The sequence below is a fragment of the Gasterosteus aculeatus genome, chromosome 4, assembly GCF_964276395.1.
Source record: "Gasterosteus aculeatus chromosome 4, fGasAcu3.hap1.1, whole genome shotgun sequence".
NCBI lineage: Eukaryota > Metazoa > Chordata > Actinopteri > Perciformes > Gasterosteidae > Gasterosteus > Gasterosteus aculeatus.
The window spans coordinates 3,115,707-3,187,795 of NC_135691.1; the positions used below are offsets into that span (position 1 = coordinate 3,115,707).

Genomic DNA, 72,089 nt, shown 5'->3' on the forward strand with positions numbered 1-72,089 from the left:
AGACTTAAGCAGAACCCTTTTCCTTCCATGTAAAAAATGTATTGCTTTAGCTGAGACATACTGTTCTCTTTTATTAGCTTTTGAATAAAAGCAATACCTTCCTGAACTTGGCACAGACATATTGTCCTGGCTTCCTGTACATTTGACTAATGGGCATGTAATCATGAATAAAGATGCATGGCTCTCCACATGCACAAACCGGACCTCGCTCGAGTCTCGAGACGTTTCACACATGAACCCAACAGCTCTGACTTTATTATGAATTTGTAAAGTGCATCACTGAGGTAAAAATCTGATGAGACCTGCAACAGCTACCAAGCAACCGACCACAACCTTTTATGTGGAGATACACTTCATGTAAATGACTGTGGTGCAATCAGTGGACGGGAAAACGCGGCCGTGAATAACAGGACCAATCGCGGTGAGTTGAACTTCAGCGGGAAGTTGAGTGAATGCATTTGAAATGTTCAGCTTTCAAACCTCCTCTCTGTCATATTGAGTTTCGGGACGGCTAATAACGTTAAATTATCTTCCCGCTGTGGCTCTGAATGCCAAATCACTTTCCTCACCTCTACGGAGTTGATTTTCCGCAGCTTATAGAAAGGGACATTTTCTTTAGCTGTGGACTCACTGAGTCCGCCGACATCGACCGCATTGCATTCATAGCAGGTCGAGCGATATATATGATTGGCGATGTGATTACACCTCCAAGCCACCTGTCGATGTTAAAGACCACGTGTAATAACCCTGGACATTACGTCGTTATGTATTTACGCTCTGAAACTCCAGTTTGCTCAAAACCGGTTTGTAGAGAAACTCTCTAAACTTTATCACCTGAATTTGGCCTGTTTTTACTGTGAAGAACGACACGTTTTCAGTGAGGCCTGAAAGGAATTATTCACTGAAATGACCTTAAGCAAAGGTCTCGGCTGAATCAATCATGGAGCCTTAACACAATTCTGGCCAAACAGTAGCATGCTTGTGCTCATACGGAACGTATTGGCATTTTGCCATCACGCTTTTATACACTTGACTTGATTTAAAAGGTGCTCCAGCTGTTTAGTATGCAGCTTTAACATGAAGGTAGAGAATGTAAAATCAGAGAAGCTGTTTAGTATCGGTCAATATTTTATTATTGGGAAGAAAAGCTTGTGGATTTAGTTGTTATCCCAAGGTCAGTATTCCTCACTAAAGTGCAGGTTTTTAAATAAAAATGCTTATGCGAAGGCCTGAGATTCAGTCCCGAGGCCCCACAAACCTGCACGTTGAAGTGCCGGTCTTATGCACACGGAAGCAAAGCCCAAAGCTTCCGCTATTTGCTAACTGAAAGTTATGAAATAAATTTCAGATCTGCAGAGGAAATGTGCACACATTTGCTGTGGAGGAACTCCACTAGCTCTGGCTCGGCAGAGAGGCTTTTCTCCTGCAGCTTTGAGGAAAGATCGTATAGCTTCTTTTGTTCCTTCCCATATGTGCATGCACACCGACACAAGGTCAAGGTGTGAGGGAATGGATACAAAAAAAAACGTGGAGCTCCGTCTCCTCAGGCTGTTAATAAAAGATGTTCAGCCCTCCTGTCATTGCCTTTTCCACTTTGGGCTGCAGAACGAGTGAAAAGCTGAATGACATTCATTTGTTCTACCTGCCTTATTATTGACTGACACGCTTTATTCGTTTCAACTCTGGAGCAACATTCGCTTTAGTCACCAGTTATCTGCAGCGGCACACATCTCCATTCAATGGCATCCTCTGTGTTTACGTGCAATTACAAAGAGCCCATTTTCTTACTGTTCGGCTGGGGAACAAAAGGAAGCGGAGCGCTCGGATATTCGGTTCAGGGGATGCAACAATAATAAGAAAGCATAAACACAAGCTGCTTCGCTTTGCTGCCGATATGGAAATGCTTCCCACTAAATGCAGTTTCCATTCAGCATCTCAGGGGAGAACAAAGGATGATCAAACCGCATGCGGGGCTGTTAACTTCAAGCCTCCAAACACGAGGCAAAACCGTGAGCCTGTAAAGCTGCAGCGTGTCCAAGTAGAAGCCCACAGTGAAAACAAATATTGAACATAATTTGGTTGCTAGATATTATGTGATCAGGCCCACCGCCCTCGAGCGATTGTTCACGTGAAATCAAATTTGCTCACTGATTAAATTTCCTGCATGTTTTCTCATTTACATAATCACAAACAGAGCTCTAATGGCTGTGAGTAAAAACACATGGTAATCCCAAAGAGAAAGAGCCGTCTCTTTAGGATTGGGGAAGACAAATGCAGGATGCAAATGCGGGCGAGCCATTTTCATACCGAGAGATTTGGCATTCATCTTCATTACGGCAATCGATGCGGCAAAATGGATTTTGAGCAATTCCTGCAAACTCATTATGTATTGTTTCGTGATCAATATGCCGCTGTGTAAACACGCAGATGGAGGTGTGGCTGCGTCGTTAAATGAGAGTTTTGCTTCGGGCCCGTTTGCGGTGCCGACGTCTGGATTACCAGCTTTAACAGAGTCGAGGAGAATGTCCACTTCTACGGCATCTTTGAGCAAGGCATTGAAACGGTTTACCCGTGGCAGCTGCCTTCAGCGGCAGCGTAGGGACTCGCACAAAGCTTCCCTGTGTGCTTTGGAGTAATCCTTCGCGATGCATTCACCCTCTCCAAGGCCACTGCTGAAACTCGCCTCATGAAATACGCATCAGAAGAAGCACATTTCACAGAGAGAGAGAGAGAGAGAGAGAGAGAGAGAGCGTCCGCTCGTTTAGCCCGAGAGGTTACGTACATAATAATTCAAAGCCTGCCCAAATGATACGTTTCATTATTACTCACAATACGAGCGTGGGGGGAGAAAAGGGATCTGATTTCTTGACGCGTTCCACAATGCCATCAATCATTCATTTATTGCGGCAAATATGAATTGAGAGTTTTTCTGGCAAAAGACAAGACTTGAATCGCCGCACGGAACGTGTTGATTACAACCACAATGCATGAGGCGGATTGGCTCCGCGGGGTGGTACAAACGTTATCAAACCCCTAACTTCAGCAAAAGGCACATCGCGGGCGATTTGCATTGCATAATAGATGGAGCAAAGAAAGAAAAAAACATTTCCATTGCTAATGATCCCACGCAGGAAATATGATTTTGTGATTAAGAACAAAGTGTCTCCCTCAGCCAGACACCAGTTTTTCTGACGATCAGCTTTTTTTTCTCTTCCTGTCAAGCTAAAAAAAAAAAAAAACACTTGCACAACAATCACTTAGCCTGTGTGATTCCTGAATCGATTTACAGGCCACAGCCACCCTGCTGATGTTGTGCATCATTCCGCTGCTAATCTCACTTCCTTGTCTAATATACTCGTGCAACCTCGAGGTCGCCGCGGAATTAGCTCGAGCTAATGGATGAGTATTAATCTCTTTAAGTCACAACAAAATTAAGAAATAATACGGCCATGAATACTTCAGCGGTGCTGCGGCTACACGGGGGGAATCTGCTCATGCAATCTGCACTGGCTTGCAAAAAAAAGATTGGCGATTATATACATTATTAATGCTTTGTCAGAAAATTCCCATTTTTCACCGGCCGAATGGAGGCTCCGGGGGAAATAACCAGTCAATACTATTTCAAAGTAACTTTTTGCACGGACAGAGCAGAGTAAAGGGGCTTCTAAAGCATTGCAGCTCATTGGACCGTGCCTTTTTGCTCATCTTGTATCACTCCGCCTCCTAAGGAAGTGCATTCTTATTACAACCCCTTAAAAATAAATGGGGGCCTCTAGAGTCAGTGGGTTCGTGCAGCCTCCCCCTGGAAGCTTTAATTAGAACACCAGTCACTCGTGTTATCATTGTTTCAAGAGGGTCCGCTTCCACATTCCTGGGCTGCCCACTTCATCACAGGATCAGAGGCCCGCGGCGGGCGCTGCGTCCTCCGGAGAATCAGCCACCATCACTTCTATCGCCGATGTGCCCAGATTTGATTGGATTATTGAGGAGATAGAAATTGACAATTTATAGAACCGTAAAAGGATTCTTTACAAAAAGAAAAGTTGTAAAAGCAGCAGATTGTACGTATCCCTCTACATGCAATGAGCTGTCCATTTAAATGTATACAACGGGAAGATAAATAGGCAGTAAGAGCTCCACAGCAGCCGTGCTGGAGCTCCATGGAACAAGGCTCCACTGCGCTGTTGTTATTGATGCTTGACGGAACAACTTGTGCTTTCCAGTAAAGCTGAAGGCAAACCGGTCCACTTTGTCAAAGTCACCAACAGTACAAGATGGTTTCATTCAAAACCCCTGCAACCCCAACAGATGTGACTGTTGAAAAGCCAACGCTGTCTCCAGATGCGACTTTCAGACGTAAAATGATTGAATGAGGCAGTTTAGTAATGAAATATCAAGTCATTTTGTTTGTTTATGTGTAATCAAATTTGATTATAAAGCAGAAACACATTTAGTCCGATCTTTAAACCGTGTTGTCAGAAAACGGAAAAAACACCCCGGTGCGTTCTGTGGACTTAAGACTTTTCAGCCGTTTGTGAGGAGAGTGAAGTGACCCTTCAACAACACCACACCCTGTAAAGCATATGTGCTTTATTCAGTCCACTCGCGACACTGATCCGTGCAGTCCGGTTGTCTGCTCCGTCTCGACTCGATGAAATCAGAACACACTAATGACATCTGGATGCTGGGACGTCGCGGGTGACTTTCCTCTTCCAGCCAGGGGCCTTTATTACTGACGGTTTTGTTTGTCTCTCTCATTCACGCAGGTGGGGGGGGGGGGGGGGGGGGGGACCTGTAGTTGCTCCATGCTGCCCCCTGTTGAAGAGCAGTTCTGCTTGTCGTGTTTACATCAGCGCTGGCGGACAGGGACACCAGTCAGTGCTGTTTTTTTCTGGATTTTATGAACTTGAATTAACGGGACGGACTTATTCACACCAAAATCTAATTAATTACTCATATTAAGATCACAACTCTGGAGGAAAACACGTTTGATAGAAAAGAAATGTCCAATGTGTATGAAAAATAGGCAGTAACATTCAATTGTCCATCGTAATCTGCTGGTTATTTAAAGCGTTTGCGTTGGTTGGACACATGAAGCAGTGAGAGGGATGAACGCAGTGTGGAACAAAGGGGGTCTCTGCCACCGGCGCGCAGCGGGTTAAACCCGGGTTGTTTAGCGGTATCCACGCGCAACGACATCCACAAAACATGCAGGACTGTAACGTGTTAAAACCAAGCAGGAACTATCCTCTAATTGATTAGTGCTCGCGCCGACGCGTCGTGATTAACTACAGTTAAATGATTTCTCTGCTACAACATCATTAACTATTAACAACTTTTGTTCAATGGAAATATCCGAATCTCCACAAACGCCAGAACGATGATGGACGTCGACAGGAAAAGAAACCTGCAAGAAAAACAAACAAAACAAGCGAGTGTAAAGGTTCGTGTGGAGAGGGAACCTGGTTCCAACCTGATCTCCAACTTGGCTTTCTGGAGGCAGAGCGCCCCGCCCTCCTGCTCCTTATAACCAGAAAGCCTGTTTGCAGGACGCACAAACACAACAGGACACACTGGAGACCACACCGCCGTGCACGAACCGCTCCTGGAGACCGACTCTGGCTACAAAGACCTTACGGATTACTCGGGTTGCTTCAGCCTCATGACCGCGAGCGAACGACCAGAAGCGGCCATGGATTTTCTCAACCACAACTACTTGAATGCGCGCGGCCCGTATGACTATACTTTTAATTTCTGGAACGACTATCTTGGGCTGACGACGTTGGTCACGAAGAACAACAAGCTGAGCATGCCCCAGAACCCCAACTCCATCACCGAGTCCCTTAAAGCCACCCTGGGCCTGGACGATTCCCCGCCGTGTCCGTGCGTAATCGCGGGCGGCGTTGGGGAGAGCGGTCACCTGGACTGCTGCTGCCCGTCCGGGAGCCCCCCGCCGGCCTCCATCCTGGAGCTGAAGGAGCGGTTCTCGATACTCAGCCCCTTCCAGAACCAGCTCGGCGTGCAGCTGCCGGAGCGGGATGCGGGCTTCGGCGGGAGCTTCGCCGGGTTCGACCTGTTCGGCATGGAGAGGAAGATGCGCAAACCCGCCTCCAGGGGCAAGCAGGAGCCCAAAATCTGCGTCTTCTGCCGAAATAACGGCGCGCCCGAGGAGGTGTACGGCTCTCACGTCCTGAAGACTCCGGACGGCCGGGTCGTGTGCCCGATTCTGAGGGCTTACACCTGTCCCCTGTGCAGTGCCAACGGGGACAATGCGCACACGATCAAATACTGTCCGCTGTCAAAAGACCAGCCATCCCAGCGACCGTTAAAGGGAGGGAGGGCTGTGGGTGGTAAGAGGATGAAAATATTCTAAACAGGCATGACTATAAAGTAAATTGAATTGCACTGAACTATTTCCAGAAGACTGTTTTGATTTCGGCTTTAGCCCTTATCCCAGTTTCATAAACGTATTGATTTTATCCTATTATTTCTCTAAGATCTCTTATATTTTTATAGTTCTTTTATCCACATAGAACAATTTTATGCTTTATACTTTGGATTTATTTTTCTCGCTAGTTTATAGTCATTTGAGCGTGTGCATACAAATACATGTATCAATAATCAAAGTATTTTGGTCGTGTAGGGAAACACACTGACATTGGCAAAAGGGGACGAATGTCATATTTCTACCAAGTATTTTTGTACGGCGAGCTATAAGCCCGCTGTGATTTTTCTTTCTCGTCTTAGAAAACCAAAGTTATGTTTGCCATTAAAGAAGCTTAAGAATGTGTCATTGATGAGTGCTCGTGTGTGTCTGACTGGAGGAGGAACTCTTGGGTCCCATCTGCCTGCCTGCCAAAAAAAAAAAAAACTCCACAACATATTTTCCAACTTGCTTTCAAAGTTGACATTCAATCTGCGAGGCAGGAAGAAAAAAAACAGAAAAAAAACAAGCAACAATGTGGCCTCTGTTTAGGGCTCAAGTTCTCTGAAGGACATTATAATCATTTGTTGCCAAGCCAAACGTTTACTCCACCCCTCCGACTTCTTCTGACTCCACCGAGTCAGAAACGAGAGGCGTTTCTTTTATGTTTACATTCCCAATTGAGGGCGACACACTGGATTTCCTTTTCTCTGTCGGGTCTCTCTTTCTTCATGGTGTTTCTCTGTTTGTTTTGGTTCTGTTTGGCCTCCCGAGGGTCTCACGGCCCAGTCTGTTCACTGAGAGCGTCGGTTGACAAAGACAAAAATGAATGTTAGCAAACAACAACATGTTATCCCGTTATTTCTTTTCCTGACGACCCCCCCCCCCAAAAAAAAAACCTACAAAAAGATGCAAACATGTTGTGGAATGTATGATTGAAAGTGTCACTTGCAGGACTGCACATTTCTGACAGTTTTGTTTACCAAAGGAATACAATTGCATTGAAGAAAGAGGAGAGATTTGCTGTATTGTACATAAAGTGATGTTTATTCAGTATTTTAACAAGTGACTTCAGAGGGCGCTACCTCAACAGGATTTTGTACTTACATGTAAAATGTCAACAGCAGTTTATTGATATAGTGCTGCCGTTTATAATAAGGGTTTTTGATAGTATTTTTGATCTTTGTATAACATAATTGTATTTTCATTTTGTCGCATTGAACATGACGGAAGTGAATTTCCAAGAAGCTATAAGCGTTGCTCACCAAAAGGTGATTGTCTGTAAATAACGATTATACCCGTACTTTTTAAAGTTTAGTTGGTCGATGTTGCATTGGGAGAGAGTGGTCGTGGGAAAAGGCTGACACAATTTGCCACTTTTAACAGAGGATTTTTTGGATTAAATGAATAATAGAAAAAGAAAACACTGTTGAACTTTGTTATTTATATTTTACCACAATTTCCTGTATGCTGCTGTGCAGAATAACAACATATGAATCCACTAGAGAAATAAAAAACCTATCAAATATCTGGATCTATGTGGTCGTGTCTCAACCGGAGCGGGTACATCGGCCCCTTTTTCCTTCTCCCTGTCGGTGTGCAGCAGTATACAATTACCCCGTTTACTGAGCGATTCAGTGATTTGCAGACGGACTGATTGAATTGAGCAGGGAAAAACCACACTTCCCCTTATTGGCCCGCTCACCCAGCGCCTCGGGGGCTAACCGGTGGACGCGACCTCTCGGGCTGCTCTGGTATCTTAAAGATTCGTCTCCGGAGGGCGAGCACAGTGCCGCGGTTGTTTAGCCAGGTCTGCCCACACAAGAATGTCCCGGCTTACGGCCCGCCATTCAAACAGATCATGTTTGCAATGAAGTGGGTCCGATGCCGCCCCCCCCCCCACCCCCCTCCGGTCCCTCCCGGCCTTCTCCGCCTGCCATCTGTGGAAGGGCTGCAACAGACTTTAAAAAGAGAGCTTTGCTGCTGCTGCTGCCTCTTGTTGTTGTTGGACACAGCTGGACGCAGCTGTGCAGCAGCGAGTGCACGCCTTCCTTCGGATCTCATCAACGAGCGAAAAACAACAAATGGAACCGCGGTGAGCTCATTGGAAGCCTTCCGCGTCTCACCACCCGGCAGCGAAAGCACCTCCGGCTGCTGACGCCGAGCACACAGTACAAAAACACATCAGGAAGACTGTACACACATTAGCCCGAGGCGGACAGTTTGTGTCATCCACACCTTGGCTGTGCCCCCCCCCCCCAGCTGAGTTGTGCCATTAAAAATGGATGACTACTAAGTGCAACAGGGATTTATCTCTGTGAGAACGGTGGGGGTGGGGGGGGGGATGGCGGGCTCACATTTCAGACAAACACAGTAGGCTAACAGGTCCTATTCCCCCTACGCCGCTGCCTCCATTAGCCCCCCCCCCCCCGCCCACAGACAGGGCCCTTATAATCTACTTTGTTGCTCCATTCAAGAGATACGCATCTCCCATGAACATATAGTATGTTGCCGATCTTGAGAGAAACAAAAGACAGGCAGAGAAACAGATGAGGTTCGATTCAGCAGCGTTCTGACGCGTACTCAATGTCCCTCACAAAAATGTCAGACGAGTGAGGAAGGAATTAATCGGTCAGACGCTGATGGAGCTGGTGCTGCGCATTAGTTGGTCTTTGCTGTTGGGGAGATTTAGAGGGTGCATTGATTCACGCCGGCGGTCACAGAGCTGCAGTTACTGTACGACGTGGCAGTGCAGCTCAGGTGCCCGTCTGATGGACGGGGAGGCTTCGTGGAGGCGCCTGATAGCGTTAAACTAGAGGCTCAATGGCTGATCCGAGGCTGTGAATCCACTCACGGTGGAGTTAACCTGGAGTTTGTTTTCTCTCTGTGACTCTACAAAAACGTCTGTTAAATTTACACTGTGACCTGCTAATCATTAACATATATGTTTCAACCACTTGCTTTTTTTTTACACACGATTGAGGTTTTTCTAACAAATTCACCGCCCTTATCACCGCAGTTTTAAAGTCTTTTGATATAAATTACCAAATGTTATTTCCTATTTCTTTAACCCTTTGTCGCTGGACAACAAAAACCAAGTACCATTTGGATTGGGATGAAGTTTACAAAGCGCATTAATTCTCGATGTCTCTATGGAAATCAAAGGGATTTATTGAACGCATCCAGCAGTGATGTTTAATGTGCACTGAGAAACTCCACAAACAATAAAAGTCATCATAAACATGTTTTAATCTCGCCACTGATCCAACAGCCTCCAACTCTGCTTGTGAAAAAGAGACTGAATAAATAGCGGATATAAAATAAGAATTTACCAGCGTTCCCATTATTCATCACCCTGCCCTCCGCTGCATTAACCTCCAAAGAGCCTCATAGGAAGGAAGGAAAACAGACAGTGACAACGGGAGGAGTCGAGATGCTATTTCTAACGGGATTTAATCCACTTTAAAAACCTGTAGAGGCGTTCAGTTTAAATGAAACCGAAAAACAAAACATATTCTTGAAAAGTTTATTGCTTTCTAATGATGCGAACTGATCAAAGTGCAATAGATCACACAGTAGCTTAACGTCTGTACGGGGTGTAATGGAGCTGAACATCAAAACGTAATCCGCCGGCTTCTCCAAAGCAAATACTGCCAAATCACCCCGCGGCCCATTTGCACGGAAACCCTCCCGTTCACTGACCCCTCATGACTACAGGCTGGTGATAAGTCACAGACCTGCAGGACTCATTTACGGGTCCCCTCGTTTCCCAGAATACACTTACGCAATGAGGATGCTCCTGTCGCCTAGCAACTCCTGGGGATAAGATCGGACGGCAGCTGAGCATGAAAGCCCTTCCATCTAAAGAGGATGTCGTCTCTGGCCTCCAGAGGAGGCGTGGATTATTGCTGCCGGTTTGATTTTAAAAATTGGAATATGAAAAACAGAAGAAAAAAAAAAGAGAACTGAAAAGGCTTTTGGCAAAAGATGTCATTTCAAAATGCATTACCACCCCCTGTGGTGATGAAAGGCATTACAAAAACATGCATACCTGTTGGGTGACACTTCTCACATCCAGTGTTATTGGAAGCCGCCGATGTGGAAGAGATCTTGATGACGAGTGCGGCCTCATTGAACTCTGTCAGCGGCTCCGCGCGGTAACAACTCCGTCCCTCTGAGGGGGCAGATTACCGCTTTGATGCCGTAATTGAAATTTCACAAAGGATTTATCCGAAACCAAAAAGCGCTGCTGCTTAAGTGAGCACGACAGGTTATTAAGTTTCTCTCACAGCACGGCCGGCTTATTTCTCAGCGGCTGCTTCGATGGTGCAGATGTGCCGTCGGCTGAAATAATCCTCCAAGTCACCGCTGCGTATCTCGGGAAGTGATCTGAACATTTATTCCGTATCAGAAGCCACTACTCGTGTGGGGAAGGTACTCGCTGGCTGTGGCCATTCTCAGCTCGTAAAATAAAAAAATAAAAACATGGCAGCAGGGGACGTGTTTTCTGTTTGTGCCTCCTCGTTCTTATGAATAGTTTCTGCAGGAATTTAACATTTAACAGCTTTCTTCAGACTCGGGATGAATCCGACTGACAGGTGACATCATGTATCATTTGACTAGAAGACCTTTTCAGACTTGACAACTTAAGCGTTCTAAAACGGGCCTCTTGCAATGTCTCTCAATGCGGTCGCTGACAGGACGTAAATGTGGACCAAAGCTGTTGCCCTGGCAACAGAAAGAAATATCAATGAATCCTCTTTTTTATTTTTTAAAGTTGCTACTCATTTTCTACTTTAAACGGAACAGCGCCGTGAACCATTCAGCTTTTCTCCGGTTTGGTGAAACTCGGTCTGCCGCACACTCTTATCCTCTGCATCATTCGGTGCCACATTAAGGGGTAATAGTGGTTTGTTATTTCCTCTCGGCAGACGTCCAGGACTGTCGCTGAACCATCTTTTTGTTCTCAGCAGTGATGCGAGTGCAATGATGCGTTTACAGGTTCTTATGTACAATCGAAGCAGCTCTCCGGAGAGGTCGAAGGAAACAAGTCCCGTCAATCGTCACCTTCATAAAGTTGTGGTAATCTTTGTAAATCTAATCTTTGAAATTTGCAAGTTAGAGAGCAGCGTTTCATCCAGGCTTTCGGAGGAAAACGCTCCCTGTTTAAAGACCTGGAGTTCCTCACAGTAGATCAGAGGAGCTTTAAAAGCTGTGGAGGTTTAAATCCCCGCCGCGCCGCCGTTTGTACGACTTTCTGACATTCTCACGGCGTCCTGCTTTGTCCTTGACCCGTTTAATAACCGCGCTGAAAGCCAATAAGTTACAGATCTGCAGAGTGCATTCATTGCTCCCATCATTTCCAGGAACACGCTGCAATGAGGATATTCCTGTCGCCTAGCAACTCCTGGAAGATAAAAATTGGACAGCAGCCAAGCGTGAAAGTCATTCCAAAGAGCCGAGTGGAGAGGATACCATCTTCAGGGCTCACTTGGTGGCCAGGTGGGGGTTCGGAGCCATTATGGTTCACACAATCAGCCTTTGTGAACACTTTCAAGATTGTAAGAAAAACGTGTGTAAAGGATTGATTTGGATATTTTTGCTGCAGTGTAAAAACCGCTTTTGTTATGTGAACATCAGCTCAATCATCCGTTGATTGGACGGATGAACAGTCTTATTATTATTATTATTATTATTAGTGTGTAGAAACGGTACTATTGCACACATTAGATATTTGTACAGATAACAATAAATGCATGCACTGTAAAGATGAGTCTGTATCTGATCTGTACACGTCTCTCTACACATACACAGACATACAGGCGTGTTGTTTATTCACAGCAGGAGAGAAAACACACAAAAATAAACAATGTACGTAAATCGACATTTGACATTAATTGTAGTAATAATCGATATGAACAAAAAATGTAACAAATAATACAAATTTTGCTCTTTCCTGTTGGTGTGGAAAGTTTGTTCATCAGTATGCAAATTAGGGCACTACGTAGTAGTAAAATTGAACACCGACTGATGAAACGCTGCATAATTTACCCACCGCAAATGGTAAATAATCAGTATGCTGTGTGCATTAGTGTGTAGTGTTGAATATGAACATTAACATACAGCCTATTCTGGTATTATGAGTATGGAACGTCATGGAACGGACCCACTGGAAACACGTGATGACAAAGTTAAATCACCAGTTATGTTGAACGCACCTCAAGGTGTTTTCCTCCTTATATCGGTTTACCTCTGGTGGGCAAAGTGTCCATTAAAAAGGACCCGGGGTTGTTTGGGGTGATCGTTTTGCTACATTGATCAGCGTCCAGGCGGTACATTGATTTGTTTTCCATCTCTTTTTACTTAATAATGCAGTGGATTAAAACTGCCATGGGGGGGCAGCGGGGTCATTCCACTCACTAGAGATTCTTTCTGGGCGAAACAGAGGAAAATGTTACTACAGGTTTCAGGGAAATGTACAAGATGTATTTCTGTTTAAGAATAATCAATAGCAGCTCGGCTTGTGGTTTGACCAAACATTAAGCCAAACTTCATTTCTGCTAAAAAAAAAAGGGGGCTCAGCGATGTTTGGTCTGGCTCACATATCGTTCAGCTCTTCATCCACAGTATCATCACACGTGCAACCAAAAGATCTCACTGCTGTGAGTCACTGTGACCTTCCAGGAACAGGAGAAACAGATGCTTTTATTGATGGAGGATGGGTGAATTCACACAGCGGAGAAACAAGGGCCATTCATTAGAAACCAGTGCAATCTGTAATATCTACCGGGGCCAGAAGGAGCTGTTAATAAAGCAGACGGCATACGTGCTCCCATAAACGCACGACAGGTGCTGCTGGGACTCCGTCAGTGGCCTTTGTGTTTGTCAGGGCGAAGGATTCCAGCGCTGCACCGGGGTCCCATGCGGTTGCGGTTGCGGTCGTGGTTTTGGGCGCAGTCGTTGCGTCTGTGACGCAAGAGGGAGGAAATGGCAGCGGCTTCCTGCACAACTGTGCTTGCGCACCACATCCGGGGGGACGAGGGGGCCGGACGGCGGGCGAAGCCAGACCTGGGAGACTCGGACCGGAGCGCGAGGAGGATGGTGCAACAGCACAGTCCGAAGGCGGGAAACGGTACTTTGTCTGGGAAAAAGGGATTTAATGCAACTGCAGCTCGAGGCGGACATCCGGGGGCGTGAAGACGCTCAGTGCAGAAGGACGTCCACAGGCAGGGAAATGACGCATCTGCGGTTTTCTGGGAGGGAAATCTGAAGGTTGTTTCGTAAAAGTGACCCACAAATCCTCAAGGCCACGTTTTGAAGGTCTCATGATCAATACTCTCGCTACTAAAATGTACACCACAAAAATCAAACCTGTTGAATTCAAAGTCATTTCAGCGGTAAGACGTCATTTTACATTGTTGAATTGTTGTTGGGATTTGTGAAATATTGCCCAGCCACAGTAATTTCCTCAGCGTATATTTCGCAGTCGAAGCTCCACCTCTCTGACGAAGGCGCGTCGCGGCAGAAGGATCGGTTAAACACACGCGTGGTTTAACTCAATGGAGATGCATCACCCATTGAAGCGTCGGATTGAGACTGTGAGAACAAAAGGCAGTTTGTACTCAGATTATTAAGAGTCAATAGTTGCATGATGAGGGTGAGGAGTCTCCGGATTGGGTCGCGGTGCCCGGATGGGACATAAATGTCATCATCATCATCATCATCATCCAACCAGCTGCAGGAAACACAAAACAAACTGCAGCAGCATTCTTCTCCTCACCTCGTTTGGTTTTAATCGCATGCTAAGAAATGATAACCAGCCCCACCCTGATATGCTTTCATCGGAATTATGCTTTTTTTCTTCAAAATCAACATGTTACTTTCCCGTCTGTTGCAATAAATGATCGACTGTTCTTAACAGGATATTGACTTTACTGTTCCGTGAGTTAGATGTTCAGCTAGTTTAGAACCAGAGGTTAAAGAAGTACTCAGATGATTTACTTTTGCAGAAAGTGTAGAACTACTTTGTTAGAAGTCTTTTTGCATGTTGGGTTATTCTCTGAATCTACAAAGTAATTTATGTTTTTATCTGGTAAAAAGTACAATTTCTCCTCTGAGATTTGGTGTAAAGTAAAAGTAACCAAGTTGTACCAAGTGTTTTTCTCAAAAAGGTTTATTCAGCAGAACATATTGACAGTGAAACTGAGCATGTTGAGATTATTTAAAAGGTAAACTGAGCACGTTGAGATTATTTAAAGTGAAACTGAGCACGTTGAGATTATTTAAAGTGAAACTGAGCACGTTGAGATTATTTAAAGGTAAATTGAGCATGTTGAGATTATTTAAAGTGAAACTGAGCATGTTGAGATTATTTAAAGGTAAACTGAGCACGTTGAGATTATTTAAAAGGTAAACTGAGCACGTTGAGATTATTTAAAGTGAAACTGAGCACGTTGAGATTATTTAAAGTGAAACTGAGCACGTTGAGATTATTTAAAGGTAAATTGAGCATGTTGAGATTATTTAAAGTGAAACTGAGCACGTTGAGATTATTTAAAGGTAAATTGAGCATGTTGAGATTATTTAAAGTGAAACTGAGCATGTCGAGGTTCCAGACTGTGACTGAGCTGCCAGATTAATAACCGCTTTGATTTCATGTTGCAGCATGAAGCACCAACATTATGAAACCTTGTGTTGGGTGTTCTAGGTGGAGCCAAAGAGTGTTTTCACCCACAGCACCACCTGCTGTTTGATGGGTGACTTCTTCATAAGAAAAGGTACATTAATGACTGAAACCTTCCAGAGTTACATTGGATCAGTTGGAGACAGCACTGCACAACGACCACGTCTGATCCGTGATTATTGGACTAATTCATTATTTCCAAGACGGTGACTACATTTATTGGACTATTTCCTTCATATCTTTGGACCATAATCCCATTCTGCCTACGGCTCTTTTGAGATTACACTTCCTTCTTTCTTCTGTTACAGTTCCTCTGGAGGTCTTCCCTTCAGCTTCTCCCTCGCAGTGCACAGCTTAAGAGTGCACATCTGTGATATACGAGACACGCACTGAGAGCTGGAGGCGTAAATCCCACCACTGGCCGGATTATTGAGGGCGGAGGATTGACGTCACGCTCCTTCTTCAGATGGGACACAAACAAAAAGGCCACTGAAGTCCCAACTTGCTCCATCAGGAACACAACCGGGAATTTGTCCGATATGAGAAAACATCTGTCAACAAACAGCAGGAAGGAAATCAGATTCTTTTGTTTCCCCGAACAAATTCTCAGAACTGAAAGCAGCCAATGTAGTTAAAAAGAAAAACATGAAATACTCAAGACCACGGAGTGAGTCATAAAATGAAAACATCTGGTTACTGCTCCCAGTACGCTACTGACTGTACACACAGATTTATTCCACTGACAAAAGGAACAATTCACCATTAACTTACTCTACTGTTGTGCGGTGGTGTTGTGTGTGAATATTTTACAAAAGCAACAGCCTCCAAACACTAATATATAGATGTATCACAAGAACGTTTTCTGCTCCATTGAACTGTAAGTGATGGATTCTAGCAGGGTAGAATTACAGAGCTGCACCGGGTCCCAAAAGAGACGTGGAGGGGTGGAGGATAAGTCATCAAGCATTACATCGATGCTACGTGAGGACCAATTAAAGTACTTAGGCTGCAATAGTGCAATAACACGGCAACACACACACGTCCCACTGAGGCCCGAGGTCCTTCACTACACAGCGATGCATTGCTAGGCAACAGCTTGTGTCCTTGTTGAGGCTACTTCCTGTCAGCCACACACACACACACAGTGACAGGACATACGCTGGGACACATTTTGACTTGTTTACAAGTCTGAAGGACACCTTTTTAAAGACATCAGTTATCAAAGACAAGGCGTCGTCTTCCAGTTAAAGAAATGTCGGCAAATGCAGTAGCTGACAGGAAGTCAAATCTGTCGCCCCGGCAACCAAACTGCAATGAAAAAAGGCCTCAAACAAGTCTCCTTACATCAGTGTGACCCCACTAGAATAAACCAGAGACAGCCACAAACAAACACAAAAGAGAACTGTCTCTTTGTCCCAGTGTAACCAGTCCTCTCTATGTCTCTCTCCCAGTGTAACCAGTCCTCTCTGTCTCTCTCTCCCAGTGTAACCAGTCCTCTCTGTCTCTCTCCCAGTGTAACCAGTCCTCTCTGTCTCTCTCCCAGTGTAACCAGTCCTCTCTGTCTCTCTCTCCCAGTGTAACCAGTCCTCTCTGTCTCTCTCTCCCAGTGTAACCAGTCCACTCTATCTCTCTGTCGAGGTGTAACCAGTCCTCTCTGTCTCTCTCCCAGTGTATCCAGTCCACTCTATCTCTCTGTCGAGGTGTAACCAGTCCTCTCTGTCTCTCTCCCCCAGTGTAACCAGTCCACTCTATCTCTCTGTCGAGGTGTAACCAGTCCTTTTTGGCCCAGTGTAACCAGTGCACTCTGTCTCCTTAGTTGTTGTAAAGTGTCACAAAGCGCAAAACGTCCCACCAGGGACATTTGCACCTGTCGATGACGCACAATCAGGTGTGTTTGATTTGGGTCACTTACCTTCCGGCCTGTGCATTGAATCACTGTTTTGGTAGGACAAAGCTACTGATGTCGCTTATAATACATAAAGTCACGTCAGTGTTTGAGGAACTACTTCCGCTGCAGGGATGCAGAGGCAGCGGCAGGCGGCCAATAGGAGGCAACGGGGCGTCACCGCACCTGGAGCGTCCCGCCTTCAGCCCAACGTAAAAAAAATAAGAAAAGAATAATATACTCCATCATAATAAACGTCAATATTTGTGTTTTTTTTAAATAAGGAATGTAACCAGTGATATTTGTAAAATAGTATATCTGCTTTTCCCGCACGACAGGACGGCGACAGGCGGGTGTAGGAAGCACTTTAGCCAGCGGCTGACTAAATAAAAAAATGTTGGATAATTTAGCCAATCTGATGAACTAATCATTCTGGGATGTTCGCTTGAATTGATTGGATAACGTGACATTGTAAATTTCCCACGAGTCGAGAGATTTCTCACTTCTAATCATTTTTACTTGAGGAAACTGCGATCCCACTGACGGCCACAAGGTGTCAGGCTTCTCCCACCCACCACAGAGGAGCTTTGCCTCTCTGTCATGTTACGGTACAGACACATTTAGATACAAAGGTACATTTAAAACACGGATGTTACTGTAACGGAAAAATAGGACGTATATGAGTGATTTATGACGTGTGTGGGCAGAGAAACCAGTCTGAAGTCAACAGTAGCATTGGCCAATAATTTACACCTTGTATACCCTGAGAGTTGACATCACCTTACAGCAAGATGTAACCATACTAAACGGAAATGTTTAAAATGGTAGAATTGGATAAGGAAATCGTATTTTACCATCAGATGTTTCTCATTTTTGTCGACAATTTAGGAATTTAAATGTAAATTTAAACAGAATATTATAATGTTCTGTTTAAATATACATTTAAGCAGAATATTATATACAAACATACATACATTAAAACATTTAAATGGATCTGTTGTCTTTATTTTATTCTAGAACTGAGCTAAAACAAAGGTTATTTTGTTTCCTTTTCATTTCCAGTGAGATGCCTTCACGTTCTCATACAGATCAAAGTTCAAGGTTGTCTTTATTATTCCCGGGGGGGTAATTTGCTGTACTGGCAGCAGCAAGCTCTTGAATAAATAATAATACATAATGGACACAATATAACAGATGGGTCAAAATGTCGAGACCATCATATCAACTGCAGTGTTTGATTTTTATTCATGTTGTGAAATGAAATGTTGATTCCAATTGGTCTGATATCCGGGGAAATTTGATTTATTAGATTTATGAAAATAAGTCAATAATCAATCCATTTATTTAATGCAAATTAAATACCTTTATCAAATATATTTAATGCCACAGTCCCTGCATCCGGATTTGTGCTTCTAAAGTTTTAACTTTTGCCGAATTTGTCATCAGTATTATTGCTGATGATCCTAAAATAAAACGTCCTCGCTGACTGAACCCTCGCTCAGAACAAACTGTTGCCTCCTCTCCTCCTTTTATTCCTCCTTTAACTCGCCAGCCGGGAGGATCCATTTCTAAAGGAATTTAACCACTCACAACCTCTCAAAAGTCCACCCACCTCAAAATAATACCTCCGTTTTTTTATAACCCCACTCACACACACACACAAACACACACACACACACACACACACACTTCAATGCATGTTAATGCAATGTGGTCGCAGCCTGGCCAGGGGCGGAGATTGACTTGTTTCCAAACACTTAATTCAATTTGTCATCGCCATCCAGGAAGGCTCAAGTGGTCTAATTTGTGTTAATGAGGTGTAATAAAGTCATAGCCCCCTATATTACTGCCAGGACGGGGGGGCTGGGGTGGGCTGGGAGGGGGGGGGTGTAGGGAGGGGGCGGGGTTGTAGGTATTGACTCGCCTGGCTGTTCTCCCTCCTGCGTGCCGTCCATCAGGACTCCGCACACCCCTGCTTTCTCTCTATTGTAGCCCTAATTAGATAGCCTTTGTTGAGGTAATGCTGCCGCCATCTGGTCGGCTGTCCGGGGGTGTCGGCCGCAGGGTTGAGGCGTGTGAGGGGGGGGGGGCACATAAGGAAGGGTCTCTGTGGCGGAGGAGGCTCTTCTCCTCTCCATCCTTCTCTCTGCCCTCCCCTCAGTCAATACCCCCCCAATACCCCTTTGGCTGACACCACGAGGACCCTTTCACACTTGAAGGAATTAGTGAAAGATTGATGTCCCGCCCTCCCTCTGTCAGCGTGAGAGGGCACCGCCACACAGGGGAGGAAGGGGGGGGCGTGACTGTCCCCCAGCGGCCGACATATTGTGTTCCACCATCCGGGCTGCAGGAGGCCAGGTTTCTGCAGGCAGACATATAGAATATCAGTCGGCGAGGTTATCAGTTGTGGCTGTGAGCCTTTCGGCCATAAAGCAGATGGACATCTGCAGGTGCTGCACCAGGCGGCGGGAATGTAAAAGCGGATCTTCAGGCGGTTTGACCGAAAAGTCGCCGTGAGCCCGATGGTTGTGTTCTCAGTCATCAGAAGACACACATGGACGCTCGGCTCTGCAATCGGCCGACATCTTCCACCTCCTCGCCCAATGGCTCCCATTATTATCCCATCTGCTCGTTTGGTTTGGGTCATTTTACACGATGGCACGTTTAACGGGTCCTACTTTTTACACCTTTGACATGCAAACCGAGGGTGGGGGGGCGGGGGGGGGCGATCGCACAGATCTCTCCTGTTCTAAAAGAAGAAGATGTCAGAAGGAAACACACACACAGCGAGGACACTTTCTCAGTGACGCCCCGACCTGTCAATCAGTGTGTTTGTTTTGCTAATGACGTTTACCCTAACGTGTGTGTTTGTAAGTGTGTGTGTGTGGTTAAGATTCTGTCGCTGGAGAGCACAACCCTTACATGACCCTGAGCAGTTGGCTGACTCTGCCTCATTCACGCCTCTTTCATCCTCCCCCCCAGAACAACATGGTCCATCTGCCCCCACCCCAAATTGGTGTGTAAAAGAGTTGCCTGTAATCTGCGGTGGCTGCAATGTTGTCGTCTGACAAAAGTATCAAAGCTGCATTTGAAATGCAGCGAGAGGTTCTGCATCCTCGGGAACAGGAAACATCCAAAGAAGCCGTGCGTCAAAAGTGGAACAACCCATGTTTGTCCAATATATGCCAGCCGGTCACCTGTCATCAGAACGTCATTTAACAGATGTCAGATGGAATTTTGGAAAGTGGAAAGTGATTTCAAACCACCATAAAGACAAGAAACCAAATGTGCAAAAAAAAAGGATCTTCGTGTTAGAAATCGAGCTTCTCATACAAACACCTTCCAAACGTGCTTTGCAGACTGCGAGCTTCATTCCAAACCATTTTTCACGCCGCGGTGAAATACACAAAACCCAGTAAGACCGAGGCTTCGAGAGCATGCAGCTTTGAAACGTATTATTTTAGCTGTGAAAGTTTTTCCTGGAATTATAAACTCTGCATAACTTCAGAGCGGCTCGGGCCTAAATTCCCTAATCCTGAAAGTCAAACTTCGTTAAAGCATTCGATTTATCTTCCAGTGTTCGCTCGAGTTCTTTTCTTTTCCTTTTCTGCGGCCACATGTTGAGCGCACCCTTCGTGTAATGGTCTTATTAAGAGGGAGTTCGTCTCCCAGCAAACTGGCCCTCGTCTCCGTTAGCGAAATTAGGCCTCCAATGAAATCAGACACGATTAGGGAACTTATTCGTTCTTGTCATGTTCTTGTGGGTAATAGAATAAACACGCCCACTCAGATAATCACAACCATCCGGGCTGCAATCACACCAACAATCGAACTCCACACACACCGCAGCACTCTCGGCTCAGCTGGACTCTGTGTTATTTTAGGTGTCTTTAAAGGCCAAACCCTTTGGTCCGAAGGCGTTAAGCGAGACATCGGCGCCGTAAACACGTTTTCATTTCTATCAACACACAACGTGAGCGAATAGCTCGATAGCGAGAGTCCACTTCACTGCACCGGAAAGGAGGACGAGCTTTGGTAACGTGACGTGCATATCTGTGTGAGACTAAAACGTACCAACAGTGTATTAGTCGGCCGGCTTTCTCTTCACAAATACAAAGTGCACTAGATGTCGCCAAAGTCAGAACACGAAAGAATAAACTCACTTATTACACCGATGCCCTTTTTAAAGTGTAATTATAAATGTAAAATGTAGAACATGTTTCTAATTAGAAATATATGGATGTGGAAGCATAATTTCAGTGTTGGATCAGGTGCGAACAGAGCAAATAGATGTCAGAGCTCAGGATAATATAACTATATGTAGTCTTCTGGTTCATAATTAATGGTTTATAGAAATCAGAAGTTAAAAATGAATGAGAATAAACGTTAACAAACTTTATTTCCCCCAGTATTTAATTTGGAGTTAGACAATGAAATACTCGCTAGTAATTAAAAAAATTCCAAAGTGCTTTATCATGTGATCGTATATTTGCCTTCGTACAATCCCAATCTGCATATTCACAACTGTGACGTGAATAAAAGAAACATTTAATCTGTGGGCCAAACGCTTTAATAGTTAACAGTTTAACAGTCACCGAGAATCAGAACGAAACCGCCTGCGTGCCCCGACTGGACCCGGCGGTGGCGTAAACCACTGCATCCTCAGATAAACGAGCACCTCGGAAAGACTCTTCACCCTTCACACACACACACACACACACACACACACACACACACACACACACACACACACTGAGACACTCGGGGCCTTTACGCTCGCAGGGTTCAAATAAACGTTGCCGCTGAACCATATTGTGCCCTCCCTCCTCTCTCCATATCCTTTATTCACAGGCGCGTAATTGGTAGTCAATTTGAGCTCCCCCTTTGCCTATTGTGGGCACATTTTGCTCTGACAGAGTGCGGAAGATTAATGGCCACGAGCAGCCGAGGGAGGCTCGCCTCAGCGAGCATGAGCGCCCTAAATTCATTACGCCAATTTCCCCCCTGTCCCGCGCTCCCCCTCGCACCCACAAGAGAGAGAGAGGGGGGGAGAAAAGGGAAAAGGGATGAAGGGGGAAACAGTCCGATGGTGGTGTTGAAAGGAGGAACAAAAGGATAAAAGAGAAGTCTTGACACTCGTGTTGCTTTGGGGCGTCGTGCGGGTCGGAGTGTGTGCTCGCCGCTGAAACGCGTTCACAGACACACACGGAAAACGCTTTAATAAACTCTCACACTGCGGATGTGCTACACATCCTTTTTTTCTGTGTGCCTCTCTGCCAAGTGCAGAGGAACTTTACCTGTGGGGGATTTGTGATGAAACAAGCTTTCCAAACTAATTGGACGTGGAATATTTTGGCTCCGATCTCACCAAGTGGCGCCGGGCAGCAGCCACGAACCGCCACGAGAACCGTCCGAATGTTCATGTCGTCGCCACACTAAACAACACAACTGCTCGTATCAGCACCTGGCGGGATCGGGATCGGCCCTCCGGATCGGGATCGGCCCTCCGGTCGGGCCAAGCCCCTTTTTTTGAAAGCATCCAGGACGCACTCGGACCCCAGCGGCCTGTTGGCCACGAGGCCCCGGCTGGCTCGGGGTGAGCGGGAAGCACCTTGAACCCGGCTGTGATGAGGGTGACCTGTCCCCATTTACTTGGGCCGACCCATAATTGTGGTGATTTATTTCTCCTGTCAAAGCCAAAGAGATTCCCCCCCCCCCCCCCCCCCCCCCGTCAGCCCCAACGCGTGAAGCTCCGTGGCCTCGACGATCTTTTCCACGCGGCCGTGCGTTTGACTGCTCCGTGGCCTCGGCGGCGGCACCCCCTGCAGGCCCCCCCCCCCCCCAGAAGATCAGTCCATTGTCTGGAAGTGACAGGCCTCGCGGGGACCGTGCCGTGAGGGGAACGCCGGCGGGCGCCCGGCCAGGCCCGAACCTGGTAGCTCCACAATGAACTTGTCTGTCACACGTCGCCACCCCCCCCCCCCCGCCGGCTCTCCTGTCACGCATCACGGGCAAAGAACCGCCCACCGCCAAATGTTATGACGCTTCCTGTTTGCTGTTGCGACCGCTACGGAAACCACTGAGGCGACATTTGTGTTTCGACATCTTCCAATACGGAACTGATTGCAAACGAGGAAACAGATAATATGAAACCGTAGATTATTTGAGGAATGTCCATCATTCCTAGAAGGAAAGAAAGCCTGGAGGCTACTACTCAGGTACTACTCAGGTTTTGGCGACAAAACGTCCAATGATGTCATCCTGCAAAAACGCTTTTCTCTGTTTGTTAGTACGTATTCTCAAAACAGTTGGTCTTAATTGCATTTTTATATTCAACGCCTTTTCTTTTATTTAGACAGAATATCGCTGGTCGTCCTTTGCACCATCAGAGTCACATTGTTGCAGAGTAAGATTTCGTTTTGTTTTATTCTTCCCAGGGTGAATTCCCTCTTGCCCTTCAAAGCTCTTGGCAGATTAACACAACGGCGCCGTGCGATGTGACATGCCATGTCATTTATGTACCTTCTCTGAGCTCACGGTTTGAACTCAGCACCTGCTCAGGTCCCGCTTTGGAAAGATGGGGACAGTAGAGGAGGGTGCAAAGGTCGGAGCTTCAAAAAGAGAAGCACACCATTCTCTTATTTTACTCCTTTTCGACCTGTGCAAGAAAGGGAGAACTTGAGGGGATCGGAGGCTTTGGAGGGATTGGGCGGGGGGGGGGGGAGGGGGGGCACTTCCAGGCCAACCAATAAATCAGTGCAGGCGAGATAGATTCATTGATAGCGGAGCAACATAAAAGGCCTGCGTTGCAGTAATGCAGACAAGGTGCTTGGGGCGCTCTGCCGCTCGCAGCTCTCTCAGGGAGGATTCCGATCGAGCGGGCAGGTTTCCACTTATCGGCGCCTTCCGCGCACACCTGGAAGACGGAAGACGCTCTGAATGTTCCGCATTAAGGGTTCACCCCCTCTCGCAGCTGAGTCTGGAACCAGGGGGTAACGGTGGGAGGAGGGGGAGTGAGGGGGGTTACGCCAAAGACACGGCCAGAGACGGGACAGGTAGAAGCGAGTTTTCATAAAGGTGTCACAAAGAAAAAAGAAAAAATTTGAGGAGACACAAAGTCTCACTTTGAGCCGAGGGGCTGGCGGCCAGATGTGGAAGGTGCGCCCGGCGCAGCAACTGGGTCACGACCCGCCCGTCCTCCTCGGTGCCCAACAGGCAGAACCTGGGAGACAACCAGTCATTTATTACAACACCATCCAACCAGGAGCGAGAGATGTTGGGACGAAATGTGTCTACAGCCCAACTTTTGGTTTTGTCTCCCAGCGCCTCCTGCCACTGGGGCTTTATTCCTCCCACTCCCCTCCTTTCCCCCGCACCTGTTTAACACCTTGACTTCGCCATTGACCTTCGTCGATGTGCCGTCAAGTGTTTGTGGTGCCTTCGTTCGTCCTCAACAAACACGTTATCACAGTAAAGTTTCTCAAAGTAAATATGAACATTGTAATAGATCGACGGGACTCCAGATGTGGCGGAGCGATTAACTAGTTCTTACATACATATCCTCAGGGCTAGTATTTTAAATACTTACATTTTGTGAATTATGGAAAGTTGATAATGAATTACATGTTCTATTTTCCTTATCATGATGAATTGGCTAAAATGTCTGTATTAAATTCAATGTGAAATGTGATAATGACACCGTACATCTGTACACATGTGTACACAGATAATCGAAATAAACATCAGGGGGAGTTGTTTGTTTTGCATTCTTTGTTGCTAATGTTGCTGCTCTGGTTTCTGGCCTTATTATTTAGTGTCTCGGAAGCCTGTTTGTGTTTTTGGAGAGATGTTAAAGCATTTTTTGATTATGTATCCCATATGCGAAGAAATGCAGTGAAAATAAGGCTTATCCCAGTTGGTGACGTGACAACATATGGGACTAACACACGTTACATTTTCTTTCTCCTGTACTCCATGGAGAAAGAAAAAAATCCCTCTCAGTTGATGTTAAGTGAAAGTACTGTTTGACCTGCGAGTGACTCGGGCCAAGAACAGATGGCCTGGTAAATGAATAAAGAAGAAAAAGCCACGTGAAACAAAGCATATGGACTGAAAATGTCAAATTCCAAAGGGATTCCCCCTTTTTTCTCACTGAGACAAGCCGCAACATTTAAACTGAGACAAAATGGGAGCAAATCTGTACCCGTAAACGTGAAAGACTTCTGCTCGTTTTAATCCCCCCGTCTCCTCAACGCTGCCAAATAAGTCCGTGAGGCTTTGCACAGATGTGCACAAAAGAAACACGGCCATCCGTAAGGAGGGGGGGGGGGGGGGGGGGGGGGGGCTAGGGGGGGAATCAAAGAAAATATCTGGCATGGAGATTAACAACTCTGGCGAATGGTTTCCACTGAAGCAGCAGCAGAGAGTGTTTTAAACCGGAGGGTCGACAGGAGAGGTGGCAGGGCAGTGAGGAAGAGGAGGAGGAGGAGGAGAAAGAAAATGGCTTCATCACTCTTGTTATCAGGTCTAAATAAATCAATAAAAGGGAGGGAGTAGGGAGGCCAACATATTTCATTCTTCAGCTGTTATCAATAACCATTGGCCCGCCTGGGGTTTAATATTTTAAAAGTCACGATGCTTCAATTTGTATAAATATGCGGCCTGATGTGCTGCAGGTGTGTGAGTTTTGATGTCGGAAGGGCGTGAAAACCTGCAGCCCCAAGAACCGGCATGGAAAACTCCTCAACCCCCCCTGTGGGAACAGCAGATCACTTTCTGCTGGTGCTCCAATTGTTCATCATGTGGCATTATTTAGTCTGTTAATCAAGCATCACTGTTAAATACGCATAATATGTAATACGACGATGTAATGCGTCATAAAAAAAGCAGGAGGAAAAGATTTATTCCAGAGGTGCTCCTCTGGGGTGAAACTCAAACGTGGAAACATCTGTGGCTTGAGGCATTAAATTATACTCATTGTACTTCTGCTGCTGTTACGAACACACAGAAAGGATTTCATGTTACAAACAAACAACTGTGTGTCGTGTTCACCTGATGTGCGAGCTGGTGGTCGTTTGCACAGGCTGAACTCGCTTTTTGGTTCATCTGTTGAGCCATTTGAAAGGTGGAAGTGTTTCATTTGTCAAAGGAACTTCGAAATGAGACGAGGCCGACAATGAAAGGCTCATTTCGTGCAGCAGGAGGGGAACCGACTGCGATGTGTGCATTAGTGTGCGTCCTAATCCTCCTAATTAAGACGCTGCACATTTCAGCAAGCTCCGCTCGGAAAGCGTCAAAAACATAATTGCTCGAGTGTTATGAATGTGAATAAATGTCATTGTTGTGTTAATTTCGCCTGGACATGCTTTTTTCTGTAGTTTTTTTTAACACCGAAAACGTTTGAGCAGTTTGTTAATGAAGAAGCTAACAAACGAGACAACGCGCGCCGGTGTCTGGTGCGTGTGCGTGTGCATTGGTTGTGCGTCTGAATGTGTGCTGCGCCGTGTGGAAGGCCCGTTTTAGTGGACCGTAAACTACGGCTTGTAGTTGTTCCAGGACGCACTGTGCAGATACTAGAAACAAGATGACAGGAATATGGGAGTCGGGGGAGGGAGGGGGCGCCGTGCTCCCCCCTACTCAAACCTGCCTCTCCCCCGCGCCTGGCACGGCGGGGGGGGGGGAGGTTGTCTTGGATGGCACTGGTCGCCCATATGGCCGATCACTCAAGCAGGGTGGAGGTGTTTTCAAAGGGACCCGGCAGCAACATGAAGCGGGACTGTCTCTGCAGGGGTCAGCGGCCGTCTGGGCAGGAGAGGCCGATCTCCTGCTGGCCTTTATGAGACAGGCGTATCAACTCTTCAGTTGCGGCCCCCCCCCCCTTGTCCCCCCGCACACACACACACTATTCCATGTATAGCACACAGGGCCGACTGCTGCTAATGGGCCAGAGACCGTGACCTTGAGAGCTGGACAAACAAACTGTGAGACCGAGGAGACTAACCAGACTCTTATTTACGACTTTATTTGAACTTTTTGACATTTTGAGGTGCATTTAGTTGTAAATAAGTACTGTATTGAACTGCAATCATACTTAAGCTACATGAATCGCACCACTACTAGGCATATATGTTTAAACGTCAAGATATGTAAAGATCTTCTGGTCAAAAACCAAGATAGTCTTATATACCTAAAAATGAGAATAACCTTTTTGTGTGATATTATCATGTTCCTTTATTGGACTGGCTTATATTTAAATACTGTAATCATACAAGCACTTTGTATTTGTTGACCACTAATGAATTAATTATTAGGGCAGATGAACCATTAATATGACCAAAATAACAAGACCAAATACCGGTTCCATTTCAAGCACTTAGTTGTGTTTTAAAATAATGAAGCAAAGACTGTTTCCGTTTTTTAGTATTTCCAAACATTTACATTGATTTTAAGAGAACAAACCAACAGTTTCAGCAATATGACCACCTGATACAATGTCAATTTTAATAAAAAATATATTTCTATTCACGACAGCAGTAAAAGATGAAGCCATGACGGGAAATTAATATGAATAACATTTCGCTGTTATGACGCAAACATCCTGGTGGCCTTCCCAGCGCGCATTGACATCTGAAGACTTTCTTGGGGTTGTGAAGGTCAAGGGATGAACCCCTGAGAATGCGAGGGAGTGACTATAGATTCAATTTCCCGGTCTCGGGAAGGCGTTTACGAGTCGCTGACATTATCCACAGCGACAAAGTCTCACATCTGCAGAGACCTTCAGCTGTTGGAGTCATTCACAGACCTGCAGAAATGGTTTGACTTATCAGCGGAAAGGACACAAAGACCCAGTGACCATTTCTGAAATGAAATACCTGGATGAACGTTGAAATGTAAGAAATTAATAGGAACGCTTCAGCCGTTAAAACCTCAAGCGAAATGAACGATCGTCATTTGAAAACTTTTCAAACTTTTCCTTGCTCAACGAGATTTGATGGATTGGTGGATTAGGATTTAACAGACTTTTCCTGCTTCCAGAATCCAGTTCTTCTGACAGGAACCGTTTCCCAAGGCAAGGAGAAAAAAACACAAACCAAGGGTTTTACAAGGATAATACGGTTCGTGGCAAATGTGTCCTTTACTCAGATGTCTGGCTCTATTACACACATGGAATAAAAACCTGCTCCAATTTGACTGAAGGCCAAGACCGTCTGGGTTCACTTGTTGTTGTGAAGTGAACAAAGGTCAACGTGTTGAATATTACGGATCCCCTTTGCCTGATTTAGCCATTTAATGTGTTTTCTGGAATACGATTTAAACTTTGGAGCAGACTAACCTGTTCTCTACTCATTCATCCAGTCTACTCAGAAATGATATGGAGGTGAAGGAAACTGTAAAACCAGCAATGATTGCAATCATCTGTGTTTATTTTAGCATCACATCAAGAGGAATAATGATAAAGTAATCCAAGAACCAGACAGTGCCTGTTGGAAGATATTTTAATTTTAAATGACTTGTCAGTGTCAACGTTTGTATTTATTTCACCAATTTCACAAATCTGATGGTCTGGTGGTCAAATCAGATTCAGATCAAGAAACACAAAATATTCCTCTAAACTGCGAATATTGAATATCAAAAGGACAAAAAAGAAATACATATATATATGTATATCTTAATCTGGATCTGAACACTTTTGCATTGTCTGTTCTGTCGCTTTTTCTCCCATAGAGCGTTTTGAGCAGACCCCCCCCCCCCCCCCCCCATGTCTCCACGAGGTCGATGAAGTAGTATTGTGAGGGACTCCTGAAGATGCTAACAACCAGGAGCATTACGGCTAGAAGCAGAAGGTCTCCTCTGCTGTACACAACTGCTGCTGTTGTCAGCATTCCCCCCCCCCCCTCCGCTCTCCTCTTGCAGCTGCCCAGTCGCTCCTTCAGGGGGGGGGGGGGGGGCTGGATCGTGAATCACCTAAATTGATTATGCTGTCACATCTGATATGCCCCCGCCCAGGGCTTGACCGCGGAGTGTGTGACTGCGGCTCGGTCAAGCCTGCTTAAGGGATGCTCTGCTGGCCGGTCGGCCGCTCTGCCCCGGCGGGGTCACGCCGCATCCTGCCGTGGCAAATTCTAGAAGATCACTCACGTCGGCGGGGAGGAATGAAGACGTCCTGCTTAAAATAACATGGTCCAGCCATCGACCCCCCTCCCCCCCCCCCACCCCCTCCCGTTTCCCTGACTGGTTTTTACCCTTTCCAGCTCCTCGTCACCACTTTGCCCTCGTGTCTTCCGTCTTTTTCACAATCAGATGATTTCCTCATTAACTCGGAGCAAACTTTTATTCCCCATGAGCCTTTTTTCCTCCTTTTCATTGCTAGGCAAAAGAAAAACTGCTTCAAAGTTACTTGACTTCCAAGTGTTTGTGCTTTATCACGTCAAAAGTATATTCGCGCTGCTTCTGGTGCACCTTTGCCTCTAACGCAGACGTTCCAAAAGACTCCCCTTAATGATTTCTGCAGATTGTTGTTCTTTTTTATTGTGGAGATAAATCTGCTGTAACAAGCTGAAAACACCCATAAATCTGGGCCTGGGCTCAGGTTGCAACCAGACTTTAAGGGTCACCGTTGCTATGGTGACGCGTCAATCCTTCAAGGGGCCGAGGCGAGCACTATAAAAGAGGTGAGTGTCTGTGACAGTGTTACTGTTGTTATTGTGGGATCGCCATTAAAGCCTTTTTCAAACAACAGTCACTGAAGGGCCACTTAACCTCTCTCGGGCATCTCTGCACTTCAATGTGCCGGTTTCTAACTCTGCTTGTTACTACACTGCACTTTTTCAACATAGACATTTATTTTGTAGAGGATGTACGTACTTTGCAAGGAATGTACTATTTCACTTTCATACGTTAACCTCTGGGAGCTGCTCTGTTTCGTCCCAGTTCCACGAACAAAGAGGTTAAACTTTTTCCTCGAGGGCCTCTGAAAACGAGGCTGACGTGGAAATGGAGGGTGTTGCTCTTTTACACCTGCCAAGAAAGTCCAAAAATGAAGTACAGTTTTCAGTGTCCGCTATGTTCCAGTACCCGGTTAGCCTGGTGAACCCACCGAGTGCTCATGGAGTCTCACGCCCAACTTCTGTACTACCAGTGTTTTGTCATTGCCTTGTGGAGGCTGACACCGTCAACCTCACTCTTATCCTACACCTAAGTGAGTGGTTTTGCTTTCTGGACTTAACTCCCTGTGGGACACTATTCATGGGATGTGTGGAACCTCACCAACCGTTTCTGCCGAACCCAAAGCTAACCACGGAACACAGTCTGTGGTTGACGATTGTGCCGAACTCATATCGTGCACCTACAGTAAATACAAGGGGACGGCTTTGGTAGACATCTTCACAGATGTCGATGGCACAGATTTTTCCCTACAAGCCTATCAGAGACAAAGACAAGTTCTTGATTATGCTTGTTTGCCGGCTGCATTGAAGTGAGTTGTCATAGTGTCTTTCATGATCACATTGCTTGGTCTCTGAACTATACAATGGGCACCAGCAGTGGCTTCCTGGTATAGGTGGTACACAGTCATGCCTTTGGAGCCTTATGTTGGACAATTCATTCAAATGACAGTTGAAGAATGAGCAACGTTTCTTTTGCCTGATGGTCCAATAACTACATTTGGATTGTCCACTGGTTTGAGTAATTTGCATTGGTTTGCAATGGAACTTAACCTGCCATCACAGACAAACGACAGTCCGAGTATCGGCAGATCAAAGACGAACCCTCTGTCATCATCTAGTCTGCCGCTCGTTGTTTCCTGAGCTGCCAGCAGCAGTGGCAGTCCGATGGAGCGCACTCCCAACAAGGTGTCCCGGCAAGGAGCCAGACCAAGTGCTGAAAGACGCGTCTCAAGCGCTCAACCTGCACTCGGTCGAGAGCAATGCGCGCTGTCCTTCATTTATCTTCACCAGGACGGTTCGCTATCCAACATATTAATGAAGGCCAGTTGTGCCTTTGCTCGACAATCAGCAACTTCACATTTGGCTGCAGATCAATTAGATCCAAAAGGCTTTGAAGGAGACATCTGTCCTTCGCATATTTTATCCTGCAAGTTGTACTGGTCGAGCTAGCTGGCGTTAGCCGGCTTCATTCTTTCACAGCACGCATTGCTCACTGATTAGAGGATATTGAGTTTGGGCTCAAGAGTTTTTTTGAAAAACGTTTTTCAAGGAATCACACGATAACCCAAACCCATCATTTTCAACGTCAACGTTGAAAACACGATTGCTTTTTGAATAAGTTGACCAAATTATGGGGTTTTCATGAGACATCAAACCCCTGCCAGAGTTGCCGAACTCATTAGACACTCTTGACTATTAAAAGCACGATAGTCTTTTGTTAAAAGCTCATCCGTGCTGCAGAATGTTACAGGACACAGTGATGCTCACACGGCTGAATAAGCTGGTTATTAGCACTCCTTTGGCAAACAGTGCCGTAACTCTGTGGTCGCATTTCAGCCGGGGGCTCTTTTGGAGGCAAAGAGAAAGCGGAGAGGAAGAGGGAAAGAAGGGGATATATAGCAGATTAAACAATACCACTCAAAAATGCACTTGTGAATTGCAATCATATGTGAAAAGTCTTCATCAAACTGTGTTACTGAGAGGAAACATGCGTACACGTGGTAACAGAAAGGCAAAGAATCCGCAGTGAGGTTGAATATGTACAGTAAGCTTTTATCATATTGCAAAAGCCAAGATGGTGATAACAGCCATTGAAAGACAAAACTGTAAGACGTGTGACATTGCATGCTAGGCTCAACTGAAATCTGAACAGTCAGCAATAGATTTAGCATCGTACGTATTTTGAATATGCCTTGAAAACAATTCTGCTGAAAAATGTTGATTGTATATTAAAAACCCGTGATTTGTACAGTTTAAGACGACTATTATTGTCTTCTAGTATCCTCCCGATGAGTTTATGCACTACAAATTGGATCTTTTAGACATAAAAGGACATTAGTGAACTTTTTTACAATCTGCTTCTAATCTTAGCAAATTAAATTGTCAGCTGTGTTGAGTGTTTTTTGAGCAGCGTGTGGGGAAGAGATATTCTGTAATTGCCTGCATATAGAATGGTTTCCAAAGAGGCCCATCCGTTTCATAATTTTGTTATTGCCTGGAAGATGAGGAATGCATTTATCTTGTCATTTTTTCTCATAAAACATTCTCTGCGAGCATGTGAACGTCTCCCGTTGGCTTTCTGAGGGATAAATAAGCATAATGCAGCGTTGATTCGTTGTTCAATAAATGAGGGATTAAAAACTAATTTGCATGCGATTCTCAAGTGGTTGTATTGTTTATGATCTAGTTACAGTGATCGCTCAGAGACAACTATTGAGGTACGATGGGGATCTTTGTTTAGTGTCAACACTAAAAGCTTTGTCTTTTTGTTAGTTTTCTTTGGTTTCATCTCCACCACTGTGGCCATCAATGGTGTTTTTAGGAAGCCATTTTTTATGCACAATTGATTCCAAACAAACCCATGCTCATGCAGCCAATGTAAAACATTTGTGTTTCTGTGCATATGAGAATGTTTCTGGAAGGACTCCACAGACGCTGAATATGTAAAACAATAATCTCAAAAAGAAATCCTGAAATCGCCATTGTTTTAAATCAAAGAAGTTTTTGAAAACAGCCTTATTACGTTTAGCTTTCACTGTAGCAGCGCTCGACCCTTTGCCCTTTGAGCCATTAGCAAATCTGGGAAACTGCTCTTTATTAGTAGAGTATGTCCGCTCCCACTTCAGGGAATTTATGTTGCACTGGGAGCACGCTGGTGATCTGACGACTCACATGTGTCCTTGCACTTCTTTCCCGCAGCTTCCCTTTCAAGGCATTCTGAACTGATTTGGGGGGGATATCGTGGAGCAAATGATGAATTTGTACCCCTGTCAAATGCGGGCTGTGCACCGACGATTTGCTCCAGGGATCATGCAGGACTGCCATATATCCCAACTGATTGCTACTCCCCACTAGCTGATGGCAAAAGGCATTACATCATTAAAGGCATCGGAGGAAATAACTTAGGCTTTTTCCCTGCTATTGTTCTGACATGGAACAGCCCATTTGATGTAATAAAGATCTATGCGGAGAGACAGACAGTGAACATGTGTCTCCCTAATGAAAACAAATACATATTCATTCTTTGCCGGCTTCTTTTTGCTTTCCTCTTGGGTCTCAACATTTTGCAATTGGTTTCTGGCAAGTGCAGATACCATACCTGCCACCGAGGATCGGCCTGCTATTCTATTTTACATTATTCTTGCTTGATTTTCCCTTTTTGTGTTTGCCGTGCAGAGGATGTTATGCTATCAGCAGAGTGATATATTTCATAATCAATAAAGGAATTTCTTTTATCACAAGAAACCCCACAAACAATGACGTTTTGGATACACGTTATAAGCCGACAAAACATTTTCCTCAAATACGAATTTTGCCTTCATAGCACAATCTCAATTAATCACTCGAGGAGTAATTGCTATACCACCCTGAATCCCTTTGCATTTGAAAGAGCTTAGCAGGATTTGAGCCATGCTTTCAGATAAGATGGCGTGAGAAAAGCGGCTCGAGGGTTTAAGGGAGCAGAAGGGGCCCGATGCCCCCGCCTCAGCTGCCCCGACCAGGCCTCAGGGGCGGCTGGTAATCCCCCCGTGCAGAGGCAATAAAACTCCAGTTTCTACTGTACCTGCCAGCTGGGCGTCTCAGTCCGTCCAAAACACAGGCAGCGTGAAATTCTCGAGGAGCCGTTTCAAAGCCCCGGGCCCCCTTCATTATGACATCAGAACCTTCTGAAGTCAACAGGCATGAAGGCAGACTGGAGCGCCGCGTGGGCTCACAGCCTTGAAGGGGGATCCGTCGCCATTAAGGGCTGTGCAGAGGGCAGCGCTAACAGAGGGCAAGAAGGGGAGAGAAGGATTCCATCCATCACCATGCATATGTGCTCCCACCTAAAAGGCCCGCCTGACGCTTTCTCCACGCAGCAATTGCCCTGCACTGCTAAGATAGCCGAGACAGTTTTAAGGGCTTTGGCGGTGTCATAAACACAGCATGATGTTGGGTATCAAATGCTTAAGGGGCCATGACAAAGATCTGAGGAGCAGCCAGGGATGCTGGACGGAACGGGGACGTGGCGATGGTGATAATTACAGCCGGTTGTGGCTGTGGTCCCTTTGTCGTCTTAGTAAAAGCCTGCTGAAGGCATAAAGTAAAGCCGAGGAGCAACGGGAACCAATAAAGTTATAACGACCACATTTTAACACACACGTGAATGTGAACATTGATGTATGTTTGCGATCAGATGCAGAAAAGATGGAAGCTGAACATGATTTAACAAATAATGTTATTTATCATTTGAACCAGTGAGGAAACGTAAATGATCCTCCTCCGGATATCAGGCCCTTTCAACAAAAAAGGACTAGACAAAAAGAAGATGATCTGGCATAATAGTTGCAGCAATGCTTTTACTCAACGAGCCTGGACTTCCTGGGCTCTCATCCCAACTCATGTCACCACTGTGAACGTTTTATTTTTAGCAAAGGTTTTGAAGGATGAAGGATTCTCGCTTAGTAGGTCAACTAGTAAGAACAAAACAAATAGTGAAAGTCTCAGTCATTCACAGTGTTGAAGCGTCGGATGTCCAAATCATCTTCATCCAGAAGGTGTGGACAGAGGCCCTTGTTTGCGTGCATGGCCTTGCGTTGCAGTCGAGCCCAATGAGATGGTCCGTTGGAAATGAACACATCAGTTTTTTGTGAGTGATCATTAGTTATTATTGAGTGCAATAAATCATTTAGGCGATTATTACTCCTGGAGGTTTCCCGGTCATGTTTCACGGAGAAGATAATCTCAGGCGGGAGACTCTGTTGGCTCCTTTGCAGCAGCTTGTGCACAGAACCGCAGTGCAGCGGTACATTCTACACATTCTATGCAGCCTTTCAAGACTGAAAGCCCACAAGCATAATGTTGCATTTTTGCATGAAGCCTGGGCTGCAATAGTAAGTAATAGACGCTAGTTTTCAATGGAATGTGTTACTTGACAAATTTGATAATTTATTAGAGCTCTCATCAAAGCTGAGCAATCTGTTTCTCCTGTGAGCTGGACCGAGTGGACACACATGTTAATAATCCAAACTGTTTCCACAATTGTTTAAAAGGAAATGTTGGAGACATTCAAAACCAGGATCTACTCTGGGGTGGAATGTGCTTTAATTACCGTCCTTGGCAAAGGAAACAGTCCTGAGTAGTTGATCTTGCCCAGCGTTTGGCACCATTCTCCCTTTTGAACGCGGCCAGTCACTCGCTTCCTGCCAAATCAATAAGAGACAATGATTGTTGACGAGTCGGTGCGCGGTCCAAAGCTCGGCAAAATTCTGACCACTTCTGCGGCTTCCAAAACAACACGTAGCCCGCATCAAGCAAAATGAAAAATTCATCATGATGGATGACTTTAGGAGTTCCTAAATCCCTAATCTCTGCATAATGGCTTCAGCTGCCTTGTCAGTCACGTGAGCCGGCATTCTGGCCCAAACGTGAGCTGACAAATTGATTTGGATTCACATGAGTCCTCGCCTCCGTAGATTGGGCCAAACAATGTGACGGAGAGAAAATGAAGTCAAAGTAATAGGCAGAGGTGCTGTAACGTCCCAGAAAGGCCTTCGATTGAGAACGCACAATGAAATGAATTCACCGTCAGATTTAAAGGGATCAGATTTAGACCTAAAATAAAGAGAAGTGTTGTATTCAGAATAAGCAGGACTTTGCACTGCTGCCGCCTCGATTGCTTCAAACTAATAATATTCATATACATGCATTTTCAATTCCAGCCGCCGCGTGTACAAAACACATTGTCTAGTAAACAAACGTTCTCTTACACACACTTAATACAAAAAACAGAACCGATGCTTTAAATATGTCTTTTACTTTTTTTTTGTTACAAATATACATAGTAATCAATGATGAATGCACAATTTATATTCATAATTTTTTGTTTCTATTTTTGTAGTTATTTTCTTTGTCCTGCCCAGACTTTACTGGGAAATTCCTCCTTGTTTTTTTCCGGAGTCTGGGGCGGGGGGGGGGATGACACGCAGCGCGAGGCTTCACTTGGGAGGCATTTCGCTGTCACTTACTCACAGACTCTTTATCAAATTGTGTCCGACACACGCATCTCACATTGTGCCTCTCCGTGCTCTGCAGACTCCCCGGGGGACATGTCTCCATGTCCCATCCTCCGGCCTGAATGATGATATCTAAATCTCGAAGCAGCTGCTCTGCCAAAAACAATGAGCAGAGTCAAGGGGACGGGATCAGGGGACTCCAGAGACTTTCACAAGGCACCTGGGGAGGACAGGACAACATGCTGTAGGTTTTAGTGCAGTACGCATTTTAAGTACAATAATAGTGCACACTAAAGAACATTAAACCATTTATGTACTTTTCAAAGCTTGTTGCTTCAAACTCCTTTAAATGTCCGATCCAGTGAAAAGTTTGAAAACTCATTCAATTCAATAAGACGGTGTGTCCAAACCTTACGTATATATGCACATTTTGTCAGATCTATTATTAATTCTTCATGTATTTATTCATCCATATCCTGCAAGAGGTTGCCACGAGATCTGCTACAACTGTTCTGGTTCAGTACTTCCCGGGAAGTTGAAAGACATTTCCCTTCCTCCTCCCCCGCTGGGCGAAGTGAGGCGAGAAACTTTCCGAGCACCGCTGGGAAGCTAATTAACGGGGCGGGAGTGAAGGAACTCTCGCTCCTGGTTGTTTTTACCCCCTGATGGGGGACACCAATTCAATCGCTCTACCTCTGTGTGCCTTCTACTTACAGGGAAGTTAGGGGGGGGGTTCTATAACCTTCGACCTCCAACGCTTTTCCAACTCACCCTTTTGTATACGCAGTTATTTAAAAGAAAAATACAGTCAATGGTTAAAGTGTATCATATTGAATCATGCTTGGGACAGTTTGCATCATTAATTAAAAGCAGCCGAGAGTCTGTATATTGACCTCCAGTGTTTCAACTCGTCTCCAGTTGAGGCGCCTGCTATGAGCAGTGGTGGGGGGGGGTCACCAACATAGTCCGTATATAGAAAGTGCACTTAGTCACGTAGTGTTAGAAGATTTTGAAGTTCACAGTTCTTGGCCATCACAAGAAGATTTATAACCGAGCACAAATTCTAAATATGAATTTAGGTTAGCAAATAGTTACAATCACCTTGTTCTGAAACTGCACTGTGGGGGTGTTAAGACAAAAATGGACCATAATTTACCCCTCATAGTTCATAGAAGGGCACTTGGAACCAGAGGATCCTTTATAAAGGCTTATTTATAAAAGTGAATGAGATAATAAACCATGAGAAAGATGAGACGTCCTTTGCTTTTTGTGTGATTTAAATGATAAAATCATCAACGCGGATGTTTGTCATATGTTTGTCATGTCTTCTGGAACCGGATCTGCAAAGGAATAAAAATGTCGGCTTTCAGCTTCCAAATTGTGTCACTGAGAAATCTGAGACACGATTTGCTGTGAGCGTGGCCGCTGGTCTCGGCCTCCCAGTCTCACTCCTCTTTTTTTCTTGAGACAGCATAACGTTAATGGCTGTCCTCCTGTTTGTCATGGCACCCTGTTAGCATGACGGCTCTTATGAGCACTGGACCTCCAGGGGCAATGGGCAAACAGCCATATTTTTTGCAAACTGCTCTATCTATTAATAACCCACAGTTGGTTTAATCTATAAATTGTCTTATTTGTTGGTGAGAAGTCAGATGGATGAAGTGGGGACTTTAATGCCTTGTTGTATTCATATTAAAACCAAAGCACTTCATTGAGTTAAACGTAGCAGATGGTATCTTCTGGAGAACTTTAGAAAGCAGCGAGATGGCTCCATCAGCAGGAACAATGCAGTTGTGACGTTCTGTCCCAACCCTGTATGGATACAGTAACCCACACACATAACCCTGACCCTACACATGCGGTAAGAAACACGTAATCACCCCTCTCCCACTCTCTCGCTGTGCGTCTTTAATGGGAAATTTGAGACAGTACTGAGTACAGAGCTTAGTCTGTCACATCACATGACGCGCTGCGACTAATGCTGCCGACAAATGGGCGTATCGCCGATCCCAGTTTCGTGAAGGACCCCTCTTCGGAAACAGGTGTAACACCAGATGTCCCCCCCCCCCCGTGCAGCCGTCGCAACGCAGTGGGGAACAACGCTTGACCAAGGACGAAGGTGGTCCGACTCGTGTTCAAATCCCAGGAGGTTCACCGACTGGGTAAAATCTGGTGTGGGGGGGGAGGGTAGCGGTGGCAAATAAGGAAGGATGACATGAGAAACCATCCCATGCTTCAAACTGTGGATGCTTTTCAGCGATGGGGAAGCCATGTGAAACATCCCCCCCCCAAGCACTTAATATCCATGGGTTCCTTTGTTGGGACATCTCTTGCTTGTTGATGCCGTGCTAACAAAACCTGCTGCGGCCATTTGCTCGCACCGTATAAATAGACAGTAAGCATTACCGGTGCGGTGCAAGGAGGCCTTGTGGAATCCCGCCAACCTGTGATGAAAGCTGTGGCCAGATGGCATGGGATCACGTCGTAGCTGAGCCACGGCCGTACAAAATTAGCCGTAAACAATTTTTGCCCCCCCCCGCATGCATCGCAGGCTTTGATGCCGTGCTTTAACCTGTCGGTCAGCGTCGTCACAAATACAATGAGAATATCCGGATACACCGGAAACAGACGCCGCGCCTTCGTAACAAGAACCCGCGGGTGTCGACTGAGGCCACAAGAGTCCAACTGAGAGGAGCCGCAAGCCTGAATGCCTGAATGGGGCCTTTTCTTTTTTTGCTTTGACGTTTGAATTACAATTCTCAGGGTGCTAAAATAAATTACTGTTGAATCAGAGGTAATAAACATGTATGTCAAACATGCTGCGGTAAATACCATCAAGCTGTACTGTTACCTTGAAGAAAAACACAATCCAATCCATAAAGGTAAACAAAAGAGGACTGAAATATTCATACGATGACTGTGTAATTGCTTTGACGATGCAGTACAACATAGCGGCGGTACATGGTGAAATGTGAGCGAGCTCTCCGCTAAGCTCTCTCTGTAGTCGTAGTGTGCATAGTTGTGATTCACGTCATAGTTTCTAGCGGAGCAAAAGGACACGTACTTAATAGTGCATTTGCTGGCATGGCTTGAAAGGACAAATCCTTCCTCGGCCATCGCTCATGTCTATTTGTAAAGACAAGTGTGACATGCTTTCATTCCTTCAGGTGCACAGATGCAAAACAGAAATATTATCCCCTCAACGGAAGTGATGCAAATATTGCCCTGAATTGTCCTCGTAAAAGAACCCATTTGAAATATTCTTTGATGATTCACTGACAGCTTTCAGCAGTTTCATTTCCATCTTTTTATTAGTAGCTGCACAGCTGAAGATGCTCCGTTAAAAACTACATCTGGACTTCACCTGCGAGTTACTTATAGTTGGTGACTGCGCTCATGATACTGGTGAAGGAATGTGGTTGAGTCAGGGCTCAAATTTGACATTTATCTTCCTGCACTGACAACAGAACGGAAGGCAATAAGTCTGGTGTAACAGAGCCATAAAAGTAAATATTAACCTACGAACACTTCAATGTAAGGAACTTAAGTGTTTGACACACCTCATCTGCACTTTTGAGGAACGACCTGCAGCATTAAATGCAGATGCCAGTTCAAATGACACACATTTGAATCTTGATACTTTATTGACGTACTTAACTTTGGCCCCGTCCCGGTATCAATCTGGAGAATGTTCATTCCAAACACTTGTCTGAGCAAAAAAATATTATAGCTTTTGAGTTCATGTAAAAAGCTTAATGAAGACGCATTCTGCTGAGACGCAGCGTGAAAAGCCAAACGTTATTTTCCACTTGGCTTGCACTTCACACAGGAAATCTTCGGAGGGCTGCACGTAGACGTAAAACATGTGACTTGGTCCCATTTCATGTGCATTGCATGAAACCCACACACATACGTGTACCAGCAAATAGAAGAAGTGTTGCTCAGCTTCTGAATTTCTTCTTTTCTTTACTTTTCTTTGCATTCTCACCTTACTTCTCTTTGCATGGCCCCCTTGTCTCCTCCCCTCCTCTCCGTCTCTCTGCGGGGCTTCTCCCTGCAGCAGGTGGCCAGTCAGTCAGCAAAGACTTGTCTTAACTGTTTGACACCATGGCAACAGGGTTTGAAAACAACACTTGCATGATACGCACAAATATGAATGTCGATGCCGATACCCCCCCGTGCACAATGTGACCAAGCCAGCACACGCCCGCACACTTAATCGCACACACGTCCACAGTTGTGTTCGCAGCTCCAGTTGACTGATATTTATTTTATTCTTTTTAAGTCTCTCACCTCGTGGTAACATATTTTTGAACAATAACCAATTTAGCACTTCATGCCGGATCAGGCAAACTGTTTCTGACCGGCTGGAGTCTGACCAGACGCCAAAAAGCGATCCCCCAGCAATAGGTCTTAAATACAAAACTCATTTCTGTCAGCAGAGGTCAGACCTCGGCTTGGTGTCTGTCCCAGCCCGGCTGCCAGCTGGGGAGAGCAGGAGGAGGAGGAGGAGGAGGAGGAAGAGGAAGCATGGAAAGGAATAGAATTGGGGTCACGACAAATGTACCGAGCACGACTGTGACATGTTGCCAAGTAGAGACAGCAGAGTCCCACGCGTTTCCACATGTGTAAGATGAAGTATTCCTCAGAGTCTCAGCCATCCGATGGACATTTTTATTCGAAGTGCCACTGGAACACTGAGGGCATTCTGTACACGTTTAAAGTAAAGTAACAGCTGAACGGCATGCCAGTGCGACGAGCCATTCCTCAAAGTCTAGTAGGGAACATCTTACCCACAACATGTAACGCATGTTGGGACACGGGATTAAGAGCATTTCGATTTCGCCTCTCAACAGCTCTCAGCGATTCGCGAACCTCTGGTTCTGCCGATTGAAGCCAAAGCGGAAGAATGCGTGACCTGCATTCTCTCTACTGGCCAGCAGGCTTCTTCAACGCAGCATAATGTTTATTTACTAAATCAGAATAAAAAAGACAAAGTAGCAGGGTTGTACTTTTGGTCTGGGTTTGGTTTGATTGACAGCCAGATCTTTTTAACTGTTAATATATAGGTCCTACTCAACAGTTGAGACCCAGACAACACTGGGGTGGTACCACACTGAAGGAAGGTTAGATTATAGAATGATATCACATTTAAAATCCTCAGGATAGCCATTCCTGCACAGAAGAGAGAGGAACCGGAGTGAACTCCCGCTCAGTGGGCTTTTCTTTGGCCCCTGGGTCTCGGGGGTTTTCCCGAGAAGCTTGAAGAGGGGTTTGTTCATCCATAACCTCCTGGTGACAGGAAGCTAATCAGTCAGAGGTGGCAATTTCCACACTCAGCTAGCACGAAGAGTAACGCACCTCTCACTCCCCGGGGCTAATAACATGGAGCCCGGATCCCAGGAATTACCTCGTCAAGGCGAGGCAACGAAAGAGTGGGAACTCCAAACAATTGGCCACTGTCAAAACATCCCATTATGGTTTTATGGCGACGAGGGACGAGGGCATTGACGGCCTCATCTTGGTCACGTGGTTTAGGGATCTTGGAACAGAGGCTGCATGCGGAAAAGATTAACACTTTAATTACATTACATTTCTATTGTAGGTTCCCAATTAGTAATAATAGTAAATAGTAAGCCCGGTGTCCACGTTAAACCACAGAGCAGTTGTCAGCTTTTATTGTCGTTTTTTGCAAACAAATAATGATATTTTTGACCATAGACACGATAAAGCAACATCTCAACATATGTTGTGACCTTTTAGTTAAAGCTAAACCTTTTATAGTAGTAAAGAAAAACCTCACTCTGAAAGGCCGTAAGTAGAACGTTACTGAACGGTCTGTTTTAATGTGGAGGATTTCAGAAAAGGTCTGAAACGGCTGCAAAAAATTCAGAGAAATGAAACTTGCCTTGACCTTGCCCCCGGCCCCACGTCCAACTCTAACCTCCAATAAAGACGTCCTATGGTGTCAAGTTAAGTGTGATTAATAGTTTTTGCTGTGTACAACACCGTGAACTTCAATCCAGCTTCAGGCATCTCAGCAGTAATCCAAAGAATTTACAGCAATATTTGAGCAGTTCTGCTCTACGACTCGGTGGAGTGCATCCATGTTGAGAAATTGCTTCAGTCCCTATTTTTCAACTCCGAAACCGTTAGGATACCTTGCGAGTGTAGAAAAAGTACCGTCGTTTGTTTTCATTTTGTGTTATTGATGATTCTCTTCAGAGCAGTCGTCACTTCTCAGAGCGGTTGATGTCTCATTTTGGAGCTGAAACTCTTCTTTTCCCGTCCACCTTATAGGTTTATTAGCTAACGTGAGAGCGTGCTGTCGAGGGGACACCACAGCAGGGGAGAGTTTATCATGGAAGGGGAGAGTTTATCATTCTGCTGACAGGCTAAATAACTTGTGCCGAGGCAACAGATAACAAATGGGTTCAAGTTGTGGCTTGAGTGTCTCCGTGTTAAAGACAAGAACAACTGGGCTGCAGCAGAAGTAAATGCTTTTTACTTTATTGGCATTTGGCCACAGTTCATGGGGCACCTAAAGATTAATGAGCGCTTTACTGTGTACCAACACTGGACTTACATCCACATATTACTGAAAACTAATGCAAGATGTCATGTGAAAAGGATTCATTGATTACATCATCAACTGAAACCCTCACTGAATGACAGCTGCAAATATTTGTTTGAATAGAATACAAATTGCACTGGGTAAAAAAAAGAGTAGGGTTTTGTTCATAAAGGTGAAAGGTAAAGTGAGGTTTGTATTTTACAAGAAAAGCAAACTAGATTGAACATTATAACAAACTCAAATTGATAAGTTTGCACAAGGCAAGACTGGATGGCTTTATTTTGTCTGATATTGCTCAGCACTCATTATAGGCTTTCAAGATCTAGTGTCAGAGCAGCAGGCTGATAAGCTGAAGCTGTTGATGGCGCCACACTTGCCGTTCACCTTTGCCTCGTATGTGTCAAACTGTCAGTACGAAACTCAGCAGGCTTCAGGAGTTTACTGAAACTCCGGCACGACGTAAACAAATCCATTTCCGCGTAACGCCAAATGGCGCAAACCCGCCACAAGAAGACGCACGTCACCGTAGCTGCGATGTGTCGGAGCATAAGCAACACTCGGCTCTCTGTTCCTTAGCTGTTTCCGCCCGTACGGTAAGTGAGATGTACCAGGGAGCTTTCTTAAGCCCGTGAAAATGTGCTGCAAGAGATAAATTCCAAGACGCCAGCGGAGTTGTCAGTGTGAAAGAATACTCTGGTCATTACCACCTTCAGATCCAGCTTGCATGCAAACCTCCCTCCCCTGTGAGCGGGACCCCTGCTGAGGATGAGCAGGACTTTCCCACAGTGGAAAAACCTTCTTGCTCACAGTAGCTGGATAAAACTCTCCCTGTCTCTCCTTAAGAGGTCAGTATTCTAGTGTAGCTGAGCATATGTTTTCTCGGCATTTTTACCTGCAAAAAGCCAAATATGCTTAAATCTCTACGAGGGGAAAAGCTTTTATCAAAGTTTGCTTTTACGCGCTTATCTACAAAATCCACTCCTGTTGGAAACGTTTTTAATGATGCAATGCCCGATATGAAAGCAGCGACTTCATCACTATGTCAAAACCTGCATTGGTATGAACTCGCCTCAGCTGTCAGATGTCCTTATTAAGGCTGTCTAATAAGCCCAGGTTACAAGAAGGTTCTGAGAAGTAAGCGATACCCGTAGAGCGACCCACACATACAATAAAGCAGCGAGCCTCAGTGTGGATTTCATACTTAGGGCCTATTTTTGTGGTCCTGATCTCAGACAACCCTGGACCCTCTCCAGGATGCTTAAAGTAACATCCACCGCTCCTGTGGCGTCCGCTGGGACTTGCAGGGTGTGGGAACAGTAGCAAAAAGTGACGAGGCAACACCAGTTGCAAATTAACGTTTTCTAAACTCACTTTCTCCCTTTTCAGAACCCCTCCACACCGCAAGTTAGAAAATAATCCGCGCTCCCAAAAACCCTGAGTTAAACTGGACACCCGAATAACACAATGAGCCACTTCGGCTCTTCAGTTGCGGGAACTCATCGTATGGCACTCCGTACACAAACGCAGCCACGTTTCGTCGTTCTTACGGCGGGATCCGGTAAATTTACGGCCACCAAGGGCCCCCTATTTTCAATCCTCTCCCGTAGAGATAAGAGGTGTTTTTCTTCTGAAAATCCACGGGGGGGTTGTGGGTGTAGTTAAAGGACACACTCAGCTGCTTGATTAACTCATCAACGCCGCATTGCAGGGTGTCAACGGAAATGTTTCACGCACAAGACCGACAAGGAATGAATGCCATTTGGAGGTTCCGTGTGACAACCCCTCAGTCCTTCAGCCCTTTTAAATGTTAGTGCCTGCCTTTCGAGAGCGAGGACGTTACCTCGAAACCTTTGAGAGGAAAAGAGATACGTGTTGGACATCCCTGTCCTCATGTCAGGTGGTCATGACTCGAAACGATAAAACCCACAAGATTTATAGCTGATAAATCACTGGGGATATATTGTTTGTTCTCATATGGTAACTGCAAATATAAGTTATATATTTAAACCTGGTTCAACTATTTGCTAATAAATCAATGAGACATTTTAAAGACACCCTTTTACAACACAGCGGCAGAAAAGCATCTCTGTAAAATCTCTGATCTGATGCCCAGATTGCCTGTGATAAGTTCAATAAACGATCGTGAAGTACACCTGCAGGACGTACACTTGACTCAGCAGCAGAAACTTGACTAAAGTGTATTTTAGTAGCTTTGCCCTCCTCCTTACCTTCTCTGAAGTGCATGTTTTCAGGGAAGCAAAACACAACCGACAACCGGAGACGGAGTATCGTCTTCAAAAGAAAGACTTGTCTTTTTTGCTGCTCGAGTAATGCCATTCTTCATCGTTTGACTCATCCAAACTCCTCGAGTAATGGCTTCAATATGTATATTTACAGTGAAAGTTCTGGATTCATTGAGACGCTTTGCTCTGAGCGGGTAAAGGTCTTGAAAAGGACAGACGAAGGTTGTTGACTCCGGTCGTGTCTTCCTCGCCCTCTGAGACTCCAGGGGATCATGAGGCCTTTGCACTTGGCGGGAAGCAAAGCTTTTGATAGCTGCTCAGGGGAAGTCCTGTTTTCAGGCCCCGAGGCTGCGGCGCATCAGGGCGGCCATGTTGTGCCTGTTTGCTTTGGATTTGAGGAGGATCAAGCCGCTTTGGCCTTCTCTAAGCCCAGTGGCCCTCCGCAACGTGATGGATCAATTGACTACCATTGACATGTCTGCGAGTTTAACATCCAAGTCATCCCGACACGCTGTGGTCAGCTGGAATATTTAAGAAGTCTCATTCATCAGTGGAGAAAATATAAGGTTATCAACGGGAGACGCCATGACAGTGAAATGAGTGAGTTTTCAGCGGCGGCCTCCAGGCATCGTTAGGGCATTGGGGGGGGGGGGGGGGGGGGGGGGGTGGAGGGTTAAGGGGCAAATGTCCAGCCCCCCGCCCCTAGCTCTCCAGGTCCCAGGGGCTGGCGCCAGGCTAGCCCCACCAGCAGCCGGGGCAGAAAATAACCCCGGCGCAGTTGTCGGGCAGGGGAGAGTGACGGGGAGAGCTGATGTCACACCGGGGGTGGGGGGGAGGGGGGGGGCGTCGGGTTTCAGTGGCTGTCATCAGAGCGCAGTCATTACTTCTGGGCTAATTATCTCAGGCCGCGTGTAAACAAACAACCTGCCGGTGTAAAGACTACATTGTGTTCACAGCTCCGGGCTTCGGCTCCGTCCCATTCACTTGTTTGATGTCGGCCACGGGGCTTTACTAGAACGTCAAAGTGCTCTGAATGAATTTCTTCCGGTTCTTATTCTTCTACACATCATACTTTCTTGATTTTGAGAAACCAAGATAATGCTTTAGATCGACTGCAATATAAAACATCTATCAAATAACTGCAGTACATATTGACACATCTTCCTTTAGGGTGGATATGAAAAGCTTGTCTTTTTTCAAAAGCTTGTCCTGAAACAACAGGTTCCAAGACTTCCAGCAACTGTGTATTACATTCAGTGTGAGCAAACGATGCAACGGAGATCCAGGAGGAACTGGTGTTGTCTGGAAAAAACAAAGCTAAGACAAATAATCGTTATGTTCCAGGCCGCCGTTCATCATGATTTGATTTCATCAGCTGGAGGATCCATGAATGCCCCCCCCCCTTGACTAAAAACCCAATCCAGCTCGGACCGGCACCTCACATTCTCACATTCCCCGGCCTTCACGGCACGTTTACGGTTCAGTCTCATGTTTCTATCACACGCCTGCCGAATGAACATACCGTACCTGTGTTCTGTGTACAGCAGTTGCGCGCGACAAGGTAAAGTCGTCTTTGTCGCCAAAGGGTCTTTAACAGCGTTTCATAACAATTTTAGCAGAGAGATACTGTATTCTTACTCAAATGTCCCGTTAAATGATAGAAATATCAAATCAAACTTTGCAGTATAATGCAGTTCTTACGTAGGATTCATCTTTCTGTTACTTTGAGAGGCAAGAAGACTTTTTTAAGACTTGAGGGGATATAGTCACGTCCCGTTCCCAGGACAAGCCATATTCATAAAAACGTGATGCATTACAGTTGTTCTCCATCAATACGAATCAATTCTAAAAACTCTAAACAGCAATGCGATAAAAGCAGGACAGTAAGCAGTGGGTGTGGCACACAATTCATGACTGAGTGTAACAGGTCCGCTACATGAGTCCGGCCCTCCATACGGCTGATTGTCAGCGTTGCACAGGGGTGAGATATTACTCAATAAAGTTCATGGCGTAATGGAGATGCAAAATGACATTAAGCCGCGGCTTGCATGCTGTCACTTACCTCCTTCTGGGGGCTGTCAGGTCTAACTGTACATTATTAATTGCCCTCTTGTACCCACCTTTGTTTAGAGGCATTATGAGTGACCAACAGCTGTACTCTGATATTTATATATGCCTTCGTAACCAAATTACCTCATCTCGCAGACACATCTAAAGACCTCATTTGCATGCAGGAGCTGTGGTTTGACGAGTCAACGGCGAACATTAACGCACAACTCTGTCAAGCCAACGACTGACATTCTTAATGGAACATGAGCGCTGAATACGGATTTAGCTGTGACGTTGGTACTTTGATGACCACAAGAAATGTGATAGGTAATTCATTTTCGGGAACAAGTTCGCTCATCCCCACCAGTCCCCATTACGGGGGCTGCCTGATCCCCCCCCGCCCCCCCTTTGCTAATTGAGTTAGCTGCATCAGTCCGGATTCGAACTTGAGAAGTGTCACAAATATGAGGGGGGTTTATCTACCATCATGTAGAAGCGCGAGACTTAGTCTAACGGTATAATTATACCTCACAAGACAGTGACCTTAGCCAACTTTGGCAGGGTACTTTATGCACACTGGGCAGATCTCGTCCAGCTTTGTCTGCTTTTTCCTCCCTGCCTGTTTCTGCCTCAGCTCCTGTCTAATTGGAGCGTGAAATCTGTGCACAACAAGGATAGTGAGAGAAGTTGGAATCAAATGTCCTCCTCCCTCCAGATGGAGTGAAAGCACTGAACATCCGTGAGGATGCACAAGTTTTACCCAACCGGCCTTTCTCTTGTTTTCCTCCAATCCGAGTACGAGAAGCAGCTTGACGTTTGGCGACGACGGCCCAACAAGGAGCACGAGAGCAATAAGTCAAGGAACTCCTGAGTGGAAACGCAATCCATTTTGTTGTGGCCCTGCATGTGACTTGATCGACGCTATCCGCTTGCGGGGTAGGCCTCCCCGTGCCCTTGCCAAAGACATTTTCAACTGGTGTCAAGGCCCTATAAATCATCCTGTATCAAAGAGGCCATGTAACGCTTTCTACATTTCAACATATGTGGAATCAGAACGCGTCTGTCATCGGCGTGAGCCACTCTCAAAGAAAGAGGTTTTCTGGAGGCCTCTCCCACTGTAATGCGGACCATATGTGCTATTGATTTGGGAGGTTTTACCTGCCACAGTGGGATACTCCCGAAACGAGGCGAGGCACACACTGTCATACCCTCTTAAACAGAAAAGGATTAGGCTTGTAAACTGAAATCAACAAGGTAGATAACTACCGAGATGTAGCCAAAAGGTCCAAATGCAATATGAAGGTTTTTTTTTTTACTTCTTTAGATCAACGCTTTACCTTTAAATAGCCTCTAAACACACGTCGATGTGCTTCATTTGAATCAAACGAGACGATCTCACGACAACTCCGGCTGGTGGCAGGACGAGCCAATTTATCTTAATATTATAAATGGCTCTCACCGTCATCCAAGGTTTTAAGTTCCCAAAGCAACTGATCTTGGTCTTGTGCTGGCTATATATCTCGCTTTGAAAGCCAACTCTTCCATCTCCTGCTGCTTTGTATTTAAGGCTGGCCCTCTATCTCGGCTTTAAGCTGCTTTCCCAATGGCCATTAGGGAAAGGAAGGACGCTGCCTTGTTTCTTGAGTAATTCAGGAATCTCCATTTGTGGTCTCAGAGGTTGAGGATAAATGAGAGAGCAAATTGGATGATAGATGTTCAGAGATTCGGTCACTGTGTTGAGACCGAGGTTATTTGCAAAATTTAAGTTCCTTCCACGATAAAAATATCCAGCTATTAGGAGCAACAATACAGTTTGAAAGCTCATATAAACACATGTGGTTGTTGTTGTTTACTGATCAACACTGATGGTCAAATACAGCACTTAAAGGTAAACCTGACCCGGGCGATTGACTTTTACAGGAAGTTCTACATTCTTAGAATTTTCTTTCCTAAACCGTGAACCACAGTTGATTCTTTTTTTGATTTTAAATTCACGCGAGTGGTGAGAGGCAGAAGCATGTAATGACCAACCCATAGTCCACAATGGAGAGTAACAGCTCAGCTTACTGCATGAAGAAATCTGTAAAAGCTCCAGTTGAAAATGTCCCGTCAATGGACACGTCTGGTTTTCTGTGTATCGCTCGATAATAATCAGAGAAATGTTGTCGCGTTTGATTACAATCTTTCTCTCTGGATCTAGAGGAACGCAGAATGTTTTGCTGGATTACTTTAATGTTACTAAGTCTTTTGACGCCACAGTTTCAGAAGAATCCATTTGTATTTTTTGATCGAGGCTCCCTCTGTTAATTCCTTCGATTATAGCTGCTCCTGCACGAGCAAAGACAACCACACAAACTCTGCCTCCAGCACGAAAACAGGACATTTCTGAGCGTAACAACCCTCCTTGTTCAACCTCGTTGTCCGTAAACGGGAGGCGGTACCTGCTGGGAGGGAGACATCGTCCACACTGTGAGCAAATGTCCACCACATTCTGGAGCCGGTGCACGCCGATTGCAAAGCTCAACTATTCTGGGCAGCTCTGACCTCCTGACCGCGCTCTTCCCTCCACAAACTGAGGTGGACTGAACATTCCTGGCTCAGCCTAGTGTCACAAACGTGCAATCAGCTCGTAAAAACGTCTGCATGTGTTTGCTCTTGATGCAGAAATCAGCGCTTTGGATCCCTGCTGAGAGTCAGTTTGAGGAAATACACACGGATGCCACGCGCCTCCAGGGTTGAGGCTTTGCCACTGTCACAATGAGGGGCGTAAGAACGATATGTCGAAGTGTAAAGCCACGCAGTCACTCCGAAATAAGTTCAACGAATGACCCGAATGACCTCAACACGGTGAGGTTGTGATCAAATGAACGCAGCTCTACGGGACAGAATTTCATCATTTCATCCTTACAGCTGCTGCAATGTCTTGAATTACCTCGAAGCAGCGTTTCCAAAGAACGGATCAGATTTCCTTCGCCATCGTTTTCATCCACGTTTTTCCACAAGTCCAGAAAAGATATATTTACAGTTTGCCGTGCTCATAGTCGGTTCAGAGTTCAGGACCTGGATCATGCAAGTGTAAGCGGTGTCATTTCTTAAACAGGTATTCATTTCAGGCGTGGGCATTGGTTCGGGGCCCGCCGTGGTTTATGGACGAGCGTTGGTTTTTCCTTTGGAAAAGGATCACTTCAAAGGACTTGGCCAGAGACACGGTTGAACTTTTAGCTGAAAGTGAGAGCTGCAGATCTTTATTAAGTAGTAATAGAAACCTCCACATTGAGAAGCTTTGTCATTTGAATCAAAGCAAGATAGTATAAATCTCTTATCAGATTTAATGTGAGTACATTCAACAGGAACTGAACTTGGCAATAAAATAAAATATGACTTAAGTATAGCAAATGGACAATTTGCCGCTTTTGAAAAAAGAAACTTCCTAAGAGGCTCATTTTATGTCAGAATTAAATATTGTGGCTTACATTAAATCTGCGGCCCCTGCCAGTCTCATTACATTATTATTTACAACCAAGTGCATGATACGGTTGTGTGGCTAAAACCAGTATCATAGTAGCTGTTACCCTATTTTGTGTCACTTGGGTAAGTGGAGCCTATGTCTTTGTGGCATGGTGCAAATTCCTGAGATTAATGTAAATGATAAGGAATCTGCAACTCTCCGGATTCCGAGCTGCTCGGGATTAAAGGTTCGAGTTCCATTCGCCGTTGGAAAAGGATGACTCACTGTCCGGCACCGGGCGGCTATCGGGTGTCCCGTCGCGGCCCAGCTAACAGAGCGAGGAAAGAGTGAAGCGACTGCAGCTCGGCGGGAAGCAAGCGGAGGGAATGCGAACGCCTTCCTGAGACCAAGCAGCTCTTCAGCTGTCCTGATGCGGCAGGCGTGAAAATCCACTTTCTTCAAGAAATATCTGCGTGGAAAGGTAGGAAAGAGAAGGAAAAGAAAAAGACTAAACGGTCGTGAACATGTATAAATCAGTTGATGGTTTGCACACAGGGCAAAAAGAATCAGCCCATAAAAGACAGAGGAAAGAAAAAGTGGAATAAATAAGAAAGAAAGGAGGATAGAGAGTGGCAGGCGGGAGTCATCGCTTCCACCTTCGTCCCCTTCAAGGTTACTGTCCATTTCATTAAGAGACTCTCCCATTGATCGCTGTCCTTGGTCTGAGTCTCCCCTTCGGCCGTGTCTCCGTTAACAAAGTTAACTCTGGCGCACGGCGACCTCCTCCTGCTCCTCTTGACCCGGGCAGACAGCTGTGCTTACCTTAGCATAAAGTGCCACCACAGGTCATCATTATCAAATGAATCAAAGCTGTCACAGCACGGTGCCGCGGTGGAGCCTCCAAAACCACTTAGATCGCGTAACACTCGAACGTGCAGCAAAGGAGGCGTGCAGACATGTATTAAACACACACATCACACACACACACACACACACACAGGGGCATGGATTGTGTGTAAGCACCAAGTGTTGAGCGCAGTGTTGCAATAGCAAACCTTTAAGGGGTGTTAAGGAATTACTGCGTTTTTATGGAGTTCTTGGGAGAGACTTAGAGTTGGGATAATAATATAATGTTACCGAAACCTCCTTCCACACTGTGTGTGTGTGTGTGTGTGTGTGTGTGTGTGCGTGTGTGTGTAACCCAGTGCATCCTCTGTAGCTAAACTCTGCTTAATATCAACATCAGTTTCTGAGCGGTTGAAGATGGAAACGTTTGGCCTGCGCGATGCCAACGTTATTGATCGGCATAAATTATCTATTGATTCCCTATCAAGGTATTTAATGTTTAGAGCACACTGTGCAAATGACAAAGCAAAGGTTACTGCACGGCAGAAACAAGAAAATGATAGAAGATCATGAGTAGTTGATTTTTTAAACAAGCACAAAAAAAACAAGATTTTTTTTGCAAAAGACAATTATTTATTTTGTTAAAAAAAGCGGAGACTAAAACGAGACAGAAATGAGATATCAGCAAAATATAAAGTATGCATATTAAAAGAATCAGCCCATAAAAGACAGAAGAAATTCTTTTCAAACAATCACACCTTTTAAATCATCGATTCAAATGTGAGATACAAAATAATTATTTTGTTATATTCACAATAAATACTCACAAAGAGATGATGTTGTGGATTTCATGAGGAAGAACGAGCTGTGACCTCTGCCCTTCCAGGTGTGCACACACTGTAGTTCTCCCACTTCCCATGCAGATGTTCGTTGTGTTCAGTAACAAGGAGATCATTTTCCACCTGCTGTTTAACAAGTGAAGCTAAGACATTGCCATGCAAACAAAGTGTGTGCATGGGTGTGTGTGTGTGTGTGTGTGTGTGCGTGGGTGTGTGTGCGTGTAGGAGGTGGGGAATGGGGGAGGGGGGGGGGGGGGCAGCAACAAGGGAGACTTGCAACACCAAATTGCCAGATTGATTAACTTGTCTGTCAGGCTCTTCACTGTGACAATAAACTCTGTACCTGAGGGAGCTTATTGAGAGATGACATGTCTGAGACCCCCAGGGGCACACACACAGACACACACAGACATGTATACACCAGCCGAACCCCCCCCCCCACCATAGCCTCTCCCATAATAAAACACCTTTCCATGTGAAGCACCCCTCTTTCTACTACGTTTCTCCCTTTCTCGCACACACACACATCAACAGACACAAAAACACACACACACACAAATCCCTGGGGGTCTCTACAATCCACAGCAGGCTCTGGTTCATAAACCGATTCAGGTCATAATTGAAAAGGAAACTGTGGGGCGTGTTTGGCGAGTTAATCCATTGAAGAATATCATCTCAATTGTCACTCGGCTTCACGCAGCTGCAGAGTGGACGAGACAATAAGGGGCTCAATTCAAACCCCCCCTTTCCCTCCCGCTGGGTCACAGGGGTTAATGAATGATTATTTCTCACTTTGTAACACAACAGGATGCCGATTTAAAGGGCAACCCCCCCCTCCCCTCTCCACCGGGAGCGTCCTCAGTGGTGCACATGCTGGCGTGAGAGGTTCACACCTCGACGCAAACGGACATTGATGATGCTCTTTTATGAAGATTAATGAGTCTCGGCTTCCACCTGGGACGCTGAAGGGTTTTCATGCTAATGTCTTTGGTGTCCCATGGACGGAAAGTGTGTTTGATTGAATTACCATTTATTGCTATAATTGCCATTCATGTGAATAAGGAGGAATTAATGAGGTTAGCTTGAACACAGTTGAAATGAAGACCAGTGCATTTTATTATCTTAAGAAAGTGGGTGTGTAGGGGGGGGGGGGGGGTGTATTGAACATTATTTGCATTATTGTTGGTTTACTTACACAAATAGCATCATATAGGTTATTGTTGCAATATAGTAAGTTGATCTCCATTTCCCTTGAGATCTGTATTATTTAATCAACACGCTTCTGATAAAGTGTGAGAATTATTTATCTCATGTCATGATGTGTTATTACAAGGAGTTCTTTATTTTTATATTTGTTTAAAAATAATAGATAATATGAAAAAATGACCCCCTAATTCTGACAATCACATTGGACAATAATAATGCAATCTTCCATTTTTTACTGGTCCGTTCATGCCTTTTTGTTCAGGCAGGTCTGTCCTGCTGCATAATAAGAACCAGTTTTTGTTTCCGCTAATGGAAGCTCACTTTGGATTCTTGTGGGAATATAAACATAAATACATATAATCATTTATATTGTTTTCCTGCGTGGATGACAATGTTAGAATTATGATTTACTTTAAGCATCTGCACCTGCATATTCTGCAGGCTTCACCAAATCAATGAACTCACATTACTCTTTGTGACGAGTGTTAAAAAAAGATATAAAAAAATGTCCTGAGAAATGAGTCACGGTCAACTTATAATAGCCAACGACAGACATTAGAGAGGAAGCACATAAAGCTGTTCTTATTCCAGTGCGCTGCCACTGTGCTCAGTGAGAGAAAATAATGTGACAGGAGAGAAATCGACCTCGGACTATTGTTGTACTTTTTTTGGGGAGCGCCCGTTTGAAGTCGCAGGCCGCTTCCTGCCCGGCGTCCTGAATGAACCGTTTACCTTGTGTAGGTCTGTAAATCACTCAGCGCATCAAAGAGCTCCTTCTCGGCCTCCTCACAACAATAGAGGGTCATGCCAATGTGCCAAACCAGACGAGGATACGCGGCGAGAAAATACTTTTTTGGGTTTCCTGAGGTGATGACAATTGTGCCAAGATTTATGCAATGCTGACATTAGGAGGAGATAGTGTGGAAATCATAAAAGGCGGCTTTCTGGGTGGAATGTGAGAGGGAAAAGATCCGGATTCAGGATTGTTTCAATCATGTATGAAGTTATCACGCTTTCTGAATATGCTACTGACGGATTTGCATTTCATCGATTTAAATAGTCACACAAATTGTGAAATTACGCGGCTTGTTAAATCCCAGACGCAGGGTTTTGCCGGGCGGAGCGTTGTATTTGTTTGGCCTTGTAGGCTTTCAGAAGGAAGCGGGAGGCTCACGGTCTCCCCCTCCGTCAACAGACAGCGCTGAGTCACACGGTCGGAAAACCAGTGGCCAGCTTGTTGTTTTTTTTGGAGGGGGGGGGGGGGGGGGGGGGTTGCCCGTTTCTCAGCCTTTTCCGCGCGCCTCAATAGAACCCAACACGTTGCTGACGTCAAGGAGGGATTTGCTCGCCTCCCTTGAACGGTCTCTTTCGCGGCGGCCGGGTCCCCGGTGTCTTGTAGGTCTAAAAAGCCAATGCCGAACAGGAAACCCACAGAAGTAAGCCACCAGCAACCCGCCCCTCCCTCCGCTGCGAAAGACCTGGGCGACTTGCGGCGCGGCGAGATCCCAAGGCCGACAATGTGGCCGCGCTCACATCCTCTCTGGAAGCGCGGCCTTTTCCCAGTCCGGGGCAACGCTTTTGGGGGCGGAAAAGGCCTCAGCTAGACGAGGGGCCGGCGGACCATTGTGTGTGGCTGCGATTCGTGCAAAGCTGCCCCAGCGGTTCGGCGGTTTAGGGCTGCGGTCGAGGGATTCCCTCAAGGATCAGTTGTATGAGCAGAGTTTGACAATGAACGTGAGGACACACAATACACAAACAATCAACCTTCGATGCGAAACCAAAAGCCGCTATAACTTTTTTTTCTCCAGCACCTCAGACATTATCCCCAATAATGTAATGTTATTGTCTTTGTGGCGAAGAACTCATTGTGCTGTCGGGCCCAACAACACCCAACATTATTTGACAATAGCACAGCCTCTCGTACCTTATTGCTTCATTCAAAATTGGCTCAACTATTTGCCTTAAACTCCGCTATTACGTATTAACACAGTCTTCTCACATTGGGACCACTAACTCTGGTGAAGACACGTGCATATCGAGGCATGTTTGGTCTGGCTGAAGACCAGTCAAGCGGCGCCGAAGCTAATTTCATATCCAACTCTTGACAGTTAAATCATCCTTTTAGTTGCAACCTCTGTGCTCATTTACATAGATCATGAAATGCATGAGGGGATTGGATGGTTCCTCACAGAGCCTCCTCCGCGTTAAAAGCAACACTCACTGCGTTCTGGCACTTGCATTAATTTATGCGGGCGATGACATTAGCCTCGCAACGCTTTGCATGCCGGGCCGACCCGCCGGGGCGGTGGACCGGCTCGTCAGCCCTCGACACCCGACTCCCCTTCACCCCATCCCCTCGGCGGCTAATGAAAAAGACATCAGCAGGCGGGGGAGAAGGTCGGCCGTCCCGTTCGCCGTGACCTCGCCGCGTCTCGCGTTGTCTCCTTCTGACAGGTTTTGATGCGTCAGGGTTGGGGGGGGGGGACCGGTTTGGGATAGGCCCGACCGCCTTTTCTTACGGCATCACTTCACTCGCAGCCCGAGGCGACAACGCTCCTTTCCTCCACTCCTCCTCCCCCCCCCCCCCTCTTTTCCTCCCCCCCTACCTCTCAATTACAATAATAGAGATAATGACCTTCATGTGAGTGATATTTCGGTCATTTACACAAATTAGATACGGGATACAATAATCTCTTACAGGATTTAAAATGAACAGCGATAACATGAATAAAAATGTAGTTAAACTATATAAAACCCAATGCGTGGAATCCCCACTTTGTCTCGGGCACATTCAAACGGATGGCAAAACAAATTTAGATTTAACCGTTTCTCCCCGTTATACTTTGAACGTTGATGATTTTTTATTTTGCACTCCATGTTTATTCATGTGCAGTAAAACTGGATTAGTTTTAGATTATGCGTCTGACGTCACGTTCAGGAGCAGTCGGTCACGATTAACACTCAAATGACTTTTAGGCAATGAACACTTTAAATAATACAAACATTTATAATCTTTACATTCCGGCCACTGAAAGGACAGCGAAGGCGGCGCGTGGGAAAGGGAGGGTGTGCTGTGCCTCACAAGGTTGGCGGTTCGAATCCTGGCTGCTCCCTGTGCAAAGTCAAAGTGTCCCTGAGCAAGACACCTAACCCCCAATTACTCCACATAAAATGATGTCAAACCATGGGCGTTTTGGATAAAAGTGACAGCTGCATGTATAGTAATGTCCTGTAAGTCAAAGTCATCATTGTATCTCATGAGATACTACCTCATTATGATGACTTACAGGACCTGTTTTTCAGTGGCTGACATGGGCTTCCATACATTAACCTACAAAAGATGTAGATGGATTGTGAGTCACTGCACTTGTATGTGTATTTCCACCACTTCATAAAATATAACATGCAGTTGAATTACGGTAGTCTGCTATTATTGTAAATTGACAGCTTCAACTGTTTATTCATGACATTGGCCGTTAATTTACAAGCAGGGGATGAAAATTTAACGGTATGTTACAGTTATTATGACATACTGTAAGATACTGTTAGAAATGCACCGTAAATTTACAGCAATTTGTTACAGTGTAGTTTGAACATCATGATGATTCTTCTCGTTACCCACAGTTGAAAAATTAACTGGACATGTCGACTCAATTTCCTCAGCGTGTTGACTTGATTTCATATGCAGTCACATATAAGTTGTCTTTATCCTGAACATCAACACAAGGCATCCTGGATATCTCCATGAAACAACCGCAACTGTACAGCATCACGAATTGTGATCCGCAGCTCGGAGACCCGTCACTGTCTTGAGTCCAGGGTCGAAGTCCGTCACCTTGCTCAAAGGCCAAGGTGACGACGGCTCCCCGGGTCCCCACCAGGTGTTTCCGCGTCCCCTTAATGAAACACCAAAGGGCAGTCGGTTGAGACGGAAGGAGACAAATTGAATTGGGGGCCTCTCCTTTTGTGTGCTGCATTAACAACTCAATTAAATGCCGGCGAGCATCTGCCGCCTTGCCAGCCTGGCAGGATTCGGGAGGGATGCAGCTATTTTAATACCTTACTGAGTCTGTCGCGCTCTCGTTCTCTGAGCAAGAGGGCCGAGACACAATAACAGGGAGCGAGAGAGAGAGAGAGAGAGAGAGAGAGTATTGTGCAGGTACTCTAATCCGTCTCCCTGACACTCTTATTACACCTCAAGGTGAGGCGTGCACAGCGGATGCAGACGTTTATAGATGGCAAGGTAGCTACAGTGATTATGTACATACATACACTCCACACACGTTTGTGCTGAGTGGACATGACAGTGTAGGTTGATTCACACAGCACTTTAACAAGTTGGAAGTATTGAGAAACATGCATGAAAATGAAATGTAAACTGAAAAAATTGTACTCTAGCTTTATAATATTAATAGACAATAATACATCAAAAGCTTGCTATAAATAACTATTGTCAAATTATGGGATTTAGTAGCTTCTTGCACCAGCAAATAGCCGGTAATCTGTTGTCAGGAACCATCGTTCACGTCCTCCTAAAGCAACATCAAAGCTCTGCATGAAGGCCGGCTGCAGGCTGTGGTGAGACAGAGGGAGAGAAAGGGAGGAGAGGGCGGGAGGAAGGAGCGCGGCTCATCCCAGTCTGGGAGTTCATCCATCATTGGAATCAGTGTGTGCTGTAATTACTGTGTCAAGTAGATGGGATGATGCCTGGGAGGAACGTGCGAGAGTGTGCATGTGTGTGTGTGCGGGTGTGTGCGGGTGTGCGTGTGCGTGCAGTCATGTGTGTTTGCATGTGCGTTTATACGTCTGGATTCACTGAGGGTGTCTGCTCGTGTTTGAGAGGTGTCCCATGGACATGTTATCTTCATAATCACCCCTGCACACACACACACACACACACACACACACACCAAACCGCTCCCTCCTCGACTGTCATCCGTCATCCATAGTCGGTGCTGTCAACTGGTGCTGTCATGCATTGCCAACGTCGGGCAGCCAGGAGAGGAAGTCTTAACTCTTTCAGCAGCGGAGCCCTGCGAGGGTTCGGGAGGGATGCAGCTATTTCAGGAATGCGCGGTATTAAAGGAGGAAGAGGCTGAAACATGGGAGGCGTCGGAGCCGCTCACGGTTGTTCTGGTGATCTCTCCACGTTTCAAGAGAAAGGTGAAATGGTAAAATAAAGAAGGTTTATGAGGGGTTTTTTGCATCGAAATCCTTCATTCTGTGTCAGCAACAATTGCTGTCCCATTTGAGAATAGTTGAAAATGGATAAAAGGTTCCAAAAGTCATGAGAATCATTTTATACAGAGATGTAACGTAGATGGAGATCGAACACCGTCACACCTGAATTGAACCAGAAAGAGTATTAGTGTTTCAGTAATACACAATTCTCTGCAGAAATATCGAACTTTACTACTTTAGGATGTAGGCCAAAATATTTGACATTGCATGCAAAAAAAGCCTTAAAAAAGAGAAGACGATAAAAACACTTTCATTCACATTTATTGAAGTAAGAGGTCGTGGGACAAAAAGATGGTTCGGCTGCAGTGTTGTGTAGCCCCCCCACACCCCCCACCCTGCAACAACTTAAAAATACCCATCATGCCTCAGCTATAACTGCCACTTACCACCATTTGCCGTTTTTAATGCTATTGTTAACGTTCTTTTCCGCAGTTGACTAAAATTGAAAAGTTAACAGCCGAACAAACCGCATATGTTTCACTTTGAAACCTCTTTTCACTAAATGAACCCGGAGGAATGAGGCGCCCCCCCTCCCTCCCCTCAGGGGGAGCACAGTGGGGAAGGGGGAGGCAGGCCCGAGAACAGCGCGGGTCGACGTCTTCCTCGTGTCCCGTCCTCTCGCTTGAGAGGTTATCTGAAAAATGGGCGGCGTGTCCACGGGCCATATGGCTCGGCGGGGGAGAGCAGCGGAGCACGTAAAGAGGCGGAAGCGGCGTTCGCCGCTCGGCTGCTCCGCTGTCGCCAATCAAAAGTCCCAGTGAAGCGCTGAATGAGGAGTGTGGTCGGGGACGGGCCCGTCCCGTCGGCGGGACGGTTCCAGCCTTGAAGAGTCTTTTTTGGGGGGGTTTTAGGCCAAATGACGTCATCGGCGAGAAACCTAAAGTGGTTGTCGTTGAAGGAAAACGACCAGGATGCATTACACGACTTCAGTTCCTCGCTTGGCTCCAACTCGAGGCGCCGCAGAACCCTGCAGAACTCATAACGTTGGCGGGGAGAATTGACAGCTCTCTTTTGGGCCTTTGAAATTGCTGTCGTCTCAACGCCGCCTCCCCTTCTCCTCCTGATGCCGCTGCTCTCGAGGGTTATTAGGGAAATGCATTACATTTGGTGCCATATGCTGGCAGGTTGTTTGGGAATAGCGCCGCGGTCGTATCACAACACGCTGTAGCTTACGTTTGCCCGGTTAATTACCGTCATGACATCAAAACTGGAAGCAGGCTGCAGATGCCGCGGTGGTAAAAAACAAAGCTCTCAGGGAGGGAGGTGTCGTTAATAAAGGTGAGGTGACTGACTCATAATAGGAAGAGTTGCAAATCGTTCATCACGATGAGTTCAGATTAAGCCCAGCTGTTTACTGGTTAGCCGATTACGGCAGACGGGTTAGTTACTTATTGTGAAAGTAAAGTGTGTTCATGTAGCTCCAATAACCGTTCCTTCTATCCGCTGCACATTTTGACCAATGTTGCAACGATGTCATTGCAGCTTTACTTTTTTTTCATGGTGATCAATGGTTGAAAATCCTGACAGTTCCAACATCTTCTCCTCACAAGCTCTCATTAAGAGGTATGTGTTATTATATAATTAACTATTGGCTATTTAAAATGGCTACATATCCCAGATGTACGTATCATGTAAAAATATCTGACTCTACTTGATGGTTTGAAGACATTGGTGGTTACAAGATGATACATCCTAAAAAGATCACTGACCTTGAGCTGATAATATGACGGTGAAGTGATTTTGCCGACTACAACTGCTCTGTTATTTGTTACAGACATTTATATTCTGACCTTCCGTTCAGCACCAACATCGATTTTAACATCTCCAACAATAAGCCAATGCTAGCATGCTAACACACCACGATGCTATCCGCTAAGATCCGGTTTCTCTTTGACGCTTTACGTCAGTAACGTTCTTCTTTGACGCAGCTAGATTTGCATGCGCGCACGCAGTGACACGCGTGTACGTGTGTGTGTGTGTGTGTGTGTGTGTCTACATTTAATAACGAAGAAAGTCAGCCATGGCCCAAAAGCCCTGGGGCTATTTATAGTGGGCAGCAGGCGGAGTGGCAGTCTTCTCTTAATCAGCACGCTAGTGCGAGAGGTAATTTAAAGACGCCTCGCCGCTGACAAGAATGAAATTGTGTTTTGATTTTCTCATTAGCCTAATCTCAAGTGGGCCTCGTTATTGTGTAATTTTCCTGCCTTGACACGACATCTTGTTTTGGGCGGTGACAGCCGTATGCCGCCGTTTCGGCGACAGGGGCAGGGGTGGCAGCCGTCGAGGGTAGGGGGGGCGGGGGGGGGTTGTTCCACGTTGACAGCTCGAAGTTATTTGGTTGGCTGTGCCGTCTGGTGCCCTCCCCCCCCCCCCCCCCCCCATCCCCCCTCGATGGGGTAGTTGACGCTCGATGGCTGCAGGGGGTTCAGCTGGCGAACGGTTTGCAGCTGAATCTTTCAATGTCACTTTGCGGCTGAAGGTTCCTCATCTAAACGGCCAAGGTAGTTCACCTGCCAAAGTGCACGCACACCTGTGTGTGTGTGTGTGTGTGTGTGTGTGTGTGTGTGTGTGTGATGTTCACAAGGATCGCTTTGTCCCACCAAGCTCTCCTTTTGGCGTTCCGTTTCTTTGTTTTGACTCAATCAAAGATGGATTATGTACAAAGTTCTTTACTCCTTTTTTTTATGATATTTGGCAAAATAGTAGAAACATTCCAAGATTGGGAAAGGTTGGAAATCTCAACCTCTTTTCTCTTGTGATTTCAGGCCAACCAAGACCTGTTCTTTTCCAGTAAAATCACAGTAGCTATTAAGAAGATGGCACAAGTTCATATTTATGTTTCTTTGTTGGCATTTATGTACGTCTGTGTAATAAAGTATGAAGAACGGACATAAAAGCTTGACACTCTGTGGACACACTGGGATTAAAATATTGACAACAGACTCTGTTTTCTGACCCCCGCGGTCGTTTTTCATGCCGTCTTGGCGGAATTCTGGGCCGAGGCGATAAATCACATCCTTTACTGCCCTGGATTCTTTTCTTGCCGCAGGTTTCTTGTCGCCAGTCTTTAGCAAGCCAAATGCGTAAGCTGTGACCCCCCCCCCCCAGCGGCCCCCAGCGGCCCCCCCACACCTGTTGGGGTGAATCCTGCTGCTGGTGGAGGTATCAGGCAAAGACAGGAGACAAAGAGGAGCAAGGCCAAGTTGGTTCACTCTATTTATGTTTATGTAATATGGATTTTTTATTCATTTTTATATATATATATCTTTACTCTGTCGACCTTTGATGTCCAAAGCATGTGGAGCCGGCTGTGCTAAATTCCACATGTTATTATTACAGATGAAAAGTCAACGAGGACATAATGTCAGCGAGCGGTAAATGTATTTTCTTCGGCCCTCGGCTTCAGTCAAAACAACACAGCGAAACACCACCCTCCGGTTCCTCACACATCCATACATCAACGTCATAGAGGGAAGCCTCGTCCGAAGAGAGGTCACAGCCATCGCAGCGATTTATCGGAGTGAACAATGGGGTGACTTCACCCAACCGACCGATGCCGCGTCGGCTGTCATCGCCGCAGCCTTGGTTCCCACACCTCCTCCGCCAGGAGAGACGGGTGAAAAATGAGTCCTTTGACACCTTCTTTTTTTTTTTTTGTACAATAAAAGCGGGCCCGGGTTTACAGGAGTCCTCATCCTTCTTCGAGCATATCCTGGATGTGTGAGGGAGGGGCGGTCACGCACACTTTGACCCCTCGTGAGCTCTCAGGGTTCCTGTCAGGGCTTCTGTTAGGAGCCCAATGGCAACAATGGACATCCCGGCCCGCCATTACATCATCACTTACTGTCAGGACATGGACGCCTCATGCATGTTCCATATCGTACGCACAACGAGGACAATACACTGAAATTATTTACCAGTCCTCTAATTAATGTGTAATTCGATGTGTGCATCATTTCGTCCATTTCCCAGTTTCTCTTAAATGCCTCTCTTGGTCTAACAGCTTCCATTTACATAAAAAAAGAGGCTGCCTTGCGCGATAGTGATGCAACATCTGTGCTGATCAGAATTAATTGAAATCTGTTGCGTTGTGCGGCGACGCTAATTCGCTGTGTTACCAGCAGCATATAAAGAAGCGTTGTGCTATTTAGGGACGACTACTCACCGCCGCCGATTGAGACGCTGGTTAAACACTTAACCGGGCACCGCGGCGGTGACGGCTGCTCCCCCCTGTAGGACAAACAAACGCGTTTAAAACGCTCTCTTTTAATTGCTTCTTCTCATTTTGTCATTTACTGTGAGAGCCGAGATAAAATGAAGGACACCTTTCTGATCCTACTTAGTCGAATTGTGTAGCTCTTTAAAGATATACACGTATTCCTCATATGAGGTCTGCAGCTCGTAGCGGCTCCTCAAGCGTGTTTGAGGCCGCTCGTCGTACTACAGTAAGCACTTCTTATCACAAGCAAAAGATTTCAATTTAAATTCCTTTAAATAAAAGAAAACAGAGCATTTCAACCGGGATTTAAGGAGTTTGACCGACAAAAACACTCATTTCAAGATTTATTTCAGGAATAATAAAAGGATTTTGTTCATGATCATGACAGTCGCTTTCACGTCCTACATAGAATTTATATATTATATAAAATAAACTATGTGTGTGTGACCGTAAGAACAACTTCAGCCACAAAGCAACCTGTCGCCTCCGTTGCCCCCAAACTCGCCCCCATTAAATATTGCGTCACCTTCTCAGTCAATTTGAAACAAAAGCATCATACAAAGAAATTGACACGATACGACATTAAGATTCCTGTGGTTTCCTGCGGTCGCCCACGCGCACGAGGTGAGAACGCACAGTGGATCGATCGCACTTATCCATATATACTTTAATGGCAACACAAGATAATTCCCCTCTGCTAATACAGCTTCTGAAACACAAAAAAACAAATGTCACACAAACACAAGGATGCCGAGCGTCTCTCGGATCGGTTCAAACTGTAAAAAGCGTCGCCTGGAGCCAGCTGGCGTGATTCCGCGGTGATAAGTAAGCCGACACGAAGCGCATTCCTCCCCGTTCGGCTCTCGACGAACGAGACGCGGCTTCAATCCGTCTCGCTCTGAGCTGCCGTTATGTTCATTACGCACGTGTCACCTGATACTGCCCACTGTGCTGCTCTGACAATGGATTAACATTGTCAACACTGGTGTTAAGAATAGTTTACTCGCACAAGACAGTGAGACATGGATCATGAATCATTCCTCCCGTGTGTGTGTGTGTGTGTGCACAGTTATTTCATTAGCCGTGTCCTCTGCAAACATTCTGCTCTACGCATTTCCACGCGGATGCTCATTTCTTGTTGTTCATTTCATGATTAAAATCCACTGCTGCTGTATTTTTTTGCAGCAAGTGGCCGAGACGCTGGCTCGCAGAGGGAAGGGCGTTGACTACTTTAGTTTGGATTTCTCACTGCATTGAGAATCAGACTGACTTAAATGGCAAAGTAAGCTTCACCCTTTACTTTCAGGTAAACTCACAGTGAAAAGACAACGGGGCTGAACTGTAGCAGGCCAAATAAATTGGATATTGTTCAAAGTGAATCCAACAGGAAGCACAAAGGCTTATGTGAACGCACGCATTTAACATCAATTAGCCACAAATGCTGAAGTAGCTGAAATGGAAACTGCTGCATGGCAAAAAAAAAATAAACAGAGAAGTCAGACGACTTCTCTGAGCTTTGTTTATTTTAATTAAGACGCTCACCGGCGCTTAGTGAATGTGTGTGTGTTACCAACTCGGAGACGGATCCAGAGGAACCTTCAGAACTGAACGTTGCCGTTTCCCCACGTGTTTTAAACACGGAGGCCCTTTAGTTTTAATTAATTAATTAAACCAAATTTTGGTCTTCAACACTTTTCTTTTGGGATCTGCAGCCTCCTGAAAACACACCACAGCAGCAGTGACCTGCGGACCTGCAACACTGTGGGGTCAATGGGGTCAATTGCACCCATTTAATCCAGCTTAATCGGGAGGCAAGGATGTGAGAGATGGTGGGAGGAGGGGTGAGGGTGGTGAGGGTGGTGGGGGGCGGTCGCACTGAGACTAATGGGATTTGACTCTTAACCCACGTGTGCATTAGGCGGGCGATGATCTGTGAAGCTGCGCTCCGCCGGGGTACGCCGGTGAGTCTCTTTTACGCCGTGATCTATTGCCCCGCTTTGCCTCCGACGATCTATCACACGGAACTGGCAGTAACGGATGAGAATGATCTGCTGGAAAAACTCTCTCATTTGTCTCTGTCGCAGCCAGTGAACTAGAGGAGACGCTAATACAGGGAGACGGCCCGGGGAGGGGATGTAATTATGTCTCGGGACTCTTCTGCTGGCTGGCTGAGTGTGGAAGGCATATTAGGAAATAATAAAGCCAGGCCTTTCTGCCCCGCCACCCCCACCCCCATCCCCCAGTATTCTCTCTTCCACTTGAACCGCTGCCTATTCATATATCTCCCCTTTTTCTTTATTCCCTCACTACCACCTTCTCCCCCCTCACGAGTTCTTCCTCCCGAATAAATGGCTTTCCGGTTTGAGCTTTTCTATATTTTCTACCAGTAGAAATCCTGCAGTCTGCCGACTTGTAACATCAACAGTTCAAATGGTCTCATTCAGTCATTACTCTTCTTAACCTGATGCTGTCACACAGCAAAGCAGAGCGGGGTGTGTTTGCATTAGGATGCCTGTGCATCAGCTCACAGCCTGCACGCCGTGTGTGTGTGTGTGTGTGTGTGTGTGTGTGTGAAGACGTGAACTCATGGAAGGAAGAGACCGACTTCCACGACAAACTCCCTTTAACCTTTGTGAAATCCAGATGCGTGGCCGTTGATCAAGAGACAGCTGAGGGGAATCGGGCTTTGGTGACAAAATGATTTTGATGTTTGAAAGATACGAGGTCCAAATGTTATAAGCCAATATGAGTCACTCTGGAAGTCCTGGGATGTAACATACGCAGCACGGAGGTGGATGACGGGGTGGGAGTGTAAAACAACACGTGACTTTCACCCCGGACACAAAACTTTTACTTATTTACTTTGACCGCTTAACTTCTGAGTGTTCGTTAACAAAGTCATTTTGTTTGAATGCTGAAATTAACCGCGTTTTAAAACCTTCCAAAAAAGCTTGAATTGCATAAAGTGACAAAATAATTGTCCTTACAAATGTCAAACAAAACAGCTCAGATCCTGAAAACAACAAACATCAATTTTAGCTTTTAGCCAATTTTCCAATCATCTCATTAGCTGTTAGAATTAGAATCCGTTTTCCATGATTTGCACTGCAAAAAAAGAGCCTTGCGGTTTTACAATGGCGTCTTTTTTTCCTTTTCAGGCTGCATGAAGAGGAGGAAGATCCTGAGCTGTGTTCGGACCACACTGGATGTCTTTTGTCAATTAAAACCACACTGTAATTTACAGTCGAATTTTCACTTTACAAATTCCAGAAATGACAGAATCACGAGAGCAATAAATCGCCGGCGCTCGTAAACGTCTCGGGGCGATCCGGCTGCCGTTCGCCCGACCTCCGAGTCAACAGGCCTTTTGGAGAGAGGAAGGAAAACACGAGACCCGCCGCCGGCGCTCCTCCGTGTCTCCAACTGCTCCTCCCTCCTGGTTCCAGTTTGGATTTGGCGATAAGGGGCCAGGCGGCACTCGGGCCCTGACTGCAGGCCCGCCGGCGGAGCCGGAGCTGCTGCCTCCCATCTGTGGGCGGCGTAGTGTGGTGGAAGATTTTGCACAGACAATCGTTAAGTAAGAATCAAAGGCTCTGAGTCAAGTATGTCTTTTCTCCGTTTATTTCCTTGCAAGGGAAAAAGGGTCACAACAGCTACGTGGTCAGTAGACTGTCAAGAACCTCCTTTTTCCTCCCAACACATCGAGGCAGTTCTTATACCTAAACTTAGATATCGGTGGCGTCAACAGAAACCGTTAACCATCTTGTTGAGTATCTACAGTCAGGATACTGGGAACATCTTATCCATGTAAGACACGTCAGCTCTTTGACCGTATCCTTGCTCTCCCAACATGCTAAAACAAAGGTGGTCATAGACATAACAAACACTTTGTTCAATCTCTACAGCTATGACGCTGGAAACATCTAATCCAAGTGGGAGACATCAGTTCTTATGTCAGGGCCTTTGTGACCTAAGCACTTGCAACTAATAAACTGGTTATACGAATGAAGCATTTAAAAGGGTCACATATCATTTTCCCATTACATTCCACTCTTTTGATTACATAATAATCACAAACTATGCAATCAATATAGAATGACTACTCTAAAAATTTAACAGCTGATAATCTGCCACATCAAATATCACAAAACATTGAACATCTGGACATCGCTCACAAAACTTTTCCTGCCACAGAACAAAAACTCCCTAAAAAAACCCTCCGAAATGGGAAAATAGGAAGAAATCTGTTAGGAGAAGATAAAGACTGGAAACCTTCTCACAGGATTTGAGCGTTACACCCCAGATGTCATGTGTACAGTATTGAAATAAAAAAGAGAAATGAGAACATGTTTAAATCACAATACCAGAACTTGATCCCCTTTCACACAATACAGATATAGAATATTGTGGAAAGGTCATTATATCAATCATATTTACGTTACATACTAATAAATGCAAGAGTAAAAGCTGTTTTTGTGAGAATGTTATTTCTCATTGTTTTAGCAAGCTACTGTGAAACCAAAAACATTTAGAACACCAGGAATGCACACAGACAGTGTGTCACTATGTCACTATGCGTACGTGTCGAGGTCGTAAGTGTTCAGCTCGTCAAGGGAGTCCGAGTCACTGTTGGGGTTATTGTCAGAGTCATTCCATGATAAGAGAGAACCACTCTTTAGATAGCTGATTACAAAATCTAAAAAACCGTAGTGACACAAACGACTACTGTGTCTATGTGGAGGGGTCCTGGCCGTGTTCTTCTTCTTGTGTTGGTCCGCAGGTACACGTTGGGATGTGGAGTCTGCCAACCTTCTTTCTTGTGAGGCATCCGCGTTGTAGACAGTCAACACAGATCACAATGCACTGTGTGTCTGTCGGTCAACTGCCCGTCCGTGGTCACTGGATCGGTGGTGTCGGTTGATTGACACTTTTTGTGGAGGTAGGGTCGCCTGAGCCCAGTGCTGGTACCGCTGTTTGGGTGACCAGGAGAATCTGGAATGGACCCTGCCACCGTTTAGCTTTCCAACTTTTCCTCCTGAAGTCCTTTACCACCACGAAGTCACCTGGTTGCAGTCGGTGTAGTGGACCCGTTGCTTCTCTTGGAAGTGCAGCTACAACCTGTTTTCTTACATCAGACAAAGTGGAAGACAGTCGAATGCAATAGGTTAACATGTCATTCTCGCACATTGTGGTGGAAGGGAATGGTGTTCCTGGAGCTTCCACACCTATATGGGGAGGAACTGCGAAAAGGATTTCAAATGGGCTTAGGTTGCTGCGTGTTCGTTTCCTCATCCGCATGTACATCAGAACCAAGGGCAGTGCTTTTGTCCACGGTAGGCCTGTGTTTGTGCAACATTTGGCCAGTTTTGTTTTCAATGTTCCATTTTCTCTCTCTACCGCTCCCCCACTAGATGGGTGGTATGCGCAGTGTGTTTTTAAGTCAATACCCAGGTATGCACTTAATTCTGTGATTGCTTGGTTGACAAAATGTGAACCATTGTCGCTAGAAATTTTGCTTGGGATTCCCCAGCGGGGAATGATCTCTGAAATCAAGGCTTTAGCCACTGTGGAGGCAGTCTGCTTACTGGAGGGAAACACCTCAACCCATTTGGACCACATGTCTACCATTACAAGACAGTGTTTCTCACCTTCCGATGGGGAGAGTTCCACAAAATCCATCATTACATGTTCAAATGGTCTTGCAGGCGGTGGATGTGCTGCATGATGTGACACCTGTACTGAACGACCTACATTGTGAGTTGCACATGTTATGCATGCTTGGCAGAACCTTTGTGCGTAAGCTGCAAAACCTTTTGTGAACCATGTTGCATCAATGATACTTAACATTCCCCCTTTTGACACATGGTCTAACCCATGAGTCAATTTCGCATAGTGAGGGAAGAAATGTTTAGGTAAGCATGGATTACCATTCGGACCATACCAGATGCCGTCTATGAATTTGGAGCCTGAGGAGGACCAAAAACGTCTCTCATCTGAAGTAGAGAGGGACTGCACGGCTGCAAGAGAGGAGGGAAGAGAACACATGGCAGGAACTGGGCGTGATGGTTTGGGAAGAGGACGTCTAGCAGCCGCTTTTGCAGCTAAGTCTGCTCGCTCATTCCCCTTTGCGATGTCGCCTGTGCCGGATGTGTGCGCTGCACATTTACAAACGGCAATAGCTGTGGGCAACAAAATGGCATCCAATAGTTCTGCTATCAGAGTGTGGTGTAACACTGGTTTGCCATCCGATTTGAGAAAATTTCTGTGTCTCCAGAGCGCGCCGAAATCATGAACCACGCCAAAAGCGTATCTGGAATCAGTGTGAATGGTTGTCGTTTTATCCTTAGCTAGTTTACAAGCTTCTGTTAGTGCGATTAATTCTGCTGCTTGGGCTGAGAGGTGACATGGAAGAGGGCCGGAACACAGAACAGCTGAGTCTGAAACAACAGAGAAACCCACAAGATTAGAACCAGTCAGGGGATCCCGTGTAGCAGATCCGTCAACATACATTACCATGTCACTGTTGAGCAGAGGTGTATCTGCGAGGTCTGGTCGAGGTGTGCACTGAGCTTCCAGCTCAGCCAAACAATTATGCTCCTCTCCATCCTCCGGAGTGGGGAGAAGAGATGCAGGATTGAGGACATTGCAGCGTTTTACTGTAACATTCGGCATGTCTAGGAGACATGTGTGATATCGAAGGTAACGCGCTGCAGATAAATGAGACGACTTCTGTTCGAGAAGAATCAGTGAAACCGAATGTGGAACCAATAATGTTAGCGTAGCATAGCCTACAATGTCACGAGAGGCTGTAAGAGCCTTTTCAGCAGCTGCCACAGCTCGAAGGCACTGTGGTAAGCCTGCTGCTACCGGATCGAGTTTTGCAGAGAAATAAGCTACTGGTCGTAGTTTATCGCCATGGGATTGTAGGAGCACTGATGTCATACATCCAGAACGTTCGTCAACGGTTTGTGTGAACGGTTTGTGAGGATCAGGAAGACCCAAAGTCGGAAGAACTTGTAACGCGCATTTCATGTCCGTGAAAGCTTGAGAGGCTGCAGGGAGCCACTGAATTTTATCATGCGCGCTGAGATTTTTCCCATGTATCAATGAGGACAGAGGTTGCTCGAGTTGGGAGTAATTTGGAATAAATGACCTACAGTAGGAACACATTCCCAAAAATGACATCATCTGTTTCTTGGTTTTTGGTTTTGGAAGTGTTACAATTGAGGCGATGCGTTTTGGTGATAGTGTCTTCCCTTCACCGGAAATGTTATGGCCTAGGAAATGAACGTTCTGTGAAACAAACTGTAGTTTGGATAGGCTGGCCTTGTGTCCTTCCGCTGCTAAGTGTTGAAGCAATTTGAGTGTGTCCTGTTCACACTGCTTTTGTGTTGGAGCTGCAATTAAACAGTCATCAACATACTGCAAAAGCGCTGTTCCTGGAGACAAAGTGAGGCTCTCCAAACTTTCCCTGAGTGCCTCGTTGTAGATCGTAGGTGATTCTGTGTAGCCCTGACACAAGCGTGTGAAAGTGTAAGGCTTGCCATTGAAATTAAACGCAAACCAAAACTGACTGTCAATGTCCACAGGGACACTGAAAAAAGCATTTGAGAGGTCAACCACGGAAAACCATCGAGCATCAGGTGGAACCTGTGCCATAATGGTGTAAGGGTTGGGAACATTTGGGGCTCGTGCATGGACGGCTGTATTAACGGCTTTTAGGTCCTGCACGAAGCGCCACTCAGTTGGTTTGCCTGCATCTCTGATCTTTTTAACTGGAAAAATAGGTGTTCTTACCGGCGAGTCAGGACATGGAACAATGACTCCGGCCTTTAAGAGGGAGTTGAACACCGGTGTTATACCGTCAATGGCCTCTTGGCGCAGTGGGTATTGATGTTTGTGGGGACGGAAGTCTGATCGAGGAGTGATGACCACAGGTTGACATTTTTTGATGAGTCCCACGTCATATTTATGCGCTGCCCACAAGGTGTCTGGAACAGAACTGAGGGCAGGAGAAATAGAGGAGACATTAGTCAAAAATGTATCAGTGTGTGTGTCAGAAAATATGTTATTTTCATCCATGACATAAACAGATCTGAGAGCAGGTGTGCAAAATGCGAATGGCTGTTTAAAGAAGCCTGTCGACGGAGAGCGCATCACAAGTGGATCTGGTGTAGCCTCCCAATCTGCCAATGCCTCGCACGCTGCGACAAAGGGTCCCAAATCTCTCCATTGGTCTGTTGCTGCTTTAGACAAGGAGATGTGTGGGAAAGAAGAGTCCACATTAAAGAGGTGCTGCTGAGAGGGGGTGAGAGAAACGGAAACAGCACATTTAAGTGTGGACCAAAACAATGTCATACATGCAATTTGATCATTCAGATCCTGTAGAAATAATGCATCATATTGCTTATCTGGCCCATGTGACACATGAGCTGTGCAGTGGAGATATGAAGCATCCATGCACTCTGCCTCAGGCTGGACGCGTGATGCTGCCAGGTGGGACAGTTCTGATTGTGAGTCAACCGGAAGCCACCACTGGTACACAAACATTGGATCACATATAACTGTCTTTGCCATCTGGTCAATGGCTCTGCATCTCACCACTTGCAACCCTGTAGGAGTGGAGATGAGGCTAATGCCGAAAGAACACATGAGGTCTCTGCCCATTAGATTAATGGGACAGCAAGAGGACAGCAAAAAGGAATGTTTTACTGTGATGTCTGGTTCAGGGTCAGTTGAGTCAGTGTGTGTACTGGTCATAGGTGCCGTAAATCTCTCTACAATAGTCATCCCTGAAGCTCCTTGTGAGAAAACCTGTTTTCCACTAAGTTTCTGACCTGGAAAATACTTCTGTTGTATTACAGAATGTGTAGCCCCCGAATCAACCAAAAACGATAAAAGTTTCCCTTGAATTTGCACCATAGTGGTGGGCATATTTTCAAATGCTTTTCCTGAAAACTTTGCGTATGTGTGTTTAAGTGAAAGCTTTTGTTGTTTTCTCAATTGCTCTGTGATGTCCACGAGAGCTTGTTGTTGCTCCGGTGTGTGTGTGTGAGTGTGAGTGTGCGTGCAGGGAGTTAGTGCAGAAAGCGTTTCTTCATTGCAGGCTGCGGTGTGTGTGTGTTTTACTTCCCTTATCATGTGAGGCCTCAGCATGGTTGCCGTCTCCCCCTCACATGCAGCCTCCTCCCCCTCCGCCTCACGTCAATCGGAATGTGCGTTGCCACCCCTTCCTCGTCTGGCCAGTCCACGCCCCCATCCTCTACGAGGTGC

The 72,089-nt window shown here is 45.8% G+C and overlaps 1 protein-coding gene and 4 long non-coding RNA genes across 8 annotated transcripts; 2 read left to right on the forward strand and 3 right to left on the reverse strand.

Annotated features, from left to right (window-relative positions):
• Positions 1 to 5,016: 5,016 nt before the first annotated feature.
• nanos1 (nanos homolog 1) lies at positions 5,017 to 7,953 on the forward strand. Its single transcript, XM_040174786.2, has one exon. It carries the CDS (start codon positions 5,663 to 5,665, stop codon positions 6,371 to 6,373), a length of 711 nt encoding a protein of 236 aa, XP_040030720.1. The 5' UTR covers positions 5,017 to 5,662; the 3' UTR covers positions 6,374 to 7,953.
• Positions 7,954 to 13,344: 5,391 nt separating this feature from the next.
• Positions 13,345 to 15,539, forward strand: LOC120818390 (uncharacterized). 2 transcript variants are annotated; one of them, XR_013467510.1, is made up of 3 exons: positions 13,345 to 14,081; positions 15,132 to 15,313; positions 15,416 to 15,539. It is a non-coding gene; the product is annotated as an uncharacterized LOC120818390 (long non-coding RNA). The 2 variants fall into 2 exon arrangements; XR_005712132.2 differs by having other exon boundaries at positions 13,345 to 14,022.
• Positions 13,971 to 16,801, reverse strand: LOC144406280 (uncharacterized). The gene is made up of 2 exons (XR_013467511.1): positions 16,721 to 16,801; positions 13,971 to 16,509 (listed from the first exon to the last, which is right to left on the reverse strand). It is a non-coding gene; the product is annotated as an uncharacterized LOC144406280 (long non-coding RNA).
• Positions 16,802 to 34,360: 17,559 nt separating this feature from the next.
• Positions 34,361 to 40,255, reverse strand: LOC120818036 (uncharacterized). Of its 2 annotated transcripts, XR_013467360.1 has the most exons (4): positions 40,140 to 40,255; positions 36,207 to 36,371; positions 35,248 to 35,338; positions 34,361 to 34,726 (listed from the first exon to the last, which is right to left on the reverse strand). It is a non-coding gene; the product is annotated as an uncharacterized LOC120818036 (long non-coding RNA). The 2 variants fall into 2 exon arrangements; XR_005712077.2 differs by lacking the exons at positions 34,361 to 34,726; positions 35,248 to 35,338 and having other exon boundaries at positions 35,934 to 36,371.
• A 26,166-nt stretch (positions 40,256 to 66,421) lies between these two features.
• Positions 66,422 to 71,474, reverse strand: LOC144406295 (uncharacterized). Of its 2 annotated transcripts, XR_013467548.1 has the most exons (3): positions 69,330 to 69,467; positions 68,465 to 69,253; positions 66,422 to 67,941 (listed from the first exon to the last, which is right to left on the reverse strand). It is a non-coding gene; the product is annotated as an uncharacterized LOC144406295 (long non-coding RNA). The 2 variants fall into 2 exon arrangements; XR_013467547.1 differs by lacking the exons at positions 68,465 to 69,253; positions 69,330 to 69,467 and adding an exon at positions 70,614 to 71,474.
• Between the last annotated feature and the right edge of the window lie 615 nt (positions 71,475 to 72,089).

What these genes read in the sequence shown, in the direction of transcription:
- nanos1 (XM_040174786.2), top strand. Translation starts at nt 5,663, where the DNA reads ATGACCGCGAGCGAACGACCAGAAGCGGCCATGGATTTTCTCAACCAC.